Below are 60,948 nucleotides of genomic sequence, written 5' to 3' on the forward strand. Positions count from 1 at the left end.
ACACATATAACTTACAACAAAACATAAGAAAAATTGTACAATTATTTGGATAGCTATTATGTGGTCTATTTGCAATCATTGAAATGATTATCTTTAATAATAAAAAAATTTGATAACAATGGTTTAAATTAAATTTTGGGCTCGAATAATGAACAAATATTCAAAAATTGTATTATATATATCAAAAAAATTAATTTTAAATTTATGAAAATATTATGCTCCTTTATTTTTTTTATTTTGTCTGATTACTTTGATCGACAAAAGATACCGTTTCATTCATAAATATATATATATATATATATATATATATATATATATATATATATATATCCTAAAAGTGTACTTTTGGAGAAAGTCATGCGAAAACTATTATACTTTTTTAGCTATGAGGGGTTTTTTATGTAGAGATGTATATATGAAACATGAGATCATCATAGCTTGGTTTGAAATTTTGACTTTTGTCAGTGTGCAGCCCAACTTTTGAATTTATACTTTCTTTGGCTTATAAATTTACCGTTTTATATACATGTTGAAGTACCTTTATTATTTATTTATTTATTACTGTTGATAAAAAAATATTATTGTGTAATTATAAATTATTGATAAGTTTATCAATTTTGATAATAATTACTTGTACTTTAAAGTCACTTCCTAGATTATGATTAATTGACAATATAATTAAGAAAGAAACCTATTAAACTCATCAAGATACGTGCCTGATAATATTTTATTTTATTTTACAAAAATAAACGCGTACCGTAACGTAAATGAATAGCGTTAAGTCAAAATGTGTGGGTAGATCTGATCAACCCTTTTACTTTATTATCCCACACATGGATCAACCCTTTTTTGTATGTTCTTAGGTACCCATTTTGGTCCTCCGATATTGTTTTTTAAATAATGTGTCCCTCAAAATTAAAAAAAAAATATTATTTTCATTTCTAAAGACTAAATTTAAGAGACTAAAATACGTTTTTAAAGATTTTGATTTAATATTAGGGTTTAAAACAGTTTTTAATATATCAAACTTGTATTTAAGGATTTAAATAATCTTTTCTCAAATTCAAAGAAATAAAACGAGTCTTTAGATCTGGGGATAAAAAATATAAATATTTTTTTTAATTTCAATGTTAAATATTTTGATATTAATAGGAAGACTTATGTTTAAAAATACATAAACTATTATGTACCATAAATATTAAATAAATTTGACATGTGTAACATTATCTTATTGGAAAACTTTCGTTGCATCTGATAGTTAGGTATTAGATATTGTTTCAATTATCAACTGCATGGCACGTGCATGCGTATAGATACGTATCTTGGATATATATATATATATATATATGTAAAACATAATATACACTTTTATCTCCGCAAATTAAAGTTTTTTTTCTCTCTTTTTTGTGTTATTGTCCAGAGAAAAAATGAATTTATGGAAAAAAACTATTAATTTAAAATATAAATTAGTTAAGAGATAAAATCTTGATAATTTGTTAAATATCGATTTAAAAACTATTTTATAATTTTTTATTAGTAATAAAAATCATTTAAATTTTAATAAATTTTTTAATTTATAAAATGTTAATTAATTTTTATTTAATAATTTTTTTTTAGTGAACTCTCTGTTACTGTTTTTGCCTTCAATCTCTACTTCTTCTTCCCCACATATTTTCTACTCATTCAGTTTAAATTCAGTTTGCATGACTATTCAGGTATATACTCTAGAATTATGTTTCGAAAGGATTTGAAGCCCAATATATGTATAAGCTACGTTGATGTTTTTAAAGTTATCCTAAATGGTTGAATTTTAAATTATAATCATGAAATATCAAATAAATATTTACATGTATATACATATTAATTATTAAATAATTTAAAATATATTTTTTCATATAAATTTTAATATATATACATATCAAATCAAAATATTTAGTGAAACTAAATATTTTATCTATTCATTAAGGAACTTTCTCACTTGTAATATTATTTATCATCTACTCCAATGTAAATACATAATCATCGAATAACAAAACACAAGACAAACAATATGATAAATTAATTATTTTTTAAATTTCAAATTACGTACTCTAATAAGAATGGATAAAGAATTGAAATGAAAATAATTTATAGTATGATCCTAAATTCCATTTTATCGTTCAATTGATAAATATAAGGTTTTATGGTAATTGCTTAAAAAGTAAAACGAAAAAATCAACTAAAAAACTCATAACTTTGTTAACAGTTAGTTCTAATATCTTAACGATATCAACTTTCAGTGAGCTTTTGACCTTTTCTTTTCACTGCCGACAAAAACTTTGTTTAATTTTATTAAGACTGTTTGGTAAACAATCTTTTTCTCTAGTTCATAACACTTTTTTAGATATATCTGAATTCATGTTTATTTTAAAATGTTAGCTTCTAACTCTTTTTATTTATTCCATTTTTATTTTAAAACTGTTAAATTAGTTTCAATTTATTAATCACTTATGTAATTTATAAAACTTCTGTATGGTGTACACTTAGACACAATTTTATATCATATAAGAAAAATCATCAAAGGAAGTAGGAGAAGAGAAAACATCAATTCTTTATTAAATATTTGTCTACCATATTTTGGCTACCATATTTGTCCATTAAAAAACTTATATCTATTTTATAATTATAATTTAATTAAATATCTTCATTAGAGAATTTCATTTGTTCCGTTATTGGAAATGAATATTGCATCAAGTGGAAGAATTTTGTGAAATATGAAATTGAAAAGGTAAGTGACATGAGATATTTGAACATGATATTATATTAAATTGAAATTGAAAATGTAAGACACACTCGAAAGAACATATGAAAACATGAAACAATAACTTTCAAAAGTTATAAGAATTATTTTATTAATCACCAAAGAGATTAAATTTTAAGAGATTTATAATTTTATGTATATGATGAATTGGAATAATGATGTTGTGAAACTAATTTGGTTTGGTTTATTAAAATTATTAATTTTAAGATTTATATGGATTACTTAAAGTGAACCATTGCTTATAATTAATAATATAAGAGATTGTTTTCATATGTTGAGTGTATGTATGTACATCCAAAGATGGCATGTTAAAGTGGTATTATTAGAACAAATCTAAAAGGTGTTTGTGATGGACACGATGGACAAAAAATCTCCTTTTTTGCATTTTTAACTTTAAGGCATCGTTGGAGCAATGAACCATTTTCATTTTTGCAAGACTCTCCTTTGTAGAAACTGATTTTCAACACTGAAATATCAGTTAATGCATGGCTGAAGTGGGAGAGAGCAGAAGACAAGAATTGCTATGTAGCCTTTGAAGCAGCGGGCACCGATTATGCGTGCGTAGTCGGTGGTCGCCGAAGGTATGCAAAGGTCAACATGATCGCCGGTTGATAAAGCGGCGTTCTCCATAGGTCAACATGATCGCTGATCGATGAAGCGGCATTCCGTGTGTAGTCGGTGGTCGTCGAAGTTATACAAGGTCAACATGATCGCCGGTCGATGAAACGATGATCTTCATGCGTGCGTAGTCGGTGGTCGTCGAAGTTATGCAAAGGTCAACATGATCGTCGGTCGATGAAACGACGATCTTTATGCGTGTGTAGTCGGTGGTCGCCGAAGGTATGCAAAGGTCAACATGATCGCCGGTTGATAAAGCGGCGTTCTTCATAGGTCAACATGATCGTCGGTCGAGGAAGCGGCGTTCTCCATCTGTGTGGAGTCGGTGGTCGCCGAAGTTATGCAACGTGTATGGGTAACTCGTCGCGTGGCGAGGAGAATGATGAATGCCAACACCGGGAAGCCGCTTTTGGCCACACTTCTGCAATGGTGAGTCAATACAGATGAATAGCAAAAACAAGAGATTGGCTGGTGGACATTGCTCAAAAAACACAAATCTCTGACTTATGCAGCTTTGGCCTATGTTCTCTGTTGCTAGGCTATATAGAATGAGAGGAGGACGGAGGTGCTGTGGCATGTGGGGATGCCTGATGACGTTGTTGCTTCTGTGTGTTCTTGTTTTCTTAGTGTAATTAGAGGTACGGTGTTGTTTTAGTGCTAGCTTTTGCAGCGTTTTATTGCAAACAGTTCAACCTCTTTTTTCTATGAGGGTGTTTTATGTAAAAGGGTTGAGATACCCCTTTGTATCTCCTCTAATTTTAATTCCATTCTTTGTTGATAAAAAAAAAATTAGAACAACTTTATTGCTTTTAGTTTTGATTGATTTTTTTAATAATTAATCTGATTAAGCACATATTTGATTTTTAGTAATTATATTAAAAAAATTAATATTAATATGCAATTAATTTTGTACAAAAAAAATTACCTTTGGTTTTTTATTTTATGAATTTAAAATAATTCTTCATAATTCCATCAAGATTAATTTATTTTCTTTTAATAAACATACGTAATAAATACTAAAAACTAAATATACGTTAAATCATATAACTAAAAAAAACATTAAATAAAAACAGATTTTAGAAAAAAATAATAATTAGTTGATATAGATTAAATTAAAGATTATTTTTGAAAGATTAAAAAAAGTTTGATTTTTAAATTAGTTTATATTATTATTAAATAGTTTCTAAATTGGTATGTAATTTGATAGTTAAAATCTTAAATTTAGAAATTATTTAACAATAATAAAAATTAATTTAGAAATCAATTTTTTTTAGTTTTTAAATAAATCTTTAAATTAATCACTATAACAATTGATTGTGTTTTTTCTTTTAAATTAGTTTTTATTTGATAATTTTTTTTTGTAGTGTATTAACCATCAAGAAAATTCTAATAAAACTAATAGAATTTTGTAAAATGAAATATGTGAATATTTATTGTAATGATTATCTATCTTATTTTTTATTAAAATTATTGATAAAAATAATGAATAATGAATAATTTTTTCATAGTTCATATTAAATTATTTATTTTAATAATTATACCATTTACAACTATGTGAAAAGGAGACAGTCTGCTCTATATATTTTTAAAAAATATTCATAATGATGATTAAATAAGAATTAATAAGTGATTAAGTGATATGATATTTGTTAAAGTCTGTAATTATTTTTAACAAATGAATAATTTATTTTTTAAAAATTTAAAATATAATTAAAGATAAAATAAAAATATGAAATATGCATTAAAAAAATTCTTATATTATTATAGATTTTTTTAATTCTAAACAATTAAAAGTAAAATAAAAGAATGAAATATATACACTAAAAAGAGGAAATCTCTTTATATATTATTATAAATAACTATTTTATTCTTTATATATTCAATATTGATAAATGACTTTTTATATTAAATTTTTAATCAATATATTGCTTAATATAACGAGAGTGTCACCTCTACTTAAAATATGGTATTTTATTTTAAGTTTGATTACAAGTATTTTAATATATAGCATAAGATGAATAATATATATATATATATAATATAATAATTAAAAGTAAAATATATAATCACTTTTTTGTAAATAAAATTTAGAAAAGATTAAAACTAATATATTCATTTCTATTATTGCATATTTATAAGCTACTTAGCAATATGATTCAGCGTCAACAATTCTTAATTGTGAAGTGATGATAACCCCTTTTTTTATACTTGAGTTTGTCGATAGGAGGGAGTCATAAGAAAATGACGTTTTGGAATGAAATGATTGTTAGAATGAAGAAAAAATTAAGCAAGTGAAAAGGTAGATTCTTGTCTTTGGCAGGTAGGATTTGCTTGATAAAGTTAATATTGTCTACTATTCCATTGTTTTACCTATCTTTATTCAAAATATCGGAGAGGTGGCAAACGAGCTTGCGAAAGTCCAAAAGAATTTCCTATGGGGTGGGGATCTGATGGAAGAAAGGTCACTTGGGCCTCCTGGAAAAAGGTGTGTGTAGCTCGCGAGGATGGGGGTTTTGGGACTTAAGGACTTTCAATTTGACGTTACTCGATAAATGGGTATGGCGGTTGGGGTCAAACAATGATTGTTTGTGGAAGGAGATTATTGATTCCAAGTACGGGAGTAGAGAAGTCTGAGGGAGGGAGGGAAAGACAACAAGGACTCTCTTTGGTGGAAAGATTTGAGGGAGGTCTGGAGCTAGGAGGGTTGAGGCCAGAATTTCGAAGAAGCCTTAATCTGGAAGGTGGGAATTGGAAATGATGTTTTGTTTTGGGAAGATAATTGGGTGGGGAGAGGGGCCTTGGAGACGGTTTTCCCGAGGTTGTATTCCCTGAGTGTGTCAAAAGCTTCTACGATGACAACATTCGGGGGATGGAACAAGGGAAAGTGGGTCTGGAATTTCGTCTGGAGAAGAAATCTATTTGAATGGGAGAAGCAAATAGCAGAACAACTTTTTCAGGAAGTCCAATGTGTGAATTTCGACTTGGATAAGGAGGACAAGTGAGTGTGGAAGGAAGGAGAGGGGCTTAGGTACACGGTTAAATCGACATACCTCCGTGTAAGGGAGGATGGAGTAGGGGAGAATGAGACGGTGTTTAAAAAGTTTTGGAAAAGTAAAGTCGTACCTACTGCTTTAGTTACGACTTAGAGGGTGTTAGAAAACAAGTTAGCCACTAAGGCTAACATGGAAAGGCGCAGGATCACAGTTGCAAACTCTACGTGTAGTCTTTGTGGGGTATAGGAGGAGACTAGTACCCATTTGTTCTTTGAGTGCATAGTTGTTTGGTTATTGTGGAACCATTGTTGTGCATGGTTGGGCGTGCAGAGCGTGTTTCACAACGTCCCATTGTTAAATTTTGTCCAATTTAGGATGAACAATGCGCCTGCTTCGGTGAATATGGTTTGGGGAGTTATTTGGATTGCAGTAGTCAACAAGGTTTGGAAGCATAGAAACAATGTAATCTTTAAAGGGGAAGTAGTAGATGGACTGAAAGTTTTTGTTTTGATTCAATTAAAGACTTGGTCATAGGTTACATCCAAGTCACAATCTGCGCTTTTCTGATCGATGCATAGATTCGTTGGTTTGTATGCGGATGATATCATGATATATTCATTTAAGTTGTATGATTGTTTGCCTCAAATGTCTTCCACTGGATTAGTTAGGAGAGTTCTGTATAGGTAGACATGAAAATAAGTCTAATCAAAGAAATTATGGTTGAGTTCATGTATAAAGGTTGGATCACTCCTAAAGTCATTCACATTTATTATTTTTTAATTGTGGATAAAGAAAAACTACTTAACAAATAATTGTATCAAATATTATGATACAATAATTAATTAAACATCTTTATCAACTTTTAGGTAATTTTTGTCCTTTTCATTGTTGCAGTTATTTTGTAATACCATTTCTCTGGTTTAAGTGCTTTTTCTAATTGGAGTTGGATCAATCACGCTCACCCTAAACCAAATTGTTGCGTCGTGTTTATGCTGTTATCCCAAAATAAAGTGTCTTTCTTTTTATCTTATCATCGTATTCGATACGACGGGACAAGACAACTACTACTAAAATGATGCATATCTGTCAACGCACGCAATTAATCAAGTTGGGGGGAAATTCATATTCATAACGAAATTTGTGTTTTGTCTTTTTCAGATAATAGGTATATTTGTATATGCGTTTATATTTTTCTAAATATTTATTATTATTTTTTTTAAAAAAACTTAAAAGTATTATTAATAATTCAATATTAAAAGTACATGTATTTTCTTCTATTTCATGCCATAATAATGAGAAAATTATTCTCTATAAATTTCAAAATAGATTGTTAAATAAATTAAGGATGTTTTATTGATTAGAAGCACAAACAAGAATAAGCAAATATGTGTATGATTATCTTTGTTTTCGTATTCAGTTTAAAACTTTGGATATTGTTTCTATTAATATTAGAGTATCATCCTTAGTTATATTTATGTTCAACTAATCTCATTATTTTTCGTTCATACAGTGACAAGTCCAAATAATGACAATATCAATGAGTACAAATTTATTTTTTTATTTCTACAAATAATATGAATTTTTTATTTATTTATGATTTATTTTACCTTCAATGTTAATGTTAATGATGACAAAAAATAACTTGTGCATAGATAATAAAATAAGTGTATTATAAAATAAAATTAAATTAAAAATATATTGGAAAAGAATAATATTGAGTTAGGTTTGATGTGTAAAAGTTTAATCATAGATCATTCATGAGAGTATAAATAAAAGTTTTCTTCCTTTGTGCTATTGTTATTCAATTTTGATAATTCAGAAAAATCTTAAGGGAGATGAGACATGATAAATTCAGAAAAATCTTTAATTAGTACGGAATATAATTTATCATACCCCTGATAAAAAAAATAGGATTAAGGACTACTCTTGTAATAATTAATAATTGAAAAATCAATAAGATTTGACCACTGCAATTAAAGAGTCAAACTCTAAGCTCATTAGAAATTTGAGATTTAATTATTATGCAAAAATGTAAAAGAAAAGTAATAAAACTTGATTAAGTATGACATTAAATTCTAATAGATAAATTAGGATTTAAAGTTATTTTTTGTAAAAAGAAATTTAAATTGTTGATATTTTATTGTGCTCACAAGATTTAAACTAATCTATTTTGTGATTATGGTTGGAAGTGAGATTTTTTAGGTTGCATATTAGAATTAGAATTTAGCATTTGACATTTATCATTAAGACATATGTTTATATTTAAACTTTTTCATGGGGTTTTAGTTAGGTCACAAAGTTGTGGGAGATGCATCTCACTAGTAAAAAAAAAAAAATTAAAAACAATTGTGAATAACAACATTTGATAGAAATTCGACGTAAGAAGAAGTGCGGTGTCATTTTGGTGAATAAGCGTTTTAGTTCTCATACTTTCACTTGTCAGAAAATTCAGAAATTTTGCATGATGTTTCCTACTATATATTATAGATTTATCAAATCATTATGATTATATTACATTCACAAATTTATTACTCACACATTACATAATGTTGTGTATTCTAACATGAAATCTTATTATTTTAAATGCGTATAACATGTTGAGTGGGAGGGGAAGTGCAAATGCAAAAAAAAAATCACTTGAATGCACCTTAGGTATTTAAAGTATATTTGTTCACTCATTTTAATGTGTATAGTTCACTTATTTTGACTAGCAATGCAATAAGAAATCTAGAAATTATGAGTGTGATTACTATGTTATGCAGTGGATGTCGACTATTGTGTGAACTGGAATTGATAGAGGTTGGAATCAAATAATACCTCAATACAAAAGCACTTGTATAAATGAATTATTAGAATGACATAGAACTTTTTCATATATTTGTAGAATTTTTTATAGAATGTTATATGTACTAATTTATTGTATGTAGACTTTCATATTTAAATTATGATATTACATACATTGTTGTTTTGGAAATTTGATATTTTATGCAAAGTTAGAGTATATATCATAATAAAACATTGTTTTTAAAAAAAATACATTTATAACGACGATTCCAGTGGGAGTCGTCTTTAAAAGCCAATCAGAAGCACTTATAACGACGGTTCTAGTCTAGAACTGTCATTATAAGTGTTTTTTTTAATTCTTTCATTTATTTGGTAAAATAACGATAGTTTTTTACATGTGTCGTTAATGTGGTTTTGTAATGATGGTTTTAAAATCGTTGTTATAAACAATTGATTTATAATGACACCTGCAATAACGACGGTTCCATAACCATCTTTATATGGTCTTTTTAACCATCGTTAAAACACTTTTCTATAGTAGTGTCTAAATAAAAATTGTATTAAAAGTTAGCCAGAAGAGTGTGAATGTTTTCATATAGATGTGGAAGATTGTATTGAAGAGTGCATCAGATGTTCATCTAGAGAGGTAGGGTATGGAAGACGCATTGAAGAATGCATTTTTTTTTAAATTACAATCCTATTTGAGCATAATTTTGAACTGAATTAGGAAAGATCATTTTCGTAAAAGTTGTAGACCAAGATGTTATCTAACAAATGACATTTGTTTCACTAAAAATTATTTATGATTATTTTAATGAGCAAAAGTTAAACTATATTGATCAAAATAAAAGTTTATGTTCTTTCGTATGTTACGCACTGTAAACAATTGAAGTAGATTTTGAGGTAAATATTACAGTTTTAGATAATTGTATTAGCTTTCAGACAAGATAATAATAAACTTTTTTTAGGATTAGTATAACTTTATATATTGTATTGTGACTCTAAAATTAGCATAAAAACATGCCGAAAATAAGTGAGATAACACCAAAAACATAAAAGATGTAGTGATGATTTTTTATGTGTTCAATCACAAAGAAGGTGTTCTTGTATCAATTGAATCCCAAGTTGTCTTTCATTTAAACAATTAACACATGGACAATAATATCTTACATTAATATCTCCTACATTTTGTTGAGCAAATTGTAGGAAGTCTTTAACACCATTCTCATAGACCTCGTTGATTCACTTGCATTAATCTAACTTCAATCCATTAGAACATGCACCACAACTTGGTCTATTCATGAATACTTGTGTCTTTTATTCTTAAAAAAATAAGGTGTGTGACCATATCCCATTTAAGAAGATTATTTTTTTATATTTCATTAGTAAGTAGGTTATAATCTATAATACTTATATTTTTCAAAATTTCGAGAGCATTTCACATTAGTCTTTAGGTAACTCGAAATGATGCAAAATAAAATCAACCAAAATTGCATGATGAAATATATGTAATGTGATTCAATCTTTTTAAACTATCCAAACAGACAATTCACTAGTTAATATAATGATTTTCATTATTGTCTTCTTTTATTTTTAAAGATAATAAAATTGGAGTTAGTAATCAATCTTTATACCAAATGTCAAGTGAGAAACTAAGGATCACTAAATTCAATATAGGTCAAAAAACAACTCAATTTTGTTAGAATATATGGCCTTAAACGAGAGGGGAGATGAATTGTTTAAGAAGGATTTTTGCAAACTTTTAACCTTAGAATGAAAATTCTTTGAAAGAACCTTGATTAAGGATTCAGTTTTTCCAAACAGCAAAAGCACAAAGCTGGAAAAACAATCGGTTGTTTTAGCGAAACAATTGGTTGTTTATACCAGTTCCAAAATATCAAAACTGAATTAAAGAGATAGGGATAGAGAAATTGTACACAGTTGTTTATACTGGTTCACTCCAAACAAGAGCTACATCCAGTCTTCTCAGAAATCCTGAGGATATCCACTAAGCAATCACCACTTGATCACTTACACCACAACCAAATGACCTTGAACACCTCAAGAAACACACTCTCCTTGGCCAACACTAAGATTGTTGATCTTGAACACCTCAAGAACACACAACCAATCTCAGCAAAACACACACACGAATTGTTCAGCAGTTTACAAAGATTACACTTGTTACAGATGAATATCTGAAATCAATACAAGTAGAATCCCATTCAGCACCTTGATCAATCTCTCAACTCTTAAGCAATCTCAGAACTCTTTGAAAAACTCTTAGATCAAAACTTTGTTTCAAGATTCTTAAAACTTAAAAACAGTTTTTCAAAATATATCTAAGAATATAGTTTGTTATTAAATCTTAACAAACTCTTAATTGCATTTAAAATAGATTAGTCAAAGCATTTAATGACTGGAGCGTATTCGGTTAAAGCATTTAAAGCTTAGTCAAAGAAAACAGTTTTTCTGTTATGGTTTCAAAACAAACAATCGATTGTTTCCTTGAATCAATCGGTTGTTTTGTTACTTAACAAAATTCACCATTCAAAAACAGTTTTCAAACTTTCTCAAAACACCTAAGTGTAAACAATCGGTTGTTTCGACAAAACAATCGGTTGTTTCAACTTAGTTTGAAAAACATTTTGTTTTGTTAAAATTGAGATGCTAATTGCTTTGAGATTTAATCTAAGGGTTGATTACAATATTAAACTACCCCAGAACAAAGCTTAAACCAACATAGCAGCATCAAGCAAAACAGAGGCTTCATCATCCTTCAAAGGATTTGGATTCTTCAAAACATTGAACACCACTTGGTTCAACAATCTCCCCCTATTTGATGAAGACAAATCCCTGGTGCTTGTGTTGTACTGATTAAATCTGAAGCAGTTCCTGCAGAGAAAGCATTCATACTATCCAAAGCTTCTTACGGCAGCAAGTTAGATTACAACTCTTTAAACATAATAAACAATCGGTTGTTTACACGAAACAATCGGTTGTTTCTATCAGCAACAGCAGAAAACACTTTTATACTTAGAGATTTAAATATTTTATTGCATATAAGACACAGATATACAAGAACCAATAATTCTCCCCCTATTTGTCTTCACAAATAGACTTTAACATGTATCAAAGACAGATTTAAGAGAGATTATTAAGATCAAGAATACCTAACTCATTTCTCAAGAAGAAAAACCTCTCTTTTGGCAAAGGCTTTGTGAAGATGTCAGCTAGCTGCAGTTTGGTCTCCACAAACTTTACTTCACAATTCCCATTTTGCACATGATCTCTGATGAAATAATGTCTTATTTCAATATGTTTGGTCCTTGAGTGCTGGATTTGATTTTTGGTAAGATTTATTGCACTTGTGTTATCACACATCAAAGGAACTTTGCTGATTTGTAAACCAAAATCTGCAAGTTTTTGTTTGAGCCATAGGATCTGTGCACAGCAGCTACCAGCAGCTATATATTCTGCCTCAGCAGTAGAGAGAGCAACACATGCTTGCTTCTTGCTATGCCATGAGATTAGGCTTGAGTCAAGAAGGTGACAAGTGCCACTTGTGCTCTTTCTATCTAGCTTGCAACCTGCAAAGTCAGAATCTGAATAACCAATTAAATGTATTGAAGAATGAGAAGGATACCATAGTCCTACAGATGATGTTCCTTTGAGATATTTCAGAATCCTTTTTGCAGCTTTGAAGTGTGACTCTTTAGGATTTGTTTGATATCTTGCACATAGACACACCACAAACATGATGTCCGGCCTACTTGTTGTTAGATAAAGCAATGATCCAATCAAACCTCTGTATTTTGTTTGATCTATACTCTTTCCAGCAGCATCTGCATCCATGTAGCAGCTTGATGGCATTGGAGTGCTTGCCTCTTTGCAATTCTCCATTTCAAACTTTTTGAGAATTTCCTTGCAATACTTTGATTGACTTAGGAAGATCCCATCTTTTGTTTGTTTAACCTGCAATCCAAGAAAGAAAGATAGTTCTCCCATCATAGACATTTCAAACTCACCTTTCATTGCAGCCACAAATTCTTCACACAACCTATCTTGTGTAGCACCAAAGATGATGTCATCAACATAGATTTGCACAAGAATTATTTCTGCATTTGACTTCTTGATGAAGAGAGTCTTGTCTACCATTCTTCTTTCATAACCATGAGATAGCAGAAAGTTGCTAAGCCTCTCATACCACTGTCTTGGAGCTTGTTTCAGTCCATACAAAGCTTTCTTCAACTTGAAGACATGGTTGGGATACTTGTGATCTTCAAAACCCGGTGGTTGATCTACATAGACTTCCTCATTGATGTAGTCATTCAAGAAGGCACTCTTTACATCCATTTGGAAGAGTTTAAAACCACTCATACATGCAAAAGCCAGCAGCAGCCTCACAGCCTCCAATCTAGCCACAGGAGCAAAGGTTTCACCATAGTCTATGCCCTCTTCTTGATTGTAGCCTTTGGCAACTAGTCTTGCTTTGTTTCTAGTGATCACTCCATCCTCATCTAGCTTGTTCCTGAAAACCCATTTTGAACCAATAATATTCATTTCATTAGTTTTAGGGACAAGAAACCATACCTCATTTCTTTCAAATTGGTTTAGCTCTTCATGCATAGCTTCAACCCACTTCTCATCCTTGAGAGCTTCTTCAATTGACTTTGGTTCAATTTGAGAAACAAAAGTTGTGTGCCTGCAGTAGTTTGAGATGGAGCTACGTGTGGAGACACCTTCCTTTATCTGCCCTATGATGTTATCCACTGATAGATCTCTAGGAATCCTCCACTCTTTGGGCAGCTCACTCTGTTGCAGAATTTCAATCGGTTGTTTCTGCGAATCAACCGGTTGTTTTTCTGCACAGATATTCAGCTTTTCCAAACTGATGCTCTGTTCGTCTTCCTCAACACTGATCTTTGGGTTCTCACTGGTTATGCGATCTACCTCATCAAAGACTACATGAACTGATTCTTCTACAGTCATCAACCTTTTGTTGTAGACTCTATAAGCATGGCTTGTGAGTGAATAACCAATGAAAATGCCAAGATCAGCTTTCTCATCAAACTTTCCCAAGCTTTCCTTTCCATTGTTGAGAACGAAACAGCTACAACCAAAGACTTTGAGGTGACTGATGTTAGGCTTCCTTCCATTGAAAAGTTCATATGGAGTTTTCTTCAAAATGGGCCTTATAAGCACCCTATTCATCACATAACAAAAGGTGCTCACTGCATCTGCCCAAAAATACTTAGGAAGTGATGACTCACTAAGCATTGTCCTTGCAAGCTCTTCAAGAGATCTGTTCTTCCTCTCTACAACTCCCTTTTGCTGTGGTGTTCTTGGAGCAGAGAAATTATGTTGAATCCCCAACTTCTCACAGAACTTTGCAAACTTCTCATTTTGGAATTCTCCTCCATGGTCACTCCTTATGGAGCCTATGTTGTTATTCTTTGTGTTTTGAAGCCTTCTTACTAGCTTTTTGAATGCAGCAAAGGCATCACTCTTTGATTCCAAGAACAAAGTCCAAGTGTACCTAGAGAAATCATCAACAATAACAAGAGCATAATAATTTCCACCAAGACTCATAGTTCTAGAGGGTCCAAAGAGATCCATGTGAAGGAGTTCAAGAGGTCTCAATGAAGAGACAATATTTTTGGTTTTAAAAGAACTTTTCACTTGTTTCCCCTTTTGGCAAGCTTCACAAATGTGATCCCTCTCAAACTTGAGTTTTGACAGCCCAATCACAAGATCTTTTGATATTAGCTTGTTCAAATGATTCATGTGAATATGAGCAATTCTTCTATGCCAAAACCAATATTCATCTTGCTTGGATAGAAGACATCCAATTGAACATGGTGAAGAGATATCTAAAAGATACACATTATTAACTCTCTTACCTACCAACATTACCTCTTTGGTGTTGGGTAGACAGATTTCACATGTGTTTGTCTTGAACATCACTTGATACCCCTTGTCACATAGTTGGCTAATACTCAGAAGATTATGCTTTAGGCCTTCAACAAATAGCACATCATGAATCACCAAGATGCTTTCATCTCCTATGGATCCTCTTCCAAGAATTCTTCCTTTGTTGTTGTCTCCATAGGTGACATGACCCTCTTGCTTGAAGGATATTCTCAGGAACTTTGATTTGTCCCCTGTCATATGCTTGGAGCATCCACTGTCCAAGTACCAAAGTTGTTTTCTTTCCTCCAAGATGTCCTACAAAAAAGATTTTCAAGTACATAGGTTTGGTCCCCTTATGAATGTGGGTCCATCTGGTTTGTACTCATCAATACAAGCTTTATTTTTCTTGGGAATCCACTTCATAAGCCCTTCAGGAACAGCATGTTTTCTGATTTTACAGAATCGCACATAATGACCTCTTTTCATGCAATAGAAGCATGTAACAATCGGTTGTTTCGATGGTCCAATCGATTGTTTTTCTGGCATTTTCGAAAATGATTTTGAAAATCTATCTTGCTTGTTTTGTGGATTAAAACCCAATCCAGATTTTCCAAAAACACAATTTTGAGATGCTAGCACACTCTCAAAGTTAGATTGGCCTTTAGAAAGCTTATCCACTGTTTTAACAAGATAGTGGACCTTCTTTTCAAGATATTCGCAATTTTCACAAACTAGAGTATCACACTTGCAAGAGGAGTTTTTGTAAATGATTTCCAGATTTTCAAAATCCATTTCTGAATTTTCTAAATCCTCTTCCAGTGCCTTTACTCTGTTTTCAAGCCAGCTATTCTTTTCTTTCAATCGATTGTTCAAGAGAGCCAATCGGTTGGCTTCTTCATGAGTTTCTTGAAAGGCTTGAAGCAATTGACTATAATTTTCAGAGTTTGATGAACTTACACTACATGAGTCATCCTCTCTTCTGGCCATTAAGCAAAGATTGAGGCTTTTCTTGTTTTTCCTTTTCTTTCTTCTTGCTTGACTCTTTGTCATTGCTTCCTTTGGTTCATAAGCAGCCTTGAGTGTCTCCCACATTTCCTTAGCAGTTTTGCACTTTGATATTCTGAAAAATTCATTAGTTTCTAGTGCAGAAGCTATAATATTTTGAGCAGACTTATCAAGCTGAGCCATCTTACATTCATCATTTGTCCATTTGGACAAAGGTTTTGTAAAGAAAGCATTTTCCTTTTTGAATTTTGGAATGTAAGGACCATTCTCAATTGAGTCCCAAATTCTTTGATCAATGGATTCAATAAAGATTTTCATTCTTGCTTCCCAAAACTTATAATTCAATCCACAAAATAAAGGTGGTTTGTAGATTGAAGCACCCTCCTCAAAAGATAGTTTTTCAGCCATAGAAAAAAGATTTTTAGATCAACTTGAATAACTTTCAAGAACCAAGCTCTTGATGCCAATTGTTAGAATATATGGCCTTGAACGAGAGAGGGGGGGGGGTGAATTGTTTAAGAATGATTTTTGCAAACTTTTAACCTTAGAATGAAAATTCTTTGAAAGAACCTTGATTAAGGATTCAGTTTTTCCAAAACAAACAGCAAAAGCACAAAGCTGGAAAAACAATCGGTTGTTTTAGCGAAACAATCGGTTGTTTATACCAGTTCCAAAATATCAAAACTGAATTAAAGAGATAGGGATAGAGAAATTGTACACAGTTGTTTATACTGGTTCACTCCAAACAAGAGCTACATCCAGTCTTCTCAGAAACCCTGAGGATATCCACTAAGCAATCACCACTTGATCACTTACACCACAACCAAGAGAATGACCTTGAACACCTCAAGAAACACACTCTCCTTGGCCAACACTAAGATTGTTGATCTTGAACACCTCAAGAACACACAGCCAATCTCAGCAAAACACACACACGAATTGTTCAGCGGTTTACAAAGATTACACTTGTTACAAATGAATATCTGAAATCAATACAAGTAGAATCTTATTGAGCACCTTGATCAATCTCTCAACTTTTAAGCAATCTCAGAACTCTTTGAAAAACTCTTAGATCAAAACTTTGTTTCAAGATTCTTAAAACTTAAAAACAGTTTTTCAGAATATATCTAAGAATATAGTTTGTTATTAAATCTTAACAAACTCTTAATTGCATTTAAAATAGATTGGTCAAAGCATTTAATGACTGGAGCGTATTCGGTTAAAGCATTTAAAGCTTAGTCAAAGAAAACAGTTTTTCTGTTATGGTTTCAAAACAAACAATCGATTGTTTCCTCGAATCAATCGGTTGTTTTGTTACTTAACAAAATTCACCATTCAAAAACAGTTTTCAAACTTTCTCAAAACACCTAAGTGTAAACAATCGGTTTTTTCGACAAAACAATCGGTTGTTTCAACTTAGTTTGAAAAACATTTTGCTTTGTTAAAATTGAGATGCTAATTGCTTTGAGATTTAATCTAAGGGTTGATTACAATATTAAACTACCCCAGAACAAAGCTTAAACCAGCACAGCAGCATCAAGCAAAGCAGAGGCTTCATCATCCTTCAAAGAATTTGAATTCTTCAAAACAATGAACACCACTTGGTTCAACAAATTTCACAACACAACATTCAAAATATTAAGTTTTAAAAATAAACATTACAATTTGTCGAGGGTTAGACACTCCCAAACCCAATACTAGTACGATCAATATATTGCAATCAATATGCTATAAATAATAATATCAAAGTTATATACAAATTTTGAGCTCAAATTTAAATAAACATACTTAATTAGTATAAGTAAACTTAGTATAACATTAAAATTTTATAATTCTAATTATTTTGTTCTACATAATCTAATATTCAAATTCGAGTCTCATTCATAATATTAACCAATAACAATTTAGTATTAAACATGAATTTTAATATAAATTTAAATTTTACTTCAAATATTATAATAAATTTTAATATTAATTTTGGAAAACCCACTAACCTATTGCAAATAATAGAGATAACAATCCCAAGTAGTAAGGGTAGGAGGTGTAGAAAATAACAACCAACATCAAGGATTCAAGAGGCGTTTAAGGTGGAGATATAGGCCCATGGCAACACGCTTAGAAGACTACTCTACACGCAAGCGGAGCTCAACGAAGAGATGCAAGCCAAGTAAAAACCTAGCTAGAGACGGGTTGGAAAAGACAACACCTAGAAAAGAAAAATTGTCCATGGCAATAACGATTGAGACGTTGTCAAACTTAGGGCGGTAATAATGGGGTTATCGACCACGATAAGGATGTTGTCAGACCTAAATCACAAATAGTGACAACAATGAAAACACGAAATGAAATGAAAAAAGAATAAGAATGACACCGTAGTGAAACACCAAATGTGATTTTGGCGTTCTATAAATTTCTCAAATAACCAATGTAATTAAGAGTGATACATGGAATATTACACCTTTTCAAGACCCAACTCGTATAGTTGTAGAATTCACGTGACATTTTACATTGGTTCAAAACATAACCGATATAATAAATAAACAATTTATAACAAAATTTTCACTGAATTTGAATTTACAATATTTTTAAAATAATCGATGAAATATATATTCATAAAAAACAAATTTTGCACTAGTAACCACTTCAACTTACACACAAAACCTTAAATTTTCAACACACTACATTACCTTTTCTCTCAATACCACCCCTATGCAAGCCCTTCCCAAAATATCATCCCATCGCTTCAATCTAACATAATTAATTTGATAGGTATGTCTAAGGTTGAATCATTACTCATACTCCTAATGATTATGATGTATAAAATACACATGTTTTAGGCTAAGAAAAATTATGCACACGGGTTTACATGTTTCAAAAAGGTCCCACAAATTCTAAATTACGACAATTAAAAAGAAGTTACCAAAATAAAATATTGACATCTCTTATGAATTCATAATGGTAAAATTATTTATGAATCAACGTATTTTAAAATTGATTCGTATGTAGTCTACATGTTCCAATTTAATTCATAACACAAATCTTTCAATAAATAGTGTTCCATGAAAATCATTGGAACAAGTTAGAAATGTTTGTCCATATCAAGAATTTACTGTGGACGAAATGTTTTATGACTTGGATGATTCATACTACTATGACAAGGAGAAGAAAAAATTAATCAGTATGTGATATATCACTTATAGTATCTTATATGATTATATTTTCTATTTCATCAATTTTATCTCATTTTCTATTTGTGTAACACCCAACTTCAAATTATTAACGTAAATCACTTCAAAAATTATCACAAATTATTTCCTAAAAAATAAATTCCATTTCGTTCTTTTAAAAGAAATTCCAAAAACTAAGCTTTCTCCAAATATGCATTTTGACTAATTTTCCAAATCAGATTTGGACACAAGGAAAACAAGTGAATTTAGCTCCCCAAAACCAAGTTCAAGCCACGTATACTTTGTAATATCTTAATTTTTTTACCAGTGAGAAACTAAACTATTATTATTATTATTGTTATTATTATTTTCCGATTACATTAGATATTTTAATTAAAAATAATAAAACCAAGAAAATAGTTAATAAGAGAAAAGTTAATACAACATTTTTTAATTTTTTTTACTTGTTGAAATTTATAAGAAATAAAACTCTTATTATTATTACTTTCTATTTTATTGAATAAAACTAATATATGATTGAGTAAATTGACACAATGATGATTTTTCTTTTCTTTTCTTTTCAGGGGATAAAGTTTTATATTTAACACGCAGAAACAAACACCAACCATTCTGAATTTACATAATAAAATTTGACATAAACTCTTTTGAACATTTACTTTAACACGCAGAAACAATCAACAGTGTAGCTTTGGTTGGTGGTTGTATTGATATTTGACGGTGACAGTAACTTTTAACACACAAATACGGAATCACTTTCTTTCCACATGTCAATGGCCCCTTTAGATCCCTCTCTCTGTGTGTGTCTGTAACAACAAGCACACCACAAAGTGTTCCTCTTCGCTTCACTCACCTTCACAAACCATGCACCAAAGCTAAAACAGGTGTTAAAAGCGTGAGTTCAATAGCTTCGTTCCTTCAGTTACTTACTCCATGTTGAAGGAAAAGGAAGGGAGCCGGCCACCGTGGGTGGGGCTGGGCGCCGCCGTCTGGGTTCAGATCGCCTCGGGGAACACCACCACCTTCCCTCTTTACTCCCACTCTTTGAAATCAGTCCTGGGCTTTGACCAGCGCCACGTCACGCTCCTCGGTGTGGCCGTCGACATCGGCGAAAACCTCAGCCTCCTCCCGGGAATCGCCTGCAACAAGTTTCCCCCATGGCTCATCCTCCTCATCGGTTCCTTCGCCGCGTTCCTCGGCTACGGCGTCATCTTCCTCGCCATCTCCCAGACCTTCCCCTCCCTCCATTTCTTACTGGTCCGTAATATCTCTCACTTTCTATAACTGCATCCTTAGTGTTCATTCTAGTTCAATTTCTATAACTGCATCCGTGATATTGTCAGTTACAAAATTTCACGGATCAAAATAGTTAAATTGATTTTTTAATTTTAATTTTCTTAGTTTAGCGACTAACAAACGTCAAAAGCTATTCACTTCCGGTACCAGAAAATTTGCCGACTATAATTTACTGATATGTGTTGTTGCAGCTATGGCTTGCTCTACTTGTTGCCGCTAACAGTACTGCGTGGTTAACCACTTCGGTTCTGGTGACCAACATGAGAAACTTCCCGGCTAGCAGAGGCTCTGTCGCTGGGATTCTGAAAGGTTATGGGGGAATTAGTGGTGCTGTTTGGACTGCGATTTACAGCATTCTGCTTCATAACAATTCTTCTAAGTTCCTGTTGTTTCTCGCCCTTGGTATTCCTGCTATCTGCTTCTGTACGATGTTTCTCGTTAGGCCCTGTACGCCGGCCACTGGTGATGACCCTGCGGAGCCTTACCATTTTCTGTTTGTCCAAAGTTCCAGTGTGATTATGGGTGTTTACCTTCTTGTTAGTACCATACTTGGTAATGTTTATTCCTTTAGTGATGCTGTTTCGTATGCTTTGGTGGCCGTGATCGTTCTACTTATCATGGCTCCGCTTGCTGTCCCTTTGAAGATGACATGTTTTCCGAGGAATGGTTCTAAATCAGAGTCACTAGTTGGATCTTCTGAGTCTCTAACTCAGGCGAAAGATGAGATTGCGGCGCCGCTGCTGGCATCTTCATCGGCCGGGGCACTTGGGAGTTTTAATGATCAGGATGATTCGTCTGAGGTTGCTGAGCTTCTTGCTTTGGGTGAGGGGGCTGTGAAGCAGAAGAAGAGAAGGCCTAAACGTGGAGAGGATTTTAAGTTAACTGAGGCTATAGTGAAGGCTGATTTCTGGCTTCTGTTTTTAGTCTTCTTTGTTGGCGTTGGCACTGGGGTTACTGTTCTCAATAATCTGGCCCAAATAGGTATTGCCCGAGGGGAGGAAGACACCACTACCTTGGTGTCAATTTTCAGCTTTTGCAATTTTTTGGGGCGGCTTGGTGGTGGAGTTGTATCAGAGCATTTTGTCAGGTGAGTGACATTTACTAATACTGAGAAAATTTGTGATATAATTTTGAGCTCCATAAGTTACAAAATCAATAGATGAGTAAGTAAGCACTGATTCTTCTTTTGTTTCATGGATATGTAGACTGGTACTTGTGGATACTACACTGATTTATAGCAACATATCTGTGAAAACCTTTAAAAAAAGTTAGAAAATCTAATACAAATACGTATGAGATATAGAGTTTTAATATAGAAACATAGAAGAAGTATTGTATCTTGATAAACCAAAAGGGAAACTGTCCTCTTTATGGATTATTTCAGAATAAAGAAATTAATTGTATTTCTATTTGTTGAAAATTGGAAGTCATTTATGATACCCTTGATTTATAATCTTTATTTTGTTTTAGTAATTTTCAAGTAGAATGTTCTTATTTTGGATTTGTAGAATTGCACTTATATACTATCATGTTTTTATGAATTTTTGTTCATATCTAGATAATATATCTTACACTTATATTTTTAAAATTATCTGATCGTTACGTCAGATGTGTATTGTATTTCATAAACTTTGTATCATGTTGACAATCACAAAATAATCCTTATGCAAACATGGCTTTATATCATTACATGAAGTTAATAGTCGAATGAACTTATCATATTCCACTTGAGCCTGGTCAATTGGGCTCTTTCTGGAACAACAAATCAAATTCTGAACCCACATTGAACTAGTTGGAGAGCCACAAAACTATATACCCTGTCCTTGAACTATGGGTTTTCCTTTAATGTAATTATAATCCAAGTTTTTTGACGTTTTTCAGGACAAAAACACTCCCAAGAACTGTCTGGATGACATGCACGCAGATAATTATGCTCATTGTATACTTTCTGTTTGCCTATGCTGTCGATGGAACCCTTTACCCTGCAGTTGCATTCCTTGGTGTCTGCTATGGCGTGCAAATATCCGTGATGATCCCCACTGTTTCTGAAGTTTTTGGTCTGAAGCACTTTGGTGTACTGAGCAGCGTCATGGCGTTGGGGAATCCAATTGGTGCAGTCCTCTTTTCTGTTCTGCTAGCAGGGAACATATACGATAATGAGGCAGCAAAGCAGCATGGTATAGGCCTTCTTGATTCTGGTGTTTCCTGCCTCGGTCCAAATTGCTTTAAGCTTACCTTTCTCATTCTTGCTGGGGTGTGTGCTGTTGGCATCATCTTGAGCGTTATCGTGACTTTGAGAATTAAGCCCGTTTACCGAATGCTTTATGCTGGAGGCTCTTTCAGGCTGCCTCAGACATCTTCAACTCAGTAAATGTGGTGAATTGAAAAATGAATAAAATGGGCGCATCCTAGTTAATATTACATACCAGTTGTGCTGTTTTTGCTTTTGATCTTTCAGTTTTCAGTGTAGATGTGTCTGGACATCAATTATAAGGTTCAAAATTTTGGTCATACCAAAGGATAGAGGCAACTAATATGCATTGACAGTCAAATATTGTCATCTGAAGATGCTATTACTCAGATAAAAGTATTTATTTACTCTTATTACTTAGTCTAGTGAAAAACATTGAACTTAGAATGATTTGGGATATGTTTCTGCTCTTTGTAGGATTTTATGCTCCAAACCTTCTGTCATCTGGACATGAATTATGACTTGAACTATGAGCTAACATTTATTTGGTGCGCATGCTCCTCGTTGGATTTTTGAATATGTAATGTCAATTTCACACCAACATGACACTTCTTAAAAAGGGTTACTTTGACGAAAATATCTAAAATAGATGCAATTTGATCATTATTATAAATTTAAGCTTGGTGGAAAAGTCCAACAATGGTGTAATTTGACACCGAAATAACATGAATGCCCAATGCCCGTTTTTATAAACTGAAGTCGTCATCCTTATATGGTTTTTAAAATAAAATAAAAAGTCATCAATGTAGGTGACGTTTTTTCATTTATGTACTTTTTTTCTCTGATTACATTCACGTTTCGGTGTCAAATTACCATTTCCAAGCTTCGGTCTTTTATTTGTTGTCACAAACTGTAATATTTATTTATAAAATAACTAAATAAGAAAAATAGATCTTAAGAAAAGAAGAACTAAACTCTGTACTAAGAAGATATCCGTTATCAACATTGACGGACATAATCAGCAAATTTGTACCACATAATTAGAAAAACTCAAATCTAAACTTTAAAACAAATAACAATCTTAAAAGTGGTGATAGTTTATCACTTTAGAAAATAAGCCATTTTCCCTTGTTAAATAATTAATACGGGTTATTGCTTGTAGTTTTCGTGAAGTTACTATCAATCGTTATTTTTCCAAAGAAACTAAATAGATCCCTTGTTTCATCCTCGGATCATACAAAGTTTTGTTAAAGATAATAACAAGAAACATGTCACTGTGACAAGGACTAGCTTCTGAAGATATTAGCTTAATTGTCGAAAAATGATGTGATCTCATATTAGGGACATACAAAAGAGTTGCAGGGAACATCACAGTCATTTTTCATCATGTGCTACTTGTCATTATTGTATGAAAAAGCGTTGCAGTCACTCGCCATCAAAGTGTAAAAATAAGCCAAGAGAACACAAACACAAAACATATATAATCTAAGTTGGTTTAAGATCCTCAAACATTGTAGGCCAAATTGCACAATCATCATCATAATCCGCATCAGCTCTGACCTTATTGTAGGGACTGTACCCCATTGGGCTCTCAGGCCTTTCATCTAAAGGCCTAGGTAACCTTGGACTTCTATTACAGACTACTGGTCTTGCATCAAGTGGCCCAGAAAGCCTTGGACTCTTTGCTGTGCCAATGAACCTTCCATCAAGAGGCCTGGTAGGAGTAGAACCCATTATTGGACTTCTGTTTGCATTTGCATACACCACTCTCTCATTGCCATTCATCTTCCCATCAAGAGGACCAGACAACTTCATCACCTTGCTGTTGTTCACCATCTTCTCATGCACCACTCTCCCATTTGTTCCATCCAAAGGCCCTGAAAGTGCAATGGTCCTGCTTCTCTGCACTCCCTTATTCTCTCCCTTCAGTTCCTCACTCCCATTGTTGTGCCTTGCCCTTCTCCACTTCCCTTGGTACCAGTTTGGCTCCGGTGGCATATCCTTCATCATGGTCATCGCTTCTTGATGATCTTCGCGCGAAACAAGCTTGCTGAAGTACTTCTTGAGACACTTCTTGATGGCCCCAGAAAACTTGTTGGTGCTGCTTTTGGCTGCCCCGTCTTCTTTTTTGGCGAGCTTGAGGATTTCGAGCCTGTGTTTGGCGATGGAAATGCCCATGCTCTGGAGAAACTCGTGGTTGAAGTAGGTGGCATCTTCCAACTGAAGCTCGTTGCGGGCGAAGGCAAGGCCATACTCGTAGATGAGGGAGGGTTCTAGGCTGGTCCTGGATAACCAGGAGAACCAGTCCATGGTTGACGAAGATGAAGGGTTGTGTTGTGCTACAATGAGTGTTGTACAAGTATAATATAGCTATAACTGTAGCTTTTATTAGCTAGTTTACGTTGAGCTTTGAGGTGGGTGTGGGATTTATAAGAGAGTGGGGAGTTGAAACTACAAACTCTATGCATAAATGTGGCGGGTAAATGCCTATTATTTTTTATTTTATTGTTCATTTATTCTTTTTATTTCCTTTCAATGGAATTGGGTTAGTGGTTGGGACACGGGATGACACTAACCAAGAATATCTGCGAAATTTTGACATTTTCCGAACATGAAAATCTCAATTTATAGAAAAAATTTATAAAATTAAATTAAGTTTAAATTTCACTTTAAGAAGGTACAGAGGAATTTAGAGTTTGTAAAAACAAAAGTTTATTCATATATAAGTCATCTATAATTATCAGATCATATACATATAACATTACTTATAATTGGTGGTTTAGGATTTACTATTTAGGATTTAGACGGACCTAAGAAAAGTATTACGAGTTGATGGTTTATACGTAAGAAAAGTGTTGATGATGGTCTAGACACCTAAGAGAGGTGTTACGAGTTGATAGTTCAGATGTATTAAAAATGGCAGCAAAAGTGATGATAAAGAGATAGATTAATGAAATGAAGTAGAGAGAGATATTTGTATAAATAAGGAAGGGTGTAAATAAAATAAAAAGAAGTGAGGAGGGATGAAAATGTGGGGGTATGTTTATGGTGGTGGAGGATGTTATGTTGGATTGCGACAGAGGCCTGATAAAGTGGGCGTAAAGTGGGTGAGACGCGCCAGAGGAGCCAAGAAAAAAGGAAGGTATTGAAGAGAAATGAATTTGGTAACCTACCGTTTGCCTAGCTACCATTATCAATCAGAAGCTCCATGTGATCACTCTCTCAAGCTTCAACCACTTAATTACTCTGTATCTCTGTTAAACCCACTTCCTAAACTCTCTCATGCCTTCCGACAAACTCCCATGTAATATCTGGTACCCACTATAAAACACCAATCTCCTCCCATTACCTCTCAATTGCAGACATTTAGACACAATATACTAAAAATATTGTTTCAAATACTATCTATTATTGTTTCAAATCTACTAAAAATAATTTATTTACTCAAAATAATAATATTTTATAATATATAAGTGAGTACATATCTCACTTGATGAATAGTAATAAAGTTGAGTTAAACTTAAAGTAAACTTTTTAATAGGATGTCAATATGTAAGAAAATCATGAAATAGAAATCAAAATAAATTAGTTATTATAATGACTAAATTAGAGAGGAACTAAAAAATCTTTTAGTTTCTAAATTAGTTTCTATTATTGTTAAATGGTTTCTAAATTGGTATCTAATTAGTTACCCAGGTTTTTGCTACCAAATTTAGAATCTAAATAATTGGTAGTTAAAACCTTCGTAGCTAATTAGTGATCAATTTAGAAACTATTTAACAATAATATAAACTAATTTAGAAACCAACAATTTTTTTAGTCTCTAATTTAGTTACTATAACAACTAATTAATTTTGGTTTCTAAAATTTGCTTTTATTTCATGATTTTCTTGTAGTGTAAAATTATTTAAAGTATATTTTATTGATAGTTTATTGGGCTAAATTCGTCAAAACATTTTATGAATTGATTTTATAAGATTGAATTAGTTTTAAAATACATTTTTTAATATAATATAAAAAATTATGAACTAAGATTTAATTGATTTTATAAGATTGAATTAGTTTTAAAATAATTTTTTAATATAATATAAAAAATTATGAACTAAGATTTAAGATATTTGTTTCGCTATAATAGAAATTAAATGAAAAATTAAGCAGATAGTACTTGCTACGCTGCTGCTATGAATTTGTTGGAAGAAATAGCGTACAAAATTGGTGGAACAGCTGTTTTTCACTCAACTAAAGACACATTGATGACCCACCATGTAAAAAAAATTGCAATAGAACATCCTCCACCAAAAAAATTGCAATAGGACATCCTCCACCAGATTTTGCGTATGAGAAGATTGGTGTTGTATAAACTATAAATAAGAATATTTTATTATATATGTGAGTGTAAATTTCACTCTTTCATGAGTAGGTTTTATAAGATTGAGTTAGGTTTAAAGTTCATCTTTTAATATGGTATCAGAGTCATTTGAAGTCTATCAAGTGTTTGTTGTCACCCGCTATCGGGACTATCCATAATATGTTGTCCCACACACGAACTGTCAACGTGCTGGAGATCCTACATCAACTAGAAATAAGAATATTTTATTGTACATAAGTGGTATATACCTCATCGCATAAGCTGATTTTATGGGTTGAGTTAGGCTTAAAGTCCATTTCTTAATAATTGGTAAAATAAACAAAAATGTTTAAATTATTTATTTTACAAAATTAATTTAAAAAAATAAAGTTAATTAAAAAATATTACTTTTTATTTGTATTCCATATGAATCCAAATCTAAAGAAAACGACATTTCGTTTTTATGAATATTTTTTCATTTCTTTGAAATTGAAGGATCTTTTTGGAACATTTTTTAATTTTTATAGACGAAATTAATGTCTAGATGTCTTTGACTTTCAATCCTAAGATATATAAAATTATTATAACATTTTAAATATAGTTAATAATATATTTATTTAGTATCAACAACTTACCAAATTACAAGTACTTATTCAAGGGGTTTAAAATCCTCTATAAATACAAATTACTTACTTCATCTTCTCACGCTCAATAATCATGCACTTAATATTTTCAATAACTTTTATTGATTTGAACGTGAAAAAAGCTAAATACCCGCATTTCAAAAGATCCAATCTTTTCGAGAATCCTATCTTACTCTTTTAACCTTGGAAGACCCTCATTGCAATAAAAGCAATTAGATAAATTTAATGTATAAAATAAACTAAAATAATAACAATTTTTTATTTTTAAAATTAATAAAAAATTACACTGTAAACTTTTAAATTTTAGTTTTGTATAATTTTAATTTTGTTTTTTTAATACAGGAAAAAAACCTTCGCGAGTTATGCGCCAACATCATTTATTTCAGAAGCTAAATGTAACGAGTTCCGAATTCATTAGAGCAGCGACGAATTCACGTTTCCTTTGGGCCTTCGAACAGTGTTTTTTTCCTTTAATTTTAAATTTTGTTATCCATTTAATTTTTCTAAACAAAATTGAAAGAATCATCACCATTTTAAAAACAAAAAACTATTTAATCAAGTATAAATATTATCTCTCACATTTTCCTCTTTTATAACTGTTATTTTAAAAATTAATTATTTTTTGCACAACAGAAATGTGGGCCTGTGAAAATAATTGTATTTTTTAAAACAAAAGGTTTAAATAAAATTTATCTTTTTAATATTTGTTTCCTTGCATTATACAGTCGCTTTAAATTTATAAATAGTTACATTTACAACTAAATAATTTCATTATTTTTCAATATTAATTTAATTATAAATTTCTAATTAAATACTATTTTGTGAAATTTTACCTTGAGTCAAGCTTACCAACTTTATATATATATATATAAAAGGGATTTTCTCTGCTCTTAATTTTTTTCCCTATTTTATCCTTATATTAATTTTATTTTATTATTGTATTATGGTCATTGTGTCATTTCTTATTTCCTCTTAACTGCTCTTAATTTTTTTCTCATTTTATCCTTATATTAATATTTAATTTTATTATTGTATTATCGTCATTGTGTCCTTTCTTATTTTTTCTACAATATTTGGTATACGTAGTAGGCGGTTTTGAATTGAAAGAGAGGTGAAAAAGCGGTTTTGTATTGAAAGAGATGTGGAGGAACAGCTATGAATTGAAAGAGAGGTGGATGAACGGTTATGAATTGAAAGAGAGGTGAAGGAGTGATTATGAATTGAAAGAGATAATTTATTGAGCAACCGTTTGAATTGAAAGAAATAATTTATTTTGAAAATTAATTTTGCATAATGAGAGGGAGTGTTGTTTTATGAGAGAGAAATAAATATTAGGAAATGTGAGTACTGGCCAAACTTGAACAATTTGATTATTTATTAGTGAACGGTTACCACTTTTTTTAAGTAGTTTTCACCGTCACCATTTACATCCACTTTCTTACGAAAGAGTAGTTTTCACCGGTTACATTCACTCCCTTATAAGGAGTAGTTGAGCGGTTACCACTTTCTTCCACTACCTTATAAGGAGTAGTTTTCACCAGTTGCATCTAAAGAAAAAAAAAATGTTCATAAATTGACACATTTTGAACCATCTTCCTTCACGCTCCATGTTTTTCTCCTACTCTCACCCATCTTAGTCCCTCTTCAATCACTACTGTACAACAACCACCATTGCTTCCTCCTTCTCGCACTTCCCAAAGCGTTCGAAGCATAGACGTGTCTCATTGTTATAGGATTTGAACATTTTTGTTTCTATTGCTTTCTTAATTTTTTTTATATTTTTGTATGAATCCTAAGTCCAGCTTTGCGATCAAAGTTTTTATGTCCAGTGGTATTGTGATCTATTAGATATTACATAAGTTAGAAGTTTGGTAATTTGTATTTAGTTTATTATTTTATTTTGGATTCAATTGATATGGTGATAGATTCTACAACTTCCAACATACAACCATTTGCATTATGTTTTGACATTGTTTGCTGGTCCATTTTTTTTAAACCTTAATTTTAATCTTGATAACCTTACAAAGTTCAAGATTACACCCAAGTTAAATCAAAATTTAATATTCAAAAGCAATAAAATGAAAATATAAAAAAATTAACATAAAATCTTAATAAAACTATTATCAATTGTGCATTTAGATAATTTACATATCTTCTCATATAATTTAATATTTATTAAAATTATATGAATATATAAATAATAAAAAATGAAATATAAATAGTAAAAAATGAAAAATGCGGATAGTGTCTGTGTTCCTATAAAAGATATTAACTATTTGTATTTAAAGAGATGAAAATGACTAATATATGAATATGTTACTATTATCTACCTCTATTCCAGTTTTATAATAAATTCATAAAATATTAACGTCAAATGAAATTAATAGTTAATATTATAATATACATTATTAAATTGAAATTAACTTTAAATATATATTGACTAAATTAAATAATATTTTAAACATCAAAATTATTATTGGTATATAAATTAATTTTTATTTTTATAAATAATTTTTAAATTACATTTAATTAGTTACTAAACTTTTGCTATCAACTATTTATAATTTATTTAATATAACAATTAATTATTTTTTATTTATTTCAGTAATAACTAATTGATTGCGTTAAATATATTTTTATTAACGTTTTATGTTGTACTTTAATTAAATTTCAAAGACATATAATATTTATATATTTATGTTATTTACATTTTAAAATAATCATAGTCTAAAGTTTTTCTACTACTTTCATTTGATACACTTTATTACAAATTTTACATTAATTATAAAGCAACCAAGATAAAAAAAATGAAAAAAATAGGATAAAGTTGTAATAATTTACAAGTTTTCTACATGGCTTCTTGAGCATTAATGTATAATGTATCTTTTGAGGTGAGTTGTTCATCGTCTTCTTCGTGAACTCCCTATCTTTAGTTTTCATTGGAATTTAGCTTTTGTATTTAACACTAACTTTAAATATTTGTTTTGTTGGTTAGCTTGAAATATTAGTTCAAAATTGGTTGGGTTAACTTGAAACTACTATCTTAAAACAAAAATATTTACAAGGAATTAGTTAGTTCAAAACTGGTTTGGTTAGCTTCTCTTATTAACTTGAAATTATTGCTAGCTTGAAATACTACCAATGGGTGTTTTGTTAGCTTAGAATTGTTTTTTTTAAATTGTTTGACATTTTTATTAAGATTTAATATAATAATTAATCATTATTTTCTTCAATTTTGAACTTTTCTAATTGGACCGTTTGAAAATATTCAGCCTTGTTTTCTTTATTAGTAAATACACATTAAATTTCATTCAATTTTCATATAAATTTTGATATATGTGCATTTCATTTATTTTCTAAGTGCACACTTGATTGTGAGTAATTTAATGTTTTCATAGTATACTTGAAGATTAATTTTCAAATTTTCATTTTGTATATCTGAAAAGTAATAAAACAAAGTTGAACCGTTTTTGGAATTTTTCCAACAAAACCAATCTAATACCTGGAAGATTTTATTTCCCTTGCATTAACTATATGAATAGGCAAGTACAAAGCAGTATGTCTAATATAAGAACATCTTATTTATGATGAGTTCTTGAAGAATTACACAACATGGACATGATATGATGTAGTTATTTAAATTCTGGAAGTCTCTCTCAATAAGAATAAGAATGTCACTATAAAATATTAAATAGATGACATGTTATATTGTGTGAGTCCATAGAGTTTTCACCAAACAATACTCCTATGTATGATAAATTAAATAGATGTAGACACACTTTTGTATCCTAGATGCACAAGTTTCACATGATTGTCATTTGTTTTCGATAAATGAATTGGTTTTCTACATTGTGATTTCAATAGAAAATGAAAACAACCAGTTTGTTTTAATGAAAATAACTGCACTATTTTCTTTTCTGAAAACATGTGACATTGTATGTTCTATATCATCCTCATTCAAATACGAGTTTTGTTGCTTAAGCATGAATTTCATCATTGCTTCTAAATCTTCAATATTCTTTGTCATACCATTTATTTCAATAACATCTCCTTTTTGGATAGGGACAATTTCTTGATTCTTTTTTAATAATGTTGGTGTCATAGTCCTTCTATAGCAACAGACTCAACCAAGCTTTTCTTTTCCAAACATTGATTCAAAAAAAAATCCACAATCTGAGTTGATGGGTTTTACATAGAACTTTCAAGTTTAAACTAAAATATATGTACACACACATACATATATATTATACATATATATATATATATACATATACGTGTGTGTATGTGTGTGTACATATATATCAAAGTTAACGATTAAAAAAGAAACTTACAATAACATCCAAAAAGAGTCATTAAAAGCTAACTTAACTACTATTCCATCTTTCTACATTAACATGTTGAATAGCTAACAAAAGTGCAATCAACATGTAGTACATCTTTAAACCTCAAATTTATCTCTTTCTCGCATATTTAAGCTCAAATTAATAATGAATATTTGTAATTTTAAAGTTGGAGAAATTTTAGTATAAAGATTTCATATTCATGTATGTTGGGTTTAATAGTGCCAAAGTTCAAGAGGGGGGTGTGATGTGATTCCAATAGCCATATAGAGAAAGGTTCTTGACCTTCTTAGGAATCACCTTGAGTTGGACATTATAGAGGCACTTTTCTTAGAGTTGGATCATTGTTCTAAGACAAGAACTCACCAAAAACTAGTACCAAATCCTAAACTCATTTGGATGAACCAATTTTAGTCAAATTGAACCGAACAAAAGAGTAAGAAAAGCAAAGGACCAAGATGAATGGACTGAAATATAAAACTGCCAAACCAAAACTCATAAAAAAACAGCAAGAACACCAAACCAAAACTCAAGAACACAAGCTAACAAAAACAATAGAAAGAGAAGAAAGGAAGGAGAAGAGAGTGCTCATGAAGATGGAAGAATGTTGGATGATCTCGCCACTAGAAGTGTGGAATGCTCCTAGATGAGAGTGATGCCGCCACTTGAGGACTCCAATGATCCATCAAGATAAGACTAGAGAAGAAGGCTCAAAGCTCTCCAAAGTTCACTCAAAATTTGAGTAGAGTTTTCTTAGATTAATTCCAATCTGAATTTTACAAAGAGAGCACCTCTATTTATAGCCTAAGGTGCTGAAAAAATAGGTGGGAAATTTCAAATAAACTCATTTGAAATTCCCACCAAAAACAAGTCACATGGGAGGTGTGACCTTTTTCTACTATGACACCTCCCAAAAACTACACCTACACCTATCTACTAATACACCCCCCTCCTAAAGCTCCTAACTAAAGCCTAAAAGATGCTAAAACAAAAGAGGTTTCTAATGTTTCCCTCTAAGCACCTTCAACTAAAGAAATTACAAAAAGAGAAAATAAATGTCCTCTAGCTCCCAAAGCTTTGAATATGCTTCTTATAATCCTTTGAGGTGGACTTTGACCTCCATGGGCGTCCTCCATTTGTGCCTCCACCTCTTCTTGAGCTTGATGATTGGCCTCCATGTCCTCTTGCGCTTGATCTCCATCAGGGTGAATTGACCTTTTAAAACTTTCTCACAGAAACAGAGTTTAACACAGTTTTACAGAAAATAAATCGATTTATGTGAAAATGAACAGATTTATTTCAGCACTGTTTTTGTTTGAAAAGCTTTTAATTCAGCAAGGTTAATCACAAGATTATGCAGTGAGAATTTCTAGCAGCACACACACAAATATCAGATTTGAAAAAACAGTGAAACACAAAACAGCAAGCTTCAATTTCAAGCACGTGATTAAGGTTCAATTGATAGCATGCTAATTAATTGAGTGACCTTTTGCAAACAAGCTGTTCCAGTGGCTTTTAACAGACTATGAGTGTTCTTCTTGATGTCAAGCAATTTCCAGTAATTAAGAACAATGAATCACAGAACAACAAGCTTCAACTTTGAGCAATTGTTTAAGGTTCAATTAATAGCTTTGACAGTTTCTTGAACAACTTATCACAGTCAATCTGTTCCAATGATTTTAGCAGATTATATATGTTCTTATCAGATTCAAACACCTTTTTCAGAAATCAAGAACAGTTTGCTCAGTGCCCAGAAAGAACAGATTTATTTTCAATTGAACAGATTTATTTCTTTGCTGTTTTATCAATTATGCAGAAACGAAATTGCAGAGAGAGAGAGAGAATGAACACAAGCAATTATACTGGTTCACTCAACCTGAGCTACATCCAGTATTCACCAACAACAGGTGGAAATCACTAACACACTGTACAACCAAGTACAATTCCCACTGTTCTTGAAACCTACAAGAACTTAGGTACTCTTGCTGAAAAAACCTATTTCAGCATACACACACACCCACTCTTCAAGAACACCTATCAAGAAGAGTGTTCAACCAAACTATTACAAGAAAGAGATGTGAAACGACTACACCTGATTGAGGATAAACAGATCTGCCTTAAACCAGTAGGCAAGATTGTTAGAACAGTAGCTGCACCTCACACCAAGCTTTTGGAACCAAACCAAGAACAAGCACTTTGTGATTTTTGAAATCTTTGAAGAACAAATGCTGATCCTTTGAAAACACTTAACTCTCTGCTGTCAAAACTTGTTTTTTGCAAATGTATGAACTGTTTGAATCGTTATTAAACTCAGAAAACAAGTTTGCATTTTATAGAAAACCAGCTTATAACAGAATTTTGAAAAAACAGTTAAAGCTGTTATAAAATGAACAGATTGAAAATAAAATGAACTGATTTATTTTCAAAAGCAGTTAGAGAATTTGTTAAGAGAGGAGACTTAGTCAACCATTCTGGTGCTGAGATAAAACTGAAAAACGTTTAAGCTTGACATGGCACCAGAGACAAAAAATAATCTATTCATTTACAGATGAACAGATTTATTTTTCAAAACGAAAACAGAGAAAGTTTAACTATTTAAAACTCAGTCGTTTTGAAAAGAAGAAGACTTAGTCAAAATACCTGATGCACAAAATCAAATTTTTACAAGACTTTAGCCAAGGCATCAGTGAAAAAAATGAATCTGTTTATTTAGAAAAGAACATATTTATTTTTATGCAGTAAACGTGTTTTTGTGTAAAACATGTGAAAAACAGTTTAAGAAAACTTATGCTTGTTCTTATCACATGGCCAGTGGTTATGAGGTGAGTTACTCAGCAAAAAGCCACTCTTAGACAACCTCTAAGCACTAACTAAGACATACTTAAAGCAAAGCAAAAATACATGAAAAGTACATACAAGTCTTCATCAAACACAATCTTGAAGGGGGCAGCAACCATCTTCAACAATCTCCCCCTGTTTGATGGAGACAAATCCCCATAGCTAACCTCATAGCTTTGTCTCTTTAAGCACTTGCACTGCACCAGATTTTAAACCAGAATTGCACCTGCACTGCACCAGATTTTAACCAGAAAAAAAAACAGCAGTATTGCATAGCATAAGACATGGTTTTAAGGTGCAGAATTAACTCCCTGTTTCAGCTAGCATCACCTAGCATGGTGAGCTATTTTTCTCCCCCTTTGGATTCATCAAACAGCATATAAGCATAGGGAATAAAGGGATATAAAGCAGAAACCATAACCATAATAGTTCAGAGCCAGAAAACCAAATTGTTCAACATTACAGAAACTTGAAAACTGATAAAGAAAGCATTAAAAGCATAAAACTACTGATCCTTGTAGTAAAGCTCTGCAAGTTGTGCCTGAACCCCTTCAATCTGATTATCAAGGTGTTGGAACCTTGCATGAGTAGTCTCAAAGTGTGCCCTTTGTTCTGCAGACATGACATCAAGATGGTACAGCACTTGCCTCTCAAACATAGACATTGGTTCTCCACGGTATTCTGGACTTTGATAGGCAACTATGGCATTTGCAGCAACTTCCTCATGTTCAGATTGGGTGGCAGGTGAGTCATCATCCATAGGAGCAGCTTCATCCTCATCCTCATGTTCTGCTTGAGTGTCCTTCTCCTTGAGAACCACCCACTTGTTTTCAATTTTGTGAAAACCCATTTTGGTGAGAGTTGAAGTATCAATCTCACTTACAGCTTTGATAGGGTAATTTCTCTCATTTGTAACATCAACACCAAAGTAATCAATTAATTTGGAAACAAGAATAGCATAGGGAAATCTGTAATCAGCCAACCTTTTTGACTTGAGCATGTGTTCATTGACAATGAACACCCAGTTTACCTTAATCTGATTCATGATGCAATATAGGAGAATGAGATTCTTTTCATGTAAGACAGCATGGGTTGTCCCTCTAGGAATCAGTTGCCAAGCTATGATGTATGCAACTAGACGTGGAGTGAGGTTCAAATGCCCTGCATGGAACCTGTTTATACTCTCTGTAGGATTCCTCATGCAACTCTTATAATATTGCAGCTTGTTGAATTCTGAAATTCCACTGGTATTTCCTTTCCCTACTTTCAGCCCAACATATTTTATTCCAGCCACAGAATTCCACACCTCACTTGTGATCTTCATCTTGGTCCCTTTCACATAAGAGACAACATTCTTCCCATCCAATGTGAGATTAGTATAAAACACTTTAACCAAGTCAGGATAAACATTACCCGTTAATTCCAGCATCTTTTTCAGTTTCTGGTGCTTCAACACAACCCTTGTTTCTACCAATTTTTCAGATTTCAGCCAGTTGAAATCCAGCACCTTGGGTATGTTAATCTGCTTCCTGCTTGTTTCATGAATGTAGGCATTGATGCCTTCTTCATTTCCAGCGAACCATCCTTCTAACACACCTTGAGAAGTGGTTTGCTTTCCCTTGCTTTTCTGTTTTTGTCTTGAAGACGAAGCCATGTTTGAACCTGAATTCTTTTCTTGATTTCAAATGGTGAGAATTGATAAGTGCCAATGTGTAGTTTTTATGATTGAGAAAATTGAACACTTTGGAACTTAATTGTTGCTTAATGTAAGAAAATTACCCTAATCTAAGAATTATTGAATCTGATTATATATTTTTTGAACCAAGAAACAAATGAAGAAATTTAATCTCAATTTTTGTGTAAATTGCAGATGAATACGAAGCATTGAAAGAATGTAGTCAAGCTGGCATTGAAAGAAGAAAAAGTAAAAACTGAATTGGATCACAAGAAGATTTAGCTCAAGCTAGAGGATTTAGCTCAAGCTAAAACTGTCCAGAGTTGATTAAAGGTGCAGTACAATTTTAGCCCAGGCTAGAATTGCTAGCTCAAGCTAAAACTGTCCAGAATTGATTAAAGGTGCAGTACTGATCTAGCTCAGGCTAGAATCGCTAGCTCAAGCTAAAGTTGATTATATAAATTCTGAAACATAACTCAAAACCAGCAGTGAAAAACAGATTAGGTTTTTTAGAGAGAGACTAGTGAGAGAAAGGGAAGAAACCTCTGTTCTTAGGAGAAGATCTCGCTCTGATCAGCCCTTCTTATGCAATCCAGATCAAGAATGAAGATTGAAGGAGCTGTCATGAGTGGCTAAGTTCTTTCTAACTTGGGATTGAATGTAATTTATCTTGATCAAATGTATTCTTGGTGATATATATATAAAATTCTCTTTTCTACTTGTTCTTGGTATTTTCGTTTTATGCTTATTGCTTGATTCTGTCTGATCAATAGAGTCTTGATTTTGATCCTTAAATTTAACTGGAAAGTACCTTTAAGGATCTGAAATAGACGAAAATGCTTGATAACTTGTAATGCTAGGAATAGATTCCAGGTTATTGATTGCATGATAATTCTGTTCCTAAAGCTGGATGATTTGTTAAATATGTGAGGAATCAATGTTTAAGAAATTATCTTATGAATTTCATCTGTGAGGAATCAAGATGAATGACTTTAAATTAAGCATCAAGAATAAGTAGTTTTGAGTATTATATATTGTATTATTCAAAATACAGATGATTGAGATACACACAATTCAATCCCAAGTATCTTTCTCTAATCAAACCCTAAATCTTTGAGTTCTTGTGAAATCTTAATTTGGTTATGAACAAAGTCTCAAAATTATTTTCTATACTTAATGAGTTTTAAAACAGAACATCTTAATTAGAATTGTTCCCTGTGGGTTCGACATTCGTACTTTAAAGAGTACTATATTACAGTTGATTCGGTACACTTGCCGAGAAATAATCAACAAGTTTTTGGCGCCGTTGCCGGGGAACAATTTCTTTTAAGAATTTCTGAAGTATAACTCATTGAGTATTGTGAATATTATGTTTTCTTTGTGAATATACACTGGTTTATATTTTATTCTTTTATCATGTGCTAATCCTTGCTTGAGTTGTCTTAGATACATGTTATTGAGAGGACAGGTTCTTGAAGATCAATTAGAATTTGATCCAGAAATTGAGAAGACAGCTAGAAAAATTCAGAGCAAGAAGAGAGAAGAAAAGAAGAAGCAAGGACAAGCAAAAGGAGAATCTTCCAACACTCTCAACTCACACAATCAAACAGAGTTCCAAATGGCTGAAAATATACAAAATCCACCTAGAAGGACATTGGGAGACTATGCTATGCAACAAGGACCAAGGCATTTCTCCAGCATAGCCATACCTCCTGCCACCAAATCATTAGAAATGAAGCCAGCTTTTCTTAGCTTAATCAGCACTCATCAATTCACTGGAATGGATCATGAAGACCCTTATACTCATTTCTCCACATTCTACGAGTTGGTTGGGACCATGGGCTTCAAGGAAAATGATATTGAATCTGTTTATCTGCGTCTATTTCCTTTCTCACTTGCAGGAAAAGCAAAAGAATGGTTAAAGTTGCATCCAAACCAGAGTCTAAGTAGTTGGAATGATGTAGAAGAGAAATTTCTACACAGATTCTTCCCACTCTCTCGATATATCAAGGCTAAGTCTGATATCTCTACATTCAGGCAAGGGCCAGAAGAACCTTTTTGTGAAGCTTGGGAACGCTTTAAAGTGATGTTAAGAAGATGTCCTAATCATGGCTTTGAGGATATTGCTCAGTTGAACATATTCCACAATGGTTTGAGGCCTGATACTAAAATGATCCTGGATGCTGCAGCAGGAGGTACAATGATGAGTGTTGATGCAGAACAAGCTACAAGAATCATTGATGCCTTAGCCTCAACAGATTACCAAGCTCAACATGATAGATATACAGTGCAAAAGAAAGGGGTGCTGGATCTTAGCACTTCAGATGCAATTTTAGCACAAAACAAGATTTTGACTCATCAAATTGAGGCATTAACCAAGCAAATGTCAAAACTGCCTCAACAATTACATGCAGTAAATTCTCCTTCAATTCAGAATCAAGCTTTGAAGTGTGATTTTTGTGGGGGAGATCATCTCAATGGCCAATGCTCTTACCAAAATCCATCAGAGGAAGAGGTTCAGTATATGAATAATCAAGGAAGGCAAGGTGGCTTTGCATATAATTATCCAAATAACATGGCTCAAGGATGGAGGAATAATCAAAATCAAGGATTGGGGTGGAAGCAAGAGGCTGGATCATCTAACAGACAAGTCCCTTATCAGCAGCAACCACATTATCCTTCCGTTCATGAGAGAACATCCAAATTGGAGGATACTTTAGAGAAATTCATGCAAGCCTCTCTATCTAATCATAAAAATACTGAAGCATCAATAAGAAATTTAGAGACACAGGTGGGGCAGCTGGCTAAACAGTTAGCTGATAATCAAGGAAGTCAATTTTCAGCAAATACACAAACCAATCCCAAAGAGCATTGCAAGTCTATCACCACTAGAAGTGGGAAAGTTATAGGAAAAGGAATTGGAGATAATTTAGTTGTTGAGGAAGAGGTTTTGAGTGAGAGAGAAAATGAAAAAAAAAACAGAGTGAGTGTGAGGGAGGAGAAAGAAGGAATAAGGAAGATGTTGTAGATATTAGAGAAAAAATAGAAAAAAATGAAAAAAATGAGAAACAAGAGAGGAGTGTTCCTATCAAAGATGTACCTTACCCACATGCTCCTACAAAGAAAGACAATTTGCAAGATTCATGGATATTCTCAAAAGACTGCAAATTAACATTCCTTTTACTGAAGCTTTAGAGCAGATGCCTACATATGCTAAATTCATGAAGGAATTATTGAAAAAGAAAAGAAAGTTCAATGACCAGGAAATAGTTGAATTGGAAGCTGGATGCAGTGCTATAATTCAAAAATCATTACCACAGAAATCCAGAGATCCTGGGAGTTTCACTTTGCCAGTTACCATAGGAAATCTCACTGTTGGAAAGGCATTATTGGATCTTGGAGCTAGTATTAATTTGATGCCTTTATCAATGCTGAAGAAAATTGGAGATGTAGAAGTGAAACCAACAAGAATGACTTTGCAGTTGGCTGATAGATCAATCAAATATCCACATGGAATAGTTGAAGATCTATTGGTAAAGGTAGATAAATTTCTATTCCCAGTAGATTTTGTTGTAATGGATATTGAAGAAGATGTTGAAGTACCTTTGATATTAGGAAGACCATTCATGAAAACTGCCAAAGTTATAATTGATGTAGACAAAGGAAAATTGAAAGTTTGTGTTCTAGATGAAGAAGTAAGCTTTAATGTTTTTGAAGCAAAGAAGTATTCAAATGATCATAAAGAGTGTTTCAGAGTGGATGTGAATATTGTTGAACCTTCAATGATGTTAATCAGGCGTCAAGCTATATGACGTTAAACGAGCGCTTGCTGGGAGGCAACCTAGTGTTTTGTTTTGAAATGTGTCTTTAATTTTGTTTTGATTTAGTAGTATGTTTTAACATTTGATGTTTTTAAAACCAGTTTGATATGTGAAATGGTCATTTATGTTTGAAATGTTTGGTGAAATGAATAGATGGAAGAAAGCTTAGAAAGGTTTGAAACTTTTGGCAAAGACAAAATGAAAATTTTCAAGAAAATTTCATTGCAGGGTAATTTTAGCTTAAGCTAGAACTTTTAGCCTAAGCTAGTTATGCAGAAAAAGAAGAAAAAATTTTGTTCTGCAACTTTCGCTTGAGCTAAAAAGAGCTAGCTTGAGCTAAATCAAATATGTTGCTCTCTGCCAAATTTTAGCCTGAGCTAAAATGAGCTAGCTTGAGCTAGAAAACTCTGTTGCTCTCTGCCAAATTTTAGCTTAAGCTAAAAAGAGCTAGCTTGAGCTAGAACAAATCTGTTGCTCTCTGCCAAATTTTAGCCTGAGCTAAGAAGCTCTAGCCTAAGCTAGTGAGATTTCTATAAAAAAAAAAAAAACAGAAAAAAAAAGAACTGCAGCATTTTATAAAAATCACATTTTGAAAACCCTGCACCCTAACTCAGTTTCAAAAACACCCTCTGTTCTAAAAAAATACCAAAGCTTCCATCTACATAACCATTCTCAAATAAACATTTCATCTACATTGCCATTATCAAGGTAAGTAATTACTCTTCTCCATAATCATTTTCATTGTCGTTTCCATTCAACCAAACCCAGTCATGCATGTTTCTGCTTCCAGTTAACAATTTCGTTTTTAAATTGAAAGATTCAATCTTTTTGAAATTTCAATGTCTTGATGTTGAATAGGATTGTGGAATAGGATAATCAAAGTTAAGCATTGTCTTCCATGGATTAAATACCAAAAATTACTCATTCAATGCCATTCTATATTATGCATAACAAGTGTTTGTTAAAATGTCAATCAAATAAAACACTTTGGTTTGAGAAATGCTTATTCTTACATGTGCAGAAAAATGAGTCACACCAAATCCACATCTGACACCCACTGAATTTCATGATTATCTATCTTGGCCTGGGGACAGGCACAATTTTTCAGGGGAGGCAGAAGCATATGGAGTTGGGACTAGAGTTGAAGATACACTAGAAATGGCAACTGAACCAACTGGAGCAGCAACAAATGATGAACATTCAAGTTCAGAATGATGATGTTGGCACAGAGCGGAACAAAATCACAAGAGGAGATTGATACTTATCATGCACAATGAACAAAAAACTGGTTTTATCTTTTTGTTTAACTTTACTTTCAGTTTAATTTAGTAAGTTGACTTTAACAGTTTAGTTTAATATTTCTTAATTTAGCTTTTGTTGATGGCAAGCTTAAGTTAGTATAGTGGTTGATGTTTGCATATTTTGTGAAATCTTGTATATAGATGATGGTATATTTTTTTTTGGAAAAAGAAATCAAACCATAATTCTAAATTAGAACAACCAAATGGATTGATCATGGTCTTAATTTAAAAAAGAATGTGTGGTTGGAACCATCACTCAAATTGAGAAAGGATAGTAATGTGTAAAAGTTGGAACAAGGTAAATAGTTGAAAGCAATGTCTGAGAACAAATGAGGAATTGAAATTAGCCAACCAAGTGAGAGTGTGAAACCTTTAAACAATTTGAGAGACTTTCACTAGTGAAGAGTTAATCGAGGTTGCCTAATTTTCTAGTCAATTTGCATCACAAACCAAACATGGAGATGATTGAGGCATGTTTAATAGAGTTGGAGGTGAGAAAACTCAGAGCCAAACAGCTAACCTTTGCAATATATGATGAAATGTGCAGAAAAATAACCCTTTTTGAGCTGAAATTTGTTTTATTGCACCCTAGCTTCTGATATACATATATTGTCCTACCTTGTGGTATGCTAACAAAAGGAGAGCATAAGTGCAATTCAAATTTCTATAATTAAAAGAATTGGGTTTGGTGTGGCTGCTGGGATTTTGAGAATGAAAAAAAAAAAAAAGGAATGACAAAATTATCCAAATTCTCATTCTCTTTTCTAAAAAAAAAAAAAAAAGCAAAGGGGATTACAAGAATAGAAAAAGAAGCAATCTGAATGAATCTTATGGAAGGGATAATGGATAACACAATTAGAAAGTGAATTGCAAATATGCTAATCTTTTGTTAAGTGTGCATTTTGTTATCCTAGAAAAACCAAATTTTCTTTGTAACCCAGCCTCATTACAACCTGAAAAGACCTCAAGATCTATATTTGTGAAAGTGTTTGTAATCAACTGGAAATGAAGGGCAACCTTAAATTAACTTGGAATTCAGTGAAAAAAAGAGGGAAAACACTCACCAGTGAGGAATGAAGAGAGAAATTCCTTAGTTTGATTCTCAGTGAAGAGTAACAATTGTTTACCTTGGAAATTGAATACATTCTTATCCTGTCTTGGTTTGAATTGATAGGAAACACCATGATTTTTGTTGTTGTTGAATTATCTTGTGCTCTTTCCATGAAGTTGTTCTGATATTAAACTATAGATTTGATTTCTATGGATTTTGGGGAAGAATGAACTCATATTTTTTTGGGATTCAATTACTTTGCTTGAGGACAAGCAAGATTCTAGGTTGGGGGGAATTTGATAAGTGCCAATGTGTAGTTTTTATGATTGAGAAAATTGAACACTTTGGAACTTAATTGTTGCTTAGTAAGAAAATTACCCTAATCTAAGAATTATTGAATCTGATTATATATTTTTTGAACCAAGAAACAAATGAAGAAATTTAATCTCAATTTTTGTGTAAATTGCAGATGAATACGAAGCATTGAAAGAATGTAGTCAAGCTGGCATTGAAAGAAGAAAAAGTAAAAACTGAATTGGATCACAAGAAGATTTAGCTCAAGCTAGAGGATTTAGCTCAAGCTAAAACTGTCCAGAGTTGATTAAAGGTGCAGTACAATTTTAGCCCAGGCTAGAATTGCTAGCTCAAGCTAAAACTGTCCAGAATTGATTAAAGGTGCAGTACTGATCTAGCTCAGGCTAGAATCGCTAGCTCAAGCTAAAGTTGATTATATAAATTCTGAAACATAACTCAAAACCAGCAGTGAAAAACAGATTAGGTTTTTTAGAGAGAGACTAGTGAGAGAAAGGGAAGAAACCTATGTTCTTAGGAGAAGATCTCGCTCTGATCAGCCCTTCTTATGCAATCCAGATCAAGAATGAAGATTGAAGGAGCTGTCATGAGTGGCTAAGTTCTTTCTAACTTGGGATTGAATGTAATTTATCTTGATCAAATGTATTCTTGGTGATATATATATAAAATTCTCTTTTCTACTTGTTCTTGGTATTTTCGTTTTATGCTTATTGCTTGATTCTGTCTGATCAATAGAGTCTTGATTTTGATCCTTAAATTTAATTGGAAAGTACCTTTAAGGATCTGAAATAGACGAAAATGCTTGATAACTTGTAATGCTAGGAATAGATTCCAGGTTATTGATTGCATGATAATTCTGTTCCTAAAGCTGGATGATTTGTTAAATATGTGAGGAATCAATGTTTAAGAAATTATCTTATGAATTTCATCTGTGAGGAATCAAGATGAATGACTTTAAATTAAGCATCAAGAATAAGTAGTTTTGAGTATTATATATTGTATTATTCAAAATACAGATGATTGAGATACACACAATTCAATCCCAAGTATCTTTCTCTAATCAAACCCTAAATCTTTGAGTTCTTGTGAAATCTTAATTTGGTTATGAACAAAGTCTCAAAATTATTTTCTATACTTAATGAGTTTTAAAACAGAACATCTTAATTAGAATTGTTCCCTGTGGGTTCGACATTCGTACTTTAAAGAGTACTATATTACAGTTGATTCGGTACACTTGCCGAGAAATAATCAACAAGTTTTTGGCGCCGTTGCCGGGGAACAATTTCTTTTAAGAATTTCTGAAGTATAACTCATTGAGTATTGTGAATATTATGTTTTCTTTGTGAATATACACTGGTTTATATTTTATTCTTTTATCATGTGCTAATCCTTGCTTGAGTTGTCTTAGATACATGTTATTGAGAGGACAGGTTCTTGAAGATCAATTAGAATTTGATCCAGAAATTGAGAAGACAGCTAGAAAAATTCAGAGCAAGAAGAGAGAAGAAAAGAAGAAGCAAGGACAAGCAAAAGGAGAATCTTCCAACACTCTCAACTCACACAATCAAACAGAGTTCCAAATGGCTGAAAATATACAAAATCCACCTAGAAGGACATTGGGAGACTATGCTATGCAACAAGGACCAAGGCATTTCTCCAGCATAGCCATACCTCCTGCCACCAAATCATTAGAAATGAAGCCAGCTTTTCTTAGCTTAATCAGCACTCATCAATTCACTGGAATGGATCATGAAGACCCTTATACTCATTTCTCCACATTCTACGAGTTGGTTGGGACCATGGGCTTCAAGGAAAATGATATTGAATCTGTTTATCTGCGTCTATTTCCTTTCTCACTTGCAGGAAAAGCAAAAGAATGGTTAAAGTCGCATCCAAACCAGAGTCTAAGTAGTTGGAATGATGTAGAAGAGAAATTTCTACACAGATTCTTCCCACTCTCTCGATATATCAAGGCTAAGTCTGATATCTCTACATTCAGGCAAGGGCCAGAAGAACCTTTTTGTGAAGCTTGGGAACGCTTTAAAGTGATGTTAAGAAGATGTCCTAATCATGGCTTTGAGGATATTGCTCAGTTGAACATATTCCACAATGGTTTGAGGCCTGATACTAAAATGATCCTGGATGCTGCAGCAGGAGGTACAATGATGAGTGTTGATGCAGAACAAGCTACAAGAATCATTGATGCCTTAGCCTCAACAGATTACCAAGCTCAACATGATAGATATACAGTGCAAAAGAAAGGGGTGCTGGATCTTAGCACTTCAGATGCAATTTTAGCACAAAACAAGATTTTGACTCATCAAATTGAGGCATTAACCAAGCAAATGTCAAAACTGCCTCAACAATTACATGCAGTAAATTCTCCTTCAATTCAGAATCAAGCTTTGAAGTGTGATTTTTGTGGGGGAGATCATCTCAATGGCCAATGCTCTTACCAAAATCCATCAGAGGAAGAGGTTCAGTATATGAATAATCAAGGAAGGCAAGGTGGCTTTGCATATAATTATCCAAATAACATGGCTCAAGGATGGAGGAATAATCAAAATCAAGGATTGGGGTGGAAGCAAGAGGCTGGATCATCTAACAGACAAGTCCCTTATCAGCAGCAACCACATTATCCTTCCGTTCATGAGAGAACATCCAAATTGGAGGATACTTTAGAGAAATTCATGCAAGCCTCTCTATCTAATCATAAAAATACTGAAGCATCAATAAGAAATTTAGAGACACAGGTGGGGCAGCTGGCTAAACAGTTAGCTGATAATCAAGGAAGTCAATTTTCAGCAAATACACAAACCAATCCCAAAGAGCATTGCAAGTCTATCACCACTAGAAGTGGGAAAGTTATAGGAAAAGGAATTGGAGATAATTTAGTTGTTGAGGAAGAGGTTTTGAGTGAGAGAGAAAATGAAAAAAAAAACAGAGTGAGTGTGAGGGAGGAGAAAGAAGGAATAAGGAAGATGTTGTAGATATTAGAGAAAAAATAGAAAAAAATGAAAAAAATGAGAAACAAGAGAGGAGTGTTCCTATCAAAGATGTACCTTACCCACATGCTCCTACAAAGAAAGACAATTTGCAAGATTCATGGATATTCTCAAAAGACTGCAAATTAACATTCCTTTTACTGAAGCTTTAGAGCAGATGCCTACATATGCTAAATTCATGAAGGAATTATTGAAAAAGAAAAGAAAGTTCAATGACCAGGAAATAGTTGAATTGGAAGCTGGATGCAGTGCTATAATTCAAAAATCATTACCACAGAAATCCAGAGATCCTGGGAGTTTCACTTTGCCAGTTACCATAGGAAATCTCACTGTTGGAAAGGCATTATTGGATCTTGGAGCTAGTATTAATTTGATGCCTTTATCAATGCTGAAGAAAATTGGAGATGTAGAAGTGAAACCAACAAGAATGACTTTGCAGTTGGCTGATAGATCAATCAAATATCCACATGGAATAGTTGAAGATCTATTGGTAAAGGTAGATAAATTTCTATTCCCAGTAGATTTTGTTGTAATGGATATTGAAGAAGATGTTGAAGTACCTTTGATATTAGGAAGACCATTCATGAAAACTGCCAAAGTTATAATTGATGTAGACAAAGGAAAATTGAAAGTTTGTGTTCTAGATGAAGAAGTAAGCTTTAATGTTTTTGAAGCAAAGAAGTATTCAAATGATCATAAAGAGTGTTTCAGAGTGGATGTGAATATTGTTGAACCTTCAATGATGTTAATCAGGCGTCAAGCTATATGACGTTAAACGAGCGCTTGCTGGGAGGCAACCTAGTGTTTTGTTTTGAAATGTGTCTTTAATTTTGTTTTGATTTAGTAGTATGTTTTAACATTTGATGTTTTTAAAACCAGTTTGATATGTGAAATGGTCATTTATGTTTGAAATGTTTGGTGAAATGAATAGATGGAAGAAAGCTTAGAAAGGTTTGAAACTTTTGGCAAAGACAAAATGAAAATTTTCAAGAAAATTTCATTGCAGGGTAATTTTAGCTTAAGCTAGAACTTTTAGCCTAAGCTAGTTATGCAGAAAAAGAAGAAAAAATTTTGTTCTGCAACTTTCGCTTGAGCTAAAAAGAGCTAGCTTGAGCTAAATCAAATATGTTGCTCTCTGCCAAATTTTAGCCTGAGCTAAAATGAGCTAGCTTGAGCTAGAAAACTCTGTTGCTCTCTGCCAAATTTTAGCTTAAGCTAAAAAGAGCTAGCTTGAGCTAGAACAAATCTGTTGCTCTCTGCCAAATTTTAGCCTGAGCTAAGAAGCTCTAGCCTAAGCTAGTGAGATTTCTATAAAAAAAAAAAAACAGAAAAAAAAAGAACTGCAGCATTTTATAAAAATCACATTTTGAAAACCCTGCACCCTAACTCAGTTTCAAAAACACCCTCTGTTCTAAAAAAATACCAAAGCTTCCATCTACATAACCATTCTCAAATAAACATTTCATCTACATTGCCATTATCAAGGTAAGTAATTACTCTTCTCCATAATCATTTTCATTGTCGTTTCCATTCAACCAAACCCAGTCATGCATGTTTCTGCTTCCAGTTAACAATTTCGTTTTTAAATTGAAAGATTCAATCTTTTTGAAATTTCAATGTCTTGATGTTGAATAGGATTGTGGAATAGGATAATCAAAGTTAAGCATTGTCTTCCATGGATTAAATACCAAAAATTACTCATTCAATGCCATTCTATATTATGCATAACAAGTGTTTGTTAAAATGTCAATCAAATAAAACACTTTGGTTTGAGAAATGCTTATTCTTACATGTGCAGAAAAATGAGTCACACCAAATCCACATCTGACACCCACTGAATTTCATGATTATCTATCTTGGCCTGGGGACAGGCACAATTTTTCAGGGGAGGCAGAAGCATATGGAGTTGGGACTAGAGTTGAAGATACACTAGAAATGGCAACTGAACCAACTGGAGCAGCAACAAATGATGAACATTCAAGTTCAGAATGATGATGTTGGCACAGAGCGGAACAAAATCACAAGAGGAGATTGATACTTATCATGCACAATGAACAAAAAACTGGTTTTATCTTTTTGTTTAACTTTACTTTCAGTTTAATTTAGTAAGTTGACTTTAACAGTTTAGTTTAATATTTCTTAATTTAGCTTTTGTTGATGGCAAGCTTAAGTTAGTATAGTGGTTGATGTTTGCATATTTTGTGAAATCTTGTATATAGATGATGGTATATTTTTTTTTGGAAAAAGAAATCAAACCATAATTCTAAATTAGAACAACCAAATGGATTGATCATGGTCTTAATTTAAAAAAGAATGTGTGGTTGGAACCATCACTCAAATTGAGAAAGGATAGTAATGTGTAAAAGTTGGAACAAGGTAAATAGTTGAAAGCAATGTCTGAGAACAAATGAGGAATTGAAATTAGCCAACCAAGTGAGAGTGTGAAACCTTTAAACAATTTGAGAGACTTTCACTAGTGAAGAGTTAATCGAGGTTGCCTAATTTTCTAGTCAATTTGCATCACAAACCAAACATGGAGATGATTGAGGCATGTTTAATAGAGTTGGAGGTGAGAAAACTCAGAGCCAAACAGCTAACCTTTGCAATATATGATGAAATGTGCAGAAAAATAACCCTTTTTGAGCTGAAATTTGTTTTATTGCACCCTAGCTTCTGATATACATATATTGTCCTACCTTGTGGTATGCTAACAAAAGGAGAGCATAAGTGCAATTCAAATTTCTATAATTAAAAGAATTGGGTTTGGTGTGGCTGCTGGGATTTTGAGAATGAAAAAAAAAAAAAAAAAGGAATGACAAAATTATCCAAATTCTCATTCTCTTTTCTAAAAAAAAAAAAAAAAGCAAAGGGGATTACAAGAATAGAAAAAGAAGCAATCTGAATGAATCTTATGGAAGGGATAATGGATAACACAATTAGAAAGTGAATTGCAAATATGCTAATCTTTTGTTAAGTGTGCATTTTGTTATCCTAGAAAAACCAAATTTTCTTTGTAACCCAGCCTCATTACAACCTGAAAAGACCTCAAGATCTATATTTGTGAAAGTGTTTGTAATCAACTGGAAATGAAGGGCAACCTTAAATTAACTTGGAATTCAGTGAAAAAAAGAGGGAAAACACTCACCAGTGAGGAATGAAGAGAGAAATTCCTTAGTTTGATTCTCAGTGAAGAGTAACAATTGTTTACCTTGGAAATTGAATACATTCTTATCCTGTCTTGGTTTGAATTGATAGGAAACACCATGATTTTTGTTGTTGTTGAATTATCTTGTGCTCTTTCCATGAAGTTGTTCTGATATTAAACTATAGATTTGATTTCTATGGATTTTGGGGAAGAATGAACTCATATTTTTTTGGGATTCAATTACTTTGCTTGAGGACAAGCAAGATTCTAGGTTGGGGGGAATTTGATAAGTGCCAATGTGTAGTTTTTATGATTGAGAAAATTGAACACTTTGGAACTTAATTGTTGCTTAGTAAGAAAATTACCCTAATCTAAGAATTATTGAATCTGATTATATATTTTTTGAACCAAGAAACAAATGAAGAAATTTAATCTCAATTTTTGTGTAAATTGCAGATGAATACGAAGCATTGAAAGAATGTAGTCAAGCTGGCATTGAAAGAAGAAAAAGTAAAAACTGAATTGGATCACAAGAAGATTTAGCTCAAGCTAGAGGATTTAGCTCAAGCTAAAACTGTCCAGAGTTGATTAAAGGTGCAGTACAATTTTAGCCCAGGCTAGAATTGCTAGCTCAAGCTAAAACTGTCCAGAATTGATTAAAGGTGCAGTACTGATCTAGCTCAGGCTAGAATCGCTAGCTCAAGCTAAAGTTGATTATATAAATTCTGAAACATAACTCAAAACCAGCAGTGAAAAACAGATTAGGTTTTTTAGAGAGAGACTAGTGAGAGAAAGGGAAGAAACCTCTGTTCTTAGGAGAAGATCTCGCTCTGATCAGCCCTTCTTATGCAATCCAGATCAAGAATGAAGATTGAAGGAGCTGTCATGAGTGGCTAAGTTCTTTCTAACTTGGGATTGAATGTAATTTATCTTGATCAAATGTATTCTTGGTGATATATATATAAAATTCTCTTTTCTACTTGTTCTTGGTATTTTCGTTTTATGCTTATTGCTTGATTCTGTCTGATCAATAGAGTCTTGATTTTGATCCTTAAATTTAACTGGAAAGTACCTTTAAGGATCTGAAATAGACGAAAATGCTTGATAACTTGTAATGCTAGGAATAGATTCCAGGTTATTGATTGCATGATAATTCTGTTCCTAAAGCTGGATGATTTGTTAAATATGTGAGGAATCAATGTTTAAGAAATTATCTTATGAATTTCATCTGTGAGGAATCAAGATGAATGACTTTAAATTAAGCATCAAGAATAAGTAGTTTTGAGTATTATATATTGTATTATTCAAAATACAGATGATTGAGATACACACAATTCAATCCCAAGTATCTTTCTCTAATCAAACCCTAAATCTTTGAGTTCTTGTGAAATCTTAATTTGGTTATGAACAAAGTCTCAAAATTATTTTCTATACTTAATGAGTTTTAAAACAAAACATCTTAATTAGAATTGTTCCCTGTGGGTTCGACATTCGTACTTTAAAGAGTACTATATTACAGTTGATTCGGTACACTTGCCGAGAAATAATCAACAAGAATAGAAAGAGAATGGCCAATGTGGGTAGCAAGTATTCACACAGACTTATAGCAGAATAAATGGATTGATATGGCAGTTATGAATGGATATGCATGAAGATATTATGCTCTGAATTTGTGCAGAGAATCTTTGAAAATATGCACCAAATATTTAGTGTCACGATGCATACACTCAAATTCTTATTGAGCACCCAAACCATCAAATCGGTTACATAACCATGACCAAAACCGTCAAAGGTACAGAGGTTAATGCCCACTAAGTCAGTCAAGCAGTCAAAGATCAGAATTTCTCTTTCCTAGTCATCAATGCATATCAGTGCAGAAAATAAACACATTCAATTGCGAATAAACAGATTTAATTTTTCACTGCTAGGTACAATTGACATTTATAATACCCAATTCATTAAGCAGAAAATTAAACATATCTTTGGCTAATGGTTTTGTGAACAAATCAGCAAGTTGTAAATCAGTACCAATGAACTTAATATCACATGTTCCATTAGATATGTGTTCCCTTAGAAAATGATGCCTTATTTCAATGTGTTTGGTTCTTGAATGCATGACAAGATTTTTGGTTAAGTTGATTGCACTTGTATTATCACATAGCAGAGGTATATGGTTAAGTAAGATACCAAAATCATTCAATTGTTGTCTTAGCCATATAGTTTGAGCACAACAACTCCCTGCTGCAATGTATTCTGCTTCAGCAGTGGAAAGAGCTACACAAGCCTGCTTTTTGCATTGCCATGAGATCAAGCTTGATCCAAGCAAATGACAGGTTCCACTTGTGCTCTTCCTATCAATTTTGCAACCTGCAAAATCTGAATCAGAATATCCAGTTAAGCTTAATGAAATATTACCTGGATACCACAAGCCAACTTCTTTAGTTCCTTGCAAATACTTCAAAATCCTTTTGACAGCATTGTAGTGTGATTCTTTAGGAGCAGATTGAAACCTTGCACACATGCACACTGCAAACATTATATCTAGCCTGCTGGCAGTAAGATACAGCAGTGATCCTATGAGTCCTCTGTATTTGGTTTCTTCAACAGAAATTCCAGCTTCATCATTGATGGAGATCAAGCTCAAGAGGACATGGAGGCCAATCATCAAGCTCAAGAAGAGGTGGAGGCACAAATGGAGGACGCCCATGGAGGTCAAAGTCCACCTCAAAGGATTACAAGAAGCATGTTCAAAGCTTTGGGAGCTAGAGGACATTTATTTTCTCTTTTTGTAGTTTCTTTAGTTGAAGGTGCTTAGAGGGAAACTTTAGAAACCTCTTTTGTTATAGCATCTTTTAGGCTTTAGTTAGGAGCTTTAGGGGGGTGTGTTAGTAGATAGGTGTAGAAGTAGAATAGGAGGTGCCAAAGTGAAGGAAGGAGTCACACCTTCCTCATGGCTTGAAATAGGCGCCGGTTTTAGCTAGCTTTGGGAGGGAAATTTGAATTGTTTTAGCTTGCATTTTCAGCACCTTAGGCTATAAATAGAGGTGCTCTCTTTGTAAAATTCAGATTGGAATTAATCTAAGAAAACTCTACTCAAATTTTGAGTGACCTTTGGAGAGCTTTTGGAGCCTTCTTCTCTAGTCTTATCTTGATGGATCAATGGAGTCCTCAAGTGGCGGCATCACTCTCATCTAGGAGCATTCCACACTTCTAGTGGCGAGATCATCCATCCTCCTTCCATCTTCATGAGCATTCTCTTCTCCTTCCTTTCTTCTTCTTCAATTGTTCATGTTGCCTTGTGTTCTTGAGTTGTTTAGTTTCGGTTTTCCTATTTTTCCAGCACCTTGTTCTGTTTTTGTTTTTAATTTCTGTTTTGGTTCGGTTCATTTGATCAATTGTTCAATTTTGTTCGGTCTATTCCAATTTTATTCTCTTTGTTGATTCAATTTGACAATATTTGGTTCATCCAAATGAGTTTGGGATTTGGTGCTAGTTTTTGGTGAGTTCTTGTCTTAGAACAATGATCCAACTCTAAGAAAAGTGCCTCTATATTTTCCAGCTCAAGGTGATTCCTAAAAATGTCAAGAATCTTGTTCTATGTGGCTATTGGAATCACATCAATCATGATCCAAATGACAGCTTGTTGAGAAGGGTGTGCTGATTGGTTTACACTTGTCCATTTCAAATTTCTTCAGCAAATCCTTGCAATACTTAGCTTGACTTAGGAAAATGCCATCCTTGAGTTGTTTGACCTGCAAACCTAGAAAATAGTTCAACTCACCCATCATTGACATTTCAAACTCACTCTTCATGACCTTCCAGAAAGCTTCACACAATTCTCCATTGTTTGATCCAAAAATGACGTCATCCACATATACTTGGACTAGAATTGAGTCATCTCCTTTCTTCTTAATGAACAAGGTCTTATCTGATGTGCCTCTGTCATAGCCTTGTGAGGTGAGAAAATCGCTTAGCCTCTCATACCATTGCCTAGGAGCTTGCTTGAGTCCATAGAGAGCCTTTTGGAGTTTGAACACATATTCTGGATGTTGATGGTCTTCAAAACCTGGTGGTTGTGAGACAAATACCTCTTCATTTATATAACCATTTAGAAAGGCACTCTTCACGTCCATTTGAAATAGCTTGAACCCTTTGATGCATGAAAAGGCAAGCAGCAGTCTAACAGCTTCTAACCGAGCCACTAGTGCATATGTCTCATCATAGTCTATTCCTTCTTCTTGATTGTACCTTTTAGCTACAAGCCTAGCCTTGTTTCTAGTGATCACTCCATGCTCATCCATCTTGTTTCTAAATACCCATTTTGTTCCAATTACATTCATCTCTGGTATTCTAGGAACAAGAGTCCAGACCTCATTAAGAGCAAACTGATTCAGTTCCTCTTGCATAGCTAAAATCCAGTTGCTGTCCTTGAGAGCTTCATTCAAATTCTTGGGTTCAACTTGAGATACAAATGCCATTGCTTCACAGAAATTGTTCAAGGATTTTCTAGTTGACACTCCTTTCTCAATGTTCCCAATGACATTATCAAGGGTTAAGTCTCTTGGGGTTTTCCACTCTTTTGGCAAACCTGCAGCTGCAGTAGATTCTTGTATAGCATGTGTATCAGCAGTATCAAAATGAACCGATTCATTTTGATTTAAAACAGATTTAAATTCATTACTGTCAGGTTCATCAGCAGCAGTTTTAGATACACTATGATCAGTTTCATCAAAAACAACATGCATTGATTCTTCTACTATGAGCAACCTTTTATTGAAGACTCTATATGCATGACCATTCAAAACATAACCAATGTGCACACCTTCATCAGATTTAGCATCAAACTTACCAAGATTTTCTTTGCCATTATTCAATACAAAACATTTACACCCAAATACTCTAAGGTGGCTTACACTAGGTTTTCTGCCCTTATACAATTCATATGGGGTTTTCTTAAGAATTGGTCTTATTAAGGTCCTATTTAAGACATAACCTACAGTATAAACAGCATCAGCCCAAAAATACTTAGGTAGCTTAGATTCATTTAACATAGTTCTAGCAAGTTCCTCTAGTGATCTATTTTTCCTTTCAACTACACCATTTTGTTGGGGTGTCCTAGGGGCTGAAAAGGTATGAGTTATCCCATGCTTCTCACAGAACCTCTCAAACTTAGCATTTTGAAACTCTCCCCCATGATCACTTCGAATTGATTTAATGCAGCAACCATTTTCATTTTCCAGAATTTTTGCTAATCTCTTAAAGGCAGAATAAGCATCATGTTTATGTGCAAGAAATAAAGTCCATGTAAATCTAGAGTAATCATCCACAACAACTAAAGCATACAAATTTCCAGCCAAGCTAGCAACTCTAGATGGACCAAATAAGTCCATATGCAACACATCCAATGGATGTTTTGTAGAGACAATATCCTTTAACTTGAAAGAGGATTTGATTTGTTTACCTTTCACACAAGCATCACAAAGCCTGTTATCCTGAAATTTAATGTTAGGTAAACCAGAAACTAAATCTTTAGATCTCAATTTATTCAAGTGATTTGTGTGTATGTGAGCTAACCTCCTGTGCCACAACCAAGACTCATCACTTCTGGACAACAAGCACTCATTTGAAGAGTTAGTTTCCATGATATTCAACAAGTAAATGTTATTCACTCTCTTACCAGTAAACAGTGCCTTACTAGATGAATTACTTGAGATTGTGCAGCCACTTGACTCAAAATTAACTTTGTATCCTTTGTCACAAAGCTGACTTATGCTGAGAAGACTATGCTTGAGTCCTTCTACATACAGCACATTCTCAATGGTTGTTGAATTCCCTGTTCCAACAGTTCCTCTGCCCAAAATCCTCCCTTGGTTATTATCACCATAGGTTACATGTCCTTCTGCTTTGAGCTTTAAGCTGGTGAACTTTGTAAGATCTCCAGTCATATGCTTGGAACATCCACTGTCCAAGTACCACTGGTTTTTCTTGCTTCCAATTGATTCAGAGCTTGTGATGAGAATCAAATAAAGGAGGCTTTTATTAATGGAGGAAGAGGACATCCACCCTCACATTTGAAGTTCTTCCTTCTAGTCTTCTCAAAATTAAAAGAAGACATAAAATAAAGATGAGGCCCAAGCCCAAAGCCCAAGCCCAAGCCCAAGAAGGCCAAAGCCCAAAGAGCCCAAGTCCATCCCATGAGGGGCAAGGCCAAGCTTTGAAATACTCTTGTATAGTTTTAGGAGGTGTGGTTATTAAATAAAGGTGTGTGAAAATGTAAAATAAAGTCACATTGTCCATGTGACTTAGGAGAGTGGTGTAGGTGTAGTTTTTGGGAGGTGTCATAGTAGAAAAAGGTCACACCTCCCATGTGACTTGTTTTTGGTGGGAATTTCAAATGAGTTTATTTGAAATTTCCCACCTATTTTTCAGCACCTTAGGCTATAAATAGAGGTGCTTCCTTTGTAAAATTCAGATTGTAATTAATCTAAGAAAACTCTACTCAAATTTTGAGTGACCTTTGGAGAGCTTTTGGAGCCTTCTTCTCTAGTCTTATCTTGATGGATCAATGGAGTTCTCAAGTGGCGGCATCACTCTCATCTAGGAGCATTCCACACTTCTAGTGGCGAGATCATCCATCCTCCTTCCATCTTCATGAGCATTCTCTTCTCCTTCCTTTCTTCTTCTTCATTTGTTCATGTTGCTTTGTGTTCTTGAGTTTTTCAGTTTCGGTTTTTCTATTTTCCAGCACTATGTTCTGTTTTGTTCTTAATTCTGTTCGGTTCATATGATTAGTTGCTTAATTCTGTTCGGTCATTCTAGCTTTCATTCTCTTTGTTGATTCAATTTGACAATATTTGGTTCATCCAAATGAGTTTGGGATTTGGTACTAATTTTGGTGAGTTCTTGTCTTAGAACAATGATCCAACTCTAAGAAAAGTGCCTCTATATTTTCCAGCTCAAGGTGATTCCTAAGAATGTCAAGAATCTTGTTCTATGTGGCTAGTGGAATCACATCAGCTTGACTCCTCATCCTTCATCATGAAACACAGATTGTTCTCCTCATCTTCTGTTGAAGAGCTGCTAGTTGAGGATATTTCATTTTCCTCCCATGAGATGTAGGCTCTTCTTCCTTTGTTCCTTTCAAATTTCTTGCTGGCAGATTTGTCCCTTGTTTGATTGTCTAGACAATCTGTTTTGATATGCCCTGTTTTGCCACATCCAAAGCAAGTATATTTAGAGGAATTTGAATCATTGGGTTTAGGATACCTTCTTTTCTGCCGGTTCCTATTTTTGCTTTTCTTCCTCAGGAATTTGCTGAATCTTTTTATAAGAAGGTTGATTGTGTCATCATCTTCAGCATGTTCTTTTTCTTCCTTGATCTCATCCAATTCAGTTGCTTTCAGTGCAAGACCTTTGGGTTTTCTCTCTGTTGCTTCCTGCTCTTTAAGTCTTTTAAGCTCTAGCTCATGCTCCATCAGCTTTCCAAACAGTGCAGCAGTTCCTAATTTTGACAGATCACGGCTTTCAGAGATAGCTGTCACCTTTGGTTGCCAGCTTCTGTCGAGGCACTTCAATATCTTTATGTTGAGCTCCTCTCTGTCAAATTCTTTTCCCAAGCCAGTGAGGTGATTCACAATATGGGTGAATCTTTTCTGCACATCAGCAATGCTCTCTTCGGGTTGCATTCTGAGCAGCTCATATTCTTGGATGAGTGCATGTTTCCTTGACCTTTTCACATCTTCAGTACCTTCATGAGTCACTTCTAAGACTTCCCACATCTCCTTAGCTGATTTACATTGGGATATCCTGAAGAACTCATCCATTGTCAATGCAGAGGTTATGATGTTCTTGGCCACAAGATCATGTTGAGCCTTCCTCCTTTCGGTCTCATTCCATTCTGATCTTGGCTTTTCCACTTGTTCATCCTTGACAACCTGCATTGGCACATAAGGTCCATTGACCACAGCTTCCCAAATTAATGCATCAATGGATTCCATAAAAATTCTCATTCTAACTTTCCAAAATGCATAATTCATTCCATTAAACATAGGTGGTCTATTAACAGCAGAACCTTCAGCAAAAAGCACATTGAACTCAGACATTATTACAAACAAACTTGATTAAAATACAATTCCTAGCTCTTGATACCAATTGTTGGGTTTAATAGTGCCAAAGTTCAAGAGGGGGGGTGAATTGACCTTTTAAAACTTTCTCGCAGAAACAGAGTTTAACACAGTTTTACAGAAAATAAATCGATTTATGTGAAAATGAACAGATTTATTTCAGCACTGTTTTTGTTTGAAAAGCTTTTAATTCAGCAAGGTTAATCACAAGATTATGCAGTGAGAATTTCTAGCAGCACACACACAAATATCAGATTTGAAAAAACAGTGAAACACAAAACAGCAAGCTTCAATTTCAAGCACGTGATTAAGGTTCAATTGATAGCATGCTAATTAATTGAGTGACCTTTTGCAAACAAGCTGTTCCAGTGGCTTTTAACAGACTATGAGTGTTCTTCTTGATGTCAAGCAATTTCCAGAAATTAAGAACAATGAATCACAGAACAGCAAGCTTCAACTTTGAGCAATTGTTTAAGGTTCAATTAATAGCTTTGACAGTTTCTTGAACAACTTATCACAGTCAATCTGTTCCAATGGTTTTTAGCAGATTATATATATTATTATCAGATTCAAACACCTTTTTCAGAAATCAAGAACAGTTTGCTCAGTGCCCAGAAAGAACAGATTTATTTTCAATTGAACAGATTTATTTCTTTGTTGTTTTATCAATTATGCAGAAACGAAATTGCAGAGAGAGAGAGAGAATGAACACAAGCAATTATACTGGTTCACTCAACCTGAGCTACATCCAGTCTTCACCAACAACAGGTGGAAATCACTAACACACAGTACAACCAAGTACAATTCCCACTGTTCTTGAAACCTACAAGAACTTAGGTACTCTTGCTGAAAAAACCTATTTCAGCATACACACACACCCACTCTTCAAGAACACCTATCAAGAAGAGTGTTCAACCAAACTATTACAAGAAAGAGATGTGAAACGACTACACCTGATTGAGGATACACAGATCTACCTTAAACCAGTAGGCAAGATTGCTAGAACAGTAGTTGCACCTCACACCAAGCTTTTGGAACCAAACCAAGAACAAGCACTTTGTGATTTTTGAAATCTTTGAAGAACAAATGCTGATCCTTTGAAAACACTTAACTCTCTGCTGTCAAAACTTGTTTTTTGCAAATGTATAAACTGTTTGAATCGTTATTAAACTCAGAAAACAAGTTTGCATTTTATAGAAAACCAGCTTATAACAGAATTTTGAAAAAACAGTTAAAGCTGTTATAAAATGAACAGATTGAAAATAAAATGAACTGATTTATTTTCAAAAGAAGTTAGAGAATTTGTTAAGAGAGGAGACTTAGTCAACCATTCTGGTGCTGAGATAAAACTGAAAAACGTTTAAGCTTGACATGGCACCAGAGACAAAAAAGAATCTATTCATTTACAGATGAACAGATTTATTTTTCAAAACGAAAACAGAGAAAGTTTAACTATTTAAAACTCAGTCGTTTTGAAAAGAAGAAGACTTAGTCAAAATACCTGATGCACAAAATCAAATTTTTACAAGACTTTAGCCAAGGCATCAGTGAAAAAAATGAATCTGTTTATTTAGAAAAGAACATATTTATTTTTATGCAGTAAACGTGTTTTTGTGTAAAACATGTGAAAAACAGTTTAAGAAAACTTATGCTTGTTCTTATCACATGGCCAGTGGTTATGAGGTGAGTTACTCAGCAAAAAGCCACTCTTAGACAACCTCTAAGCACTAACTAAGACATACTTAAAGCAAAGCAAAAATACATGAAAAGTACATACAAGTCTTCATCAAACACTACATATAAGTCTTCATCAAACACAATCTTGAAGGGGGCAGCAACCATCTTCAACAATGTATTCTTCCAAGAATTCAAAAAAAAGTCACTAAAAGCTAACATATTTCATTCAATCTTTCATATTAACATGCTAGATAGATAACATAAATGCAAAACATGTTATGCATTTTTAAATCTCAAGTTTATCAATTTATCTCTTTCTCACCTATTTCGACTCAAGTTAATAGTGACTATTTGTAATTGTAAAGTTGTAGATAGTTTAATACAAAGATTTCATCTACATGTAATATATAGGAGTCTTGGCTGTGTCAATAGTGTTCCCTTTTTCACGTTTGACTTGGAACCTCCTAAGCAATTCTTTCTTTATTTAACCTCAGGTATATCCAAATAAATATAATTCATTTCACCCTTTCCAAGACATTTCATTTTATTTTTTAGGCTACTTACTTTCCCATTGAATGAAAAAACAAACAATTTTTTCAATAAATTATGATTCCATAAAACTTGGTCATATATATATAAAAAAAAGATAAAAAATATCATTAAACTTTTATTACATGTTACAATTTGTTCATTAAATAACAATTAAAGAATAAATCATACTTAAACAACTTATTAATGTATGTAATACTTAAGTTTAGTATAATAGGAAACAATATAGCTTTGAGTTTGGTTATTGTGTCAAGTATTGGATGTGGCTCATAATGATAAGAAATGTAATAGATATTTGGAACTAGATAATATGATTTTTATTATTATTTTAACAACTTACATATATGATCTTAGAAAATATAATGATCCATCAATCAATGTTGTAAGAGAAAAGAAGTCATTGTCCATTGTAAATAAATTTCCAAAGTAGAGCTTTTGTTCTCATAATGAAAGGGAACTATTACCTCCTTTTTCGATTGGTCGATCACCTTTCTCACCTCTTCTCTTCACCGAGCAACTGTCTCCCTTTGTGACTCACTTTCACTACTCCTCCTTCACTTGCCTTTACTCTTTCGTAAGCTCTCGGTCAGGATGATACTTGCAAAAATTACTATGATACTCAAATAAGTTCTCGATATTCGGTATTCAGTGCAATTAATGTAAGATAATGACGTACATTTTTCTCGAAACTCGTGACTATTCATATGATTATTATGGACTCATTATTATTGGGTCGGATTAGCATTTAGATAATAATTAAGGGTACATTACCTAATGCTTAATCATTGTTTTAAACTTAATCATTTATTGAATTGAATGAATTTGATCATGTTAATCGGCACAAACTGGATGTTAAGACCTCTAACCTTCATTCGATACCGATCAGTATTTCATTCGATACCGATCACCAATCATTACCATTTCAAAATAAACCTTTAAATCCAAAAAAAAACTAACACTCGTTATTTACATTTACCTTAATTTTCATTATTTAAAGATGATGATTAGAATTTGTTCTTATAGAAACTAGAATAACAGGTATTACAAATATCAAAATTGAATAATATTATTAGTTATTTATTGACTTAAACGATACAATAATTGACTTAAAAACCAAAAATTAATTTAAACATTTTTTTTTCACAACTGAATCTATCTCTCAAGTTAATCTTGTTATTGAAAGTTCAAAAGCTTATGAATACACCTTAAAATCATAGAGAAAATTCACTTAATACTTGATTGTTTTTATATATTTTATAAAAAGTTTTTACCAACCTGAATATTATGGAATCTCAGATAACCTTTCATAGGTTTTTAACAACAAAAAGAATTTC

General features: G+C 32.8%; 2 protein-coding genes and 4 pseudogenes across 2 annotated transcripts; 3 read left to right on the forward strand and 3 right to left on the reverse strand.

Moving 5' to 3' along the window:
- Positions 1 to 19,955: 19,955 nt before the first annotated feature.
- LOC137820263 (protein NUCLEAR FUSION DEFECTIVE 4) lies at positions 19,956 to 23,198 on the forward strand. Its single transcript, XM_068624237.2, has 3 exons — positions 19,956 to 20,555; positions 20,786 to 21,681; positions 22,476 to 23,198. Exons 1-3 carry the CDS (start codon positions 20,232 to 20,234, stop codon positions 22,963 to 22,965), a joined length of 1,710 nt encoding a protein of 569 aa, XP_068480338.1. The 5' UTR covers positions 19,956 to 20,231; the 3' UTR covers positions 22,966 to 23,198.
- Positions 23,199 to 23,959: 761 nt separating this feature from the next.
- Positions 23,960 to 25,199, reverse strand: LOC137820264 (sterile alpha motif (SAM) domain protein). Its single transcript, XM_068624238.2, has one exon. It carries the CDS (start codon positions 25,093 to 25,095, stop codon positions 24,271 to 24,273), a length of 825 nt encoding a protein of 274 aa, XP_068480339.1. The 5' UTR covers positions 25,096 to 25,199; the 3' UTR covers positions 23,960 to 24,270.
- A 12,881-nt stretch (positions 25,200 to 38,080) lies between these two features.
- Positions 38,081 to 41,666, forward strand: LOC137833394 (uncharacterized; annotated as a pseudogene).
- On the reverse strand, positions 38,640 to 38,745 carry LOC137817705 (small nucleolar RNA R71; annotated as a pseudogene).
- A 2,861-nt stretch (positions 41,667 to 44,527) lies between the features above and the next one.
- On the forward strand, positions 44,528 to 48,112 carry LOC137822399 (uncharacterized; annotated as a pseudogene).
- Positions 45,087 to 45,192, reverse strand: LOC137823220 (small nucleolar RNA R71; annotated as a pseudogene).
- Positions 48,113 to 60,948: the final 12,836 nt, after the last annotated feature.

Source organism: Phaseolus vulgaris, chromosome 9 (assembly GCF_051622355.1).
Source record: "Phaseolus vulgaris cultivar YP4 chromosome 9, ASM5162235v1, whole genome shotgun sequence".
NCBI lineage: Eukaryota > Viridiplantae > Streptophyta > Magnoliopsida > Fabales > Fabaceae > Phaseolus > Phaseolus vulgaris.

Excerpts from the sequence above, each read along its gene's own strand:
- LOC137820264 (XM_068624238.2), bottom strand. The coding sequence starts at position 25,095 with ATGGACTGGTTCTCCTGGTTATCCAGGACCAGCCTAGAACCCTCCCTC.
- LOC137820263 (XM_068624237.2), top strand. The coding sequence starts at position 20,232 with ATGTTGAAGGAAAAGGAAGGGAGCCGGCCACCGTGGGTGGGGCTGGGC. Across the intron at positions 20,556-20,785 it reads CCTCCCTCCATTTCTTACTG|CTATGGCTTGCTCTACTTGT; the intron begins GTCCGTAATATC and ends GTGTTGTTGCAG. Across the intron at positions 21,682-22,475 it reads GTATCAGAGCATTTTGTCAG|GACAAAAACACTCCCAAGAA; the intron begins GTGAGTGACATT and ends GACGTTTTTCAG.